The sequence below is a fragment of the Phalaenopsis equestris genome, unplaced genomic scaffold, assembly GCF_001263595.1.
Source record: "Phalaenopsis equestris unplaced genomic scaffold, ASM126359v1 Scaffold198121, whole genome shotgun sequence".
NCBI lineage: Eukaryota > Viridiplantae > Streptophyta > Magnoliopsida > Asparagales > Orchidaceae > Phalaenopsis > Phalaenopsis equestris.
The window spans coordinates 22,686-80,845 of record NW_018218059.1 but is presented as its reverse complement, the minus strand read 5'-3'; the positions used below and the strand labels follow the sequence as shown (position 1 = coordinate 80,845).

The 58,160-nt window shown below is 32.7% G+C and overlaps 1 protein-coding gene across 1 annotated transcript; it reads left to right on the top strand.

The window, feature by feature from the left end:
- Positions 1-13,065: 13,065 nt before the first annotated feature.
- On the top strand, positions 13,066-45,376 carry LOC110035556 (nicotinamide adenine dinucleotide transporter 1, chloroplastic-like). The gene is given in 10 exon segments (XM_020739803.1): positions 13,066-13,429; positions 13,602-13,697; positions 31,908-32,014; positions 42,294-42,342; positions 42,667-42,776; positions 44,255-44,349; positions 44,438-44,526; positions 44,611-44,705; positions 44,795-44,871; positions 44,873-45,376. Coding segments are annotated over 10 exon segments (924 nt in total). The 5' UTR covers positions 13,066-13,365; the 3' UTR covers positions 45,015-45,376.
- The last annotated feature ends 12,784 nt before the right edge of the window (positions 45,377-58,160 follow it).

Here is a 58,160-nt window from a genome sequence, read left to right as displayed (position 1 = left end):
AGTGTTTCTAAATTTTTAAATAAAAATATTTTTATAAGATATAGAATGTCGAGAGTAATTATTACAAATGGAGGATCCCATTTTAGGAGTAAGAGAATCGAGAAATAAAAAATACAATATTATATATAGATTATCTACTATTTATCATCTACCTACTGTTTTTCATCTTTAGCCCAGCAGTCTAGCAGAGATATCAAATCGTGAAATAAAACAAATTTTAGGAAAACAGTAAATCCTTATAAATTGGATTGGTCTGCTAGATTATATATTATATTATAGGCATACATAACTGCTTATAAGACTCCTATAGGAATATCCCCATATAAACTTATTTTTGGAAAAACATGCCCCTTACCAGTAGTGTTTTGGGCTATTAAGGCATTTAATTTTAATTTAACAGATGCTGGTGAAAAAAGATTATTGCAACTCAATGAATTTGAGAAGATTAGAAATGAAGCATATGATAATGCAAAAATCTATAAAGAGAAAGAAAATATTGCATAATCAAAAGATTATTAAGAAGAAGTTTGAACCTAGACAAGCAGTTTTATTATATACTACAAGATTGAGACTATTTCTAGGAAAACTAAAATCCAGATGTTTATGACAATTTAAAGTGATTAAATTCTATCATTATGGAACAGTTATTATTAAAGATCCTAAAACAACAAAGATATTTAAAGTTAATGGGCATCAATTGAAACATTATTATGAAGGACACATGCCACAATTTAAAGAAATTTTGATTTTAAGTCATCCTGATTAAAAAATGGTACATCGGGCTGACGACGTTAAACCAAACGTTTTCTGGGAGGCGACCCATATATAAATTTATCTATATATATCTATATATTAATATTTTGTTTAATAAGTGTTTCTAGGAAATAATTATATTTTTGAATCCTACACAATTTTACATATCATAAATTAAGACAAATATTGGTATTGGAGAAAATTTTGGAATCGAATTGAACAAAAAAATAAAAATAAAGATAGAAGACGCAATTTTGGACTCTAGCACCGATGGCGCCCATCTACACGGACCATGGCACCGACAGCACCATCAAGAGTGCCGACAGCATCCCGAGCAGTTTTGCTCGTTCAGTGCAAATGCGACAGACTTTGGCGGAATTGCGCTCCTAAATAACCGCCGCGAGGTGTTTTTAAAGGGCCTAAAAACTACCTTGGATGACCAGAAACTTCCAAATTTTGAATTCTATGGCTTCCAATTCCATAAATACTTCAAGGTATGGAGTTTTCAATAGAAGAAAGTTTATCAGTTTTGACGAACAGAGATTATACTACAAAGTCATTACGAAAAAGAAACTTTTCAAGGAGAGAGGCTTTTTCAATCATGGATTGAGTAATCCAAGTTCACAGATTGAGAACAGATTGAGAAAATCATAGTACAGAGATGTTGGGAAGTTCTATACGTTAGGAAGTTCTATGCTACACTACCGTTGCAGTTATTGTACCAGTGGTATAGGAATTCTATGCTAATTTACATGGCATTACCCAATGAGTCGTCTTTATTCGAGGCAAGGCTGTATCATTTACTTTGGCTTGAATTAATGATTTGTATATGATAGAAAACATTCCAACAGTTCATTATACAAATTTCATCCCAATGAAATATGTGATGTGAGATGTATATAACTTTCTGACGGATGAAAATGATAATTAGGAAATTAGAGATGAGGGGAAATTTAGTTTCTCCGCTTCACTGCTTAATCCAATATCAAAATAATGGCATTTCTTCATATCTGCAAAATTACGTAAAATTACTCTCTACCATGAAGATTAGTAGAGTTACAAGAGAAAGTGTCATTTTAAACTATTGCATTCAAATGGAAAAGCTCATTGATGTAGGATTGATTATTTTCAAATCTATTATGGGTATTATTATGAATGGGCCAATATATGGACTGGGGCATCCTTCCACAATTTTCTTACTTTGCAGTCAATCTCAAGTGCTATATGAAAGTTGGGATAAAGTATTACTACCTTGGGAGCCCATAATTCCTATTGATGACAATTATATTGGGAATGGGAATGAAGCATTAGATGTTATCTTGGATCATTCATCACATGCTTCAACACCATTAATTCCACAAACAGTTGGAAGTTCAATAACTTTGGAGAAGAAAATGAAGAAAATAGAAAGTGAACTTCAGAGTATTATGAATGCAATAGGAAATCGCAACAACCTTTTTGATCACCTAGATTGGAGGATGAAGGAGAAATTTGATCATACTATAACAATTGAAACAGGATTCATGCAGATGTTCAAGAAAAATGGCTAGATCAATGAAAATTTGACTGATCAATTACCTTACCGACCCTTCTACAATTTGTACGTCCATTACCAATCTATGGGAGACATTAAAGGAGGAGAAAGTACTGAAGATAAAGCAGAATAATTGAAGAAGTTGGACTCTCTACTACTTTAAAGTAATTATGTTTTTAATCTGATTGTGTGGATTTAATTTACTTTACTTTACTTTACTTTGCTTTAGAACTTTATTAACTTTTATTGTGTGTATAGTTTTGTGTGAGCATTCTAGTGTTGTGGCTTGATTTCGATGCTGAATTATAATTTAGTTTGATTTAAGTATGTGAAAGTGTGATTAGAAAAATATATTTGTAAAAAGTGTATTTTCATATATAAAAGTTAGTTTGGTGTTATTTGTGAAAATGCTTGTTTGTGAATTACTTTAAGATGAAAATTAGTGTTCCAAAAGACTAAATAGAGTTTGGAGTAAATTGAAAGAAAATTAAAAATTGCGAAAACAAAAAAAATGAATTTTTTGCCACTGGAGCCGGCATGGGCGTTGATAGCGTCCTTGACCCGAAAACCACCCAAACCCCTTAAAATTCACGATTTGCACAGTAAAAATTCACGATTTGCACAGTACCAAACCCCTTAAAATTCACGATTTGCACAGTAAAAACACCATTTTTACCTTTTACTCACCTTCAACCTCCATTTTTTGCACCTAAGGCTTACTATTGCTCATATTTGAGATGATTTTAAGGCAAAATATGTTCAGATTTCATCTTCTCTAGGTAAAAGCTACACTTTAAACTCAAAATTTTTTATTTTCACCAAGGATTTATCTTACATTGCCGAGATCTGAAATTTTGAAATTTTTTTTAGAATATTTTGAGAAAATCCTTTGATGAAGAACTCTTAGTAGATTTAAGTTTAAAACGTTCCACATTGTGATTTTTGGAATTTTTGGGAATTTGTTTGGATTTTCTCAATTTTTTGTATTTTACCAGGGAAAGAGAAAGAGAAAGATGGATTTTGATAATCAAAAGTTTGTTAACTACAAGGCTAATATTTGTTTCAATAGTCTACTTGCAACTAAAAAAGTAACTCCGGATCGAGGATTTAAAAATCTGGATGGAGAAGTCAAAAGAATAATTAATGTTCGGCAGTGGGAGAAGTGAAAATTTTTGCTACTTTACTGCCGAGGCTATTATTGGTGTAGTGATGGAGCTCTATGCCAATTTTAAGAAAACTTCTGAAGACTATGTGTTTGTTCATGAGAAAATGGTGGAATTTACTCCAAGGAAAATTAATGAATTTTATCAGTTAGAGGATGTGTATAGTTTCCAGTACAAATCATTTTATGCTACAAATGAGGCCTTAGAAGAAGTTATTTCTTTTCTTACTGATGGAAGAGGAGCTTGGAAGGTGAAGAATGGTGTTAAGGTAAACTTTCATCTTTCTATGTTAAATGTAGTATCTTAGGCCTGACACTATTTTATTTCTTGTAGAATGATACCCACAAATCATCATAGTGAGGTTAAAAAGGATAGAGGCATCTTGAACTTCTATATCCAACAGATGAGAAGGATATATGTAGGCTTTATTGTTTATATGGCTCTATTATGTATATGAACAATAGATCTATTACTTTGGGAGAGACCACTGGTGGTTTGGCACACCCTGCCCTGATCTTCACACTATGTGAACAATCAGGAGTTGATTTTAGAATGGATGAGGAGAAGATTGAACCTCTAAAACCTATTGGGCCTGCCAATATTAAGGCTTATGAATCTCATTTTGGATGGAGATCTAGAAGTAGGATCGGAATATTCCTTCTACTTCAAGTACCACTAATTCTAGTACCCCTACTCTCTAGGAACTTGTGGAGCAGATGATGATCCAACAGGGATGTATCTTAAGAATGGAAAGTAAAATAGAAAATATGGAGGCCAAAAATGCACCCAATGATCATTTGACAAAATAGAAGTTTGAATATGATACTGCTTATGATGATGCGATGGTCAAATACATGAGGGGTGATCACTCAGTTCAGTTTCCTACTCACCATATTTTTACCCCATATCAGCTGTTTGTTTTTATAGTGTGACACTTTATTTTAAATTCTATGTTATATTCTGAACAGTAGATTTGTGAAACTCTTTTTTTTTACATTAGAAATCATTTTAGTACTGTCGTTAGTTTCTAGTACTTTGTTGAATGTATTTATTGTTAACTCTTTCTCAGCAAATTTTTATATGTATTATGTGTTATTTAATATTTTGAGTCTTTTTAATATTTTGAGTCTTTTTATTTAATATTTTGAGTCTTTTAGCTTTTCATATTAGCATCTGCAATATTTTAGAGTTAAATTTCAATATCAGAACCTTCAACAGGTAAGTTTTTCCTTTTTGTATTAAGTTTTTTCTTTCACCCTTTATTTTTTCAGTTTTTCATGCTAAATCTTTTAAAAATTTAAGTTTGGGGAAAAAAATTCCTTTTTAAAGAAAAGAAACTTGATTTTATTTGTCTTCAATTAACTATATTTTCAAAATATTTTAAAATTTAACACGACCTTTTGTATTAGAGGGTAACTTTAGATAACTATACTTGTGTTTCTAAATATATAGTAAACTTAAGTAAAAATTTTCAATAATAAAGGTTAATTTTAGAGATTAAGATATTTGGTATGAGAGAATAAGACTATGTTTTTCTATTGTAAGTAAGAGAATTTGTATTTTTGAAGTATTAAATATCTTAGATATTCATGTAAGAAGAAAAAAAATAAAAAAAATCTTCAAAGCTAATATAAATTTATAAAGTGAAGATATGTGAAAAGTTTTTAACTTTAAGAAGAGGATAGTGAAGTTCAAAATCATTAAAGGCTATCTAGATATAGTAATCCTCACATAAAAAAAAGGATTGAAAATGATCCTGAAAAAGAAAAAGAAAAGAAAAAGAAAAGAAAAGAAAAAGATGTGAGGAGAGGTTTGAGGAGGTGCCTAATTAAAAATTGGTTTCACTTGAATTAACTTAAAGAAGAATGCTTGACTACATTTTCTAAACTTATATTTCAATATCAGTATATTTACTAGTAAAGTTTCATGAAGTTTTTTTTCATATGAATTTTCTAAGTGACTTTAATATGAATAATTTGCAATTTTCCTTGAAAAGAATAGAGAGTCAAAAATCTTATATTTGACTGATAGATATTCTTATAACTTTAGTATTAATTGGAGTTATTTTAAACTTTTCTTAAGTGATGCTATCATATTTAGTGAACTAAGATATGAAAATCTAGAAGTTAAAATCTTTACCATAACACCGCACAACCTGCCCCAAACGGACCCTTAGTATTAACTGGAGTTATTTTACATTTTCTTAAGTTATACTATTGTATTTAGTGGACTAAAATATGTAAATCTAAAAGTTAAACATTTTACCATGAGTCATATTTTTTATGTAGTTAAGGAGTTACTTGAGGACAAGTAACATTTAAGTTTGAAGAATTTTGATACACAAAAAATATATGTACTTTTAGACATATATTTTATACTCATTTTTTGTGATATTGTACTTTAAAAGAAGGTATTTTTCATGTTTTATTGCAGGTTGTTGAATTTTAGGACTTGGAGAAAAAAGGATGGAATTTGGAGTCAAAATGGAATATTTGAAGAAATGTTCAGCGCGACGGCGCCGTTTGACAGTGAGCGCAGTCTAATTAAATGGTCACTGGTGTCGACGGCATCGTCAAAATGGGCGCCAAAGTCGGTGCATGCCCTAATTCTAGAAGATTTGACAATTTTGGACGCTTTTTGAAGAGTTTTTGGATACACCTATTGAAAAATCGACATTAGGTTCTATTTAGAGCCGAAATTTATCAGAAAAGACCCCCCCTTCGCACCCCTTCACAACCTTCAACCACTTTCCACTTTCTTCCACGCCACTCCACACCATTAGTCATATATTTTCTTTATAGTTTTGAGTTTTTGTGGTGAACTTAAGTATTATTTACTCTCTAGGAAGTGTTGGATGTTGGAGAGGAAGAGAAGTGAGAGAATTCTTCTTCCCACATTTCCTAAGAGATGCTACAAATGATTTTCTTTGAGAAAGAGTGTTAGATAACTGTTGTTTGTTTATTATTATTGTATGAACTTTCTTTTATATATGAAATTTGTGTTTTGTTTTATCTTTCTCATGAAGTTTGAGTATTTTCCTTTATCTTTCTCCCTACTCTAAGATATGGTGAAATGAAGAGATAATTTGGATGTGCCAATGTTAAAATTTAAAATAAATTGTGATGATTTTTCAACTCTGTTCTTAATTTACTTTTTGATCTGGCCGATTAAATTGTTAAAATATGTTGTGAAACATATGATCTGGGAAATGGAGTATGAGTTCTACAATAGAGTGAGAATCATATTTAAGTCCATGCAGGAGTATTTCGTTCATTGAATTAAGTGCAAATAAATAGGGAAATATACTTTGTTGGGCGTAGAATTGGAGATTTTTAGGATGATAGATTAAAATCCCCAATTCAATGTTAGTGTTTAAGAACTAAAGCAAAAGTTAGCCTTCAGGGTAAGTGAAGTGGGAGCAAGTATCCTCCTAGACTAGCCACAAATTTAAGGACTAAACCTAAGATAAGCCAATGATTTCATATAACACTGAATTAGGGTAGAGAATTAAAATTGCTCCTATTTGGCACAATACAAATTTAAACCATTTATCTCATCTCATTTTACCAAAAACTCATGGTAATGAGAAAGATGCATTTTCATATTAGAAAACATCATCGCATAAACATAGTTTAGTAGTTACTATTTTAAACTTTCCATTTAAATTTTGCTAGTAGTTAATAGTTTAGTTCTGATAGTATCTAAAACATTCGAAATTAGTAATAGTAATTTCATTGTATTTCCGTGAATTTCCTAATTAATTTATCATTTCAAATTTAAATCTTCTTTGTGGAATCGATATTTGGGACTTAAATAGAAAGTCTTATATTACTTGATAACGATATGTATACTTGCGTAGAATCTCAAACATTAAGTGTTTAATGTTCTTATTCATAAAATACCACATCAAGTTTTTGACACCGTTGCAAAGCGAAGTCAGTTTTATAAATTTTACACAACTATATTTTTCAGGATCTTCTAGTAAAGTATTTATGAAGTTCTTTTTCATATGAATATTTTAAATGTCCTTAATATGAAAAATCACAATTTTTTTTGAAATAAATAGAGATTCAAAAATCTTAAATTTGATTACTAGGTATTCCCAGACTTAGAATTTGAATCTAAGTTATTAAAGATTTTTCTTGAATTTTTCTATTCTATTTATTAAACTAAAATATATAAGTTATAAGTAAATCTCTATCCTAAGTCATATGCTTTTATGTAGTAAAAGTGTCACTTGAGAATGAGTAATATTTAAGTTTGAAGAATTTTGATACACCAATATAATTAATATTTAAGTTTGAAGAATTTTGATACACCAAAATAATTACTATTTTAAGTACATATTTTATGTTTATTTTTGGTGATATTGCACTTTAAAGAATGATATTTTCATGTTTTTGTTGCAGGTATATCATTTTTAGGCATTTAGAGCAAAAAAATGGCAAAAAGAACAAAATTTGGAGCCAAAACAACGAATTTTGAGATTATGGCGCATGATGCATGCGCCAAAATCCAGAGAACTTTCGCATGATGCGCCACAGATGGCTTTTTGCGGATTAAGGCGGTTCGAGATGAATTTTGCATGAATTTTCAAAGGTTCACTTGTTCTACACACACATTGAAGTAATTTAATGCATCTAGACACTTTCGAATGTTCTTTTATGAAGGGATATGTCTCTTGGATCAAATGACACATCTTTTGAATTCAAAAGAGTTTTCTTTTGGAGGGATTTTTGGAGGGATTTTTAAATTCATTTTGAAAGGAGTCAACCTAAAATAAAAGAAGAAGACTTCAAGGAGTCTAGGAGGGGACAAAAAGGAAAGAAAGTGGGGGTGGTGTGATAGGCAAGGAGAAGAGACGAGGAGATTTTCTTTTAGGGTTGTAAGAGGAGAGAGAAGGTGAGAGATTTCTTCTTCATTGCACTTCTAAGAGAGAATTTAGTATGCTTGTAAAGAGAGAAATGCTTGGAGAGAACTTCAAGGAATTTGCTTGGGAAAGATTGTGAGATAAGTTGTCTTTTATTTCTTTTATTTTGTAAACCTGTTTTTATATATGAAATCCGTGTTTTTTCGTATCTGTCTCATGAATTTTGAGTATTCTTTTTTATCCTCTCCCTACTTTGAGATATGGTTTTGTGAACAATTAATTTTATTTTCTATGATTTTAAATGTTAATAATTTGTGATGATTTGAACTTCGATCTTCATTTACTTTTCGATATGGCCAATTGAGATATTAAAACATGTTGAGAAACATATGTTCTGAAAAGGGCTATGATTTCTACAACAGGGGGAGAATCATATTTGATTTCATGAGAGAGCATGTAATCCATAGAATTGAGTGCAAATAAATAGGTAAATATACTTTGTTTGATGCGGAATTGGAGATTTTAAGGTGACGGATAGCTGCCACTCCAGAGCTCCTACTACTTCCTTCCCTGAGGGCTAACAATCTCGCATTAGTTTCCAATCAACTGGACCAAACTCTATAAAATTAGGTACCAAACTCTGGAGTAGTCAATGTTCTTTATTGAACTCGCGAGAGGTTAAAGACTATGATTGCTCCTATTTGGCATAAAATAGTTTTTAAATATTTTTTCAAATGATTTTAATCTCTTCATAAGCCATATACTCATTGTAAAGGGGAAAAATGCATTTTTAAATTTGAATCTTCCATCAACAAAAACATTATTTAGTTTTTCGTAATTTTACATTTGAAAGTTTAGTTTTTAATTAGTTAACTCTGTCTTTCAACTGCATTTTATATAGCATTCACTTTAGTAGTTAATATTCAAACTTTGCACTTTACTTTTATTTTTGTATTTTTAACTTATAAAATAATATCAAGAATTTACTTATAGGTTTTTCCAACTTCCTCGTGGGATTGATATCTAGGACTCCATTAGAGCCCTTTATTACTTGAGCGATACTTGAGCGATACATATACTTGCATTTAAAAAGGATTTGGCAGTTTAAAAAGAGTTTTAAAGATAAACTATTTTCATAAAAGGTATTTTAATTGGGATTATATTGCATATTTATTGTTATATCTGTCGTGTGTATTTTGTAATATTTAAAAATATTTACAAAATTTACACACTAAATCTACCTGCATCAAGTTTTTGGCAAACTGAATTGCAAATGTTATGCAATGTAAGGGACTTTTTTCACACACACTCTCTCTATGAAGTGGGCATTGCATCAAATAGCCCCAAAAAATTTATGTGATAGAATACTATGTTTTGCTACTAATACCCCTTAGGGCATTTAATGAAAAAATTTTTGTAAGAATAGACCCAGATCATCTTTGTCATCATCTTGATGCTCACTGCTAGAAGACATGTATAGTTGTGGTTGGTTTAAGCATGCTCAGACATACTAATTTCAAATGTTATGCCAATAAAAGCATTTCTTTCTCTCTCACAAACACTATCTTAAGTGAGGCATTACATCAGAAAAGCCCATAAAACTTTTGTGATAGAATATTATGTTTTGTTACTAAAATTCTTTACCGGTACCCTTTGGGGTATATAATGAAAAATTATTGTAAGAGGGGCACAAATTATTTTTGTTAACATCTTTATGCTCACTACTAGGAGACATGTATAGTTGTGGTATGTTTGAGCATGCTCATTCAAACCTAATAAGAAAACTTATGCTATGAAAAGCATTTTTTATCACACACACCCACTCTCTAAAGTGAGACATTGTATAAGATCACCTCAAAAAATTTCTGTTATAGAATATTATGCTTTTCTACTGAAATTCTTTACTGATACCCCTTGGGGCATATAATGAAAAATTACTATAAGAGAAGACATAGATCATCTTTTCAATCATCTTTATGCTCACTGCTAGGGGGCATGTATAATTTTGATATATTTGAGCTTGCTCATGCAAACTGAATTGCAAATGTTATGTTAATAAAAGCTATTTTCCTCACACAGACACACTCTATGAAGTGAGGCATTACATTTATTTTCTCCATTTGCATTTCACTTATTTTTTTTGGTGGATTTAAGGGGTCGATGATGAGAAGCTTGGCGTTAAGGGTTCTTCGGATGACCTATTGATTGTTGTTGGTTGGTGTCACATGTGAAATTCTAATGAAGCAACCAAGTTTCTCTTTTATTTTCGTTGCGATACTGTTTTGAGGTTCTTCTGGAAGGCCTTATTTGGTGATATAAATATGTGACTGGCATGAGCTTTGTATTAAGTGGGTTAAAGGCAAGCAAAGAACTTTTTTTCTATAAGGTCAGCCGTCCTCTTGTTGTGACAGATTCACAATAATAGATTGGTTAGGTGGTGTACAGAGTTTTCTAAGACCTCTCACCAGTACAGAACTGTTATTGCTTACTTCATTTATTAATTTTTACTTAATTATTTTGTACATTTGCCTTTATTTCCCTTCCTAGTATATTTTGGATTGATTGTTTGGGCTTTTTATGCTGTTCTTATGTTTTTTTTTTCATTTGAATTTAATTTTTTTTTCTTTTAGATGGTTTGAGAGGTTCATGATGAGACTTCTGACTTTATGGGTTCTTTTGGATGCCTTGTTAGTCGTTTTTGGTCGGTGTTACATGTGAAATCCTAATAAAGTCAGCCAAGTTCCTATCTTATTTTTGGCGATATGGTTTTTTTAGATTTTCTGGATGATATTTTTTTGGTGACATGCATATATGATACATGTGAGCTTGGTTTTACGTGGGTTAAAGACAACCACTAACTCCTTTTTTACAAGGTCTGTTGTCTTATTGTAGTGACAGATTTGCTAATTTGTATACTGAGTTATCGGAGACCTCACACCTACTTAAGACTATAACTTATTACTTTTTCTAGCAATTTCAACTTGCGTTATGACTAATGGACTGTCTTTTATAACATTGTTGAAAGATGAGCTTTAGGATTTCATGGACATTCCAAGGATTGCTCTGCTACTGCGAACTTGTAGATTCCTGTGACACCAACCAATGTTTATAAACTGAGTTATCAGAGACCTCACACCTCTTCAGGATTTCCGAAGAAGTGTGAGTTCTTTCGATGGGCAGGCAGTCTTGTAGATTCCATTGCTGATAGTGATCGGGGCTGAATAGCATCTCTGGAGGGCGGCATAGCTCATGACATGCGTCGTCTGCATTATAAAATCAATATTGTCATAATACTATTTGTAATTTTGATAATTTTTTTTCTTTTTTATAGCATATTAATACTCACTGTTATGTGATGTGTTTATCTGAATTTTGTACAGTTATGAAGTGATTTTTTGCTTCTGAAGTATCAAATATATTTGCTAGAATGTTTCTATTACAAACAATGTTACTATACAGCGACAGAATGATAATTTATTCAAAAAATAACTATTTTTAAACTGCACAAAACAAACATCAAGACAACTTACCCACACAGCTTTTTGGGACAGCTTGCAGTTTATAAACTAATAAGCTGCAATTGCCTCAAACCGACCCTAAGGGCCAGTTTGGGGCAGCTTATTAGTGCGGTGGCGTTTTAAAAATGCACATGATCTGTTTGGGTAAACTGTCGTTTTAAAAATGCACATGATCTGTTTGGGTAAACTGCCTTTTGGCAGCTTATACATTTTCAAAATGCTGAAAACAACTTTATTTACTCCGCACCACACTAGGTGCGGTGACAGCTTTCTGGTTGCAGTCAAACTTTAAAAAAAAAAAAAACTTAAAATAGCAACTGCACCTAGCTTATTAACAAATTATTTTTAATCAGCTTATCTGCAAATTATTCATTAAGCTGCAGCTGCTCCAAACACACTATAAGAGTGCGTTGGGGAAGCTTGTGCTTATCTAGATAAGTAGTTTATCCTGAAACGTGACTCGCGGGTGGCCCACAAGTTCGACCCGTGACTTACATTTAGTGTAAAATATAATCACATTTTCAGATAAATTGCCATCTAAACTGTGAGGTGGAGTTTTCAACTGCCCCAAACGGGCTCTAACTCGGGGAAAAAATTTGCGTGCGATAGACGTACGCAGCGGTGCGTGCGATATTGGGGTTAACCGAGGGTACACGGGAGTTACATTCATGGTATAGCCCCTTGTAACCTCCCTGTAACTTGTTGTAATCTATCTGTACCATAAATAAGTTTCGCGTTTCTGTTATCATATATTAAGAGGTTACACGTAAGTTACAGGAAGATTACAGGGAAGTTATAAGGGCTTATACTGTGAATGTAACCCCATTGTACCCTCGATATACCCTAATACCGCACAAATTTTTTCCCTAACCCGCACCAGGGGAAAAAATTTGCGTGCGATAGACGTACGCAGCGGTGCGTGCGATATTGGGGTTAACCGAGGGTACACGGGAGTTACATTCATGGTATAGCCCCTTGTAACCTCCCTGTAACTTGTTGTAATCTATCTGTACCATAAATAAGTTTCGCGCTTCTGTTATCATATATTAAGAGGTTACACGTAAGTTACAGGGAGATTACATGGAAGTTACAAGGGCTTATACTGTGGATGTAACCCCATTGTACCCTTGATATACCCTAATACCGCACGCAGTGCTGTGTAGCAATTTTTTTCCCTAACCCGCACCGTAGGATTGGAGACCCTTTTTTTTTTTAGCACCTATCAGATCTAAGTTGATTATCCGAAGGGTATAGCCGTATCGGGGAGGGAGAGGAAGAGTGTCATTCGGGATATCTAGCGAGCTCTCTGCTGCTTTGGCCTCCATGAAGCAATTAGGTCCCCGGGAAAGCTATCCGATTCTATCTCTAGTTTAAGAGGAGACCTCCCGCATGGATCTCTTACCGGTTAATACCGTTTCAGCTTCCTTGCCATGCGACTTTGTGTCGGCGCAACCTACTTTACGACGGAGGGGACCCTAGGATTTCGAAGCTCTGACTTGTACATATTCATTGGATCCGCTAGAAGTAATGGCTGGAGAATCGCATAGCGCACGAGGGCTTCTCTGCAACGCCGCTGCCGGCGCAGCCGCGGGTACGCTTCATTTTCGAGGATGTTGTGATGAATTTGAACACATGGCTCAGAGTAGTTGGTTCGAATTGCCCAACATCGCATTGAATGTTGAGGCCGTGAGGGGTTTGATTCATTTAAAATTATTTCCACGGGTTGATTGATTATTATCAGAAATTTGGGATTATTTTCATAGGTGTGATTGCTGCGACTTTTGTGTGCCCATTGGATGTAATCAAGACTCGGCTTCAGGTCCACGGGTTGCCTAAGCTCGCTAAAAGCAGTGGAAAAGGTGTTGTTTCAATTAGCCTTTCCATTAGACCTGTACATTTTATGCTTTGGTGATCACTCCTCATGTTAATGTATGCAGAAGATCCAGATTGTGATTCATATGAATTTTATTGCCGTTTGCAATTTTTTATCATCTCCTGATGAATTTAAGTTGTTTTATTTACAGCGCATTTAAAAAAGTTAAAATGATAGATTTAGGACGTGTCTATAATATGGAAATTCACATCGGTAAATAAATATAGTTAAATGGGTTGGTATAAGCATTTAAACAGTGTTGCAGAAAGATTTTTACAGAAATAATTATTAAACTGCAGCCTGGATCACTGATGACAGGTTGCTGCTGTAGAACTTCAGCTTTTTACTCAAGTAACACAGTAATATTTTGAATGACCGAATATTTTAAAGGGAAATGGGTCAAAAGCATGGAACATGCTGAACCACCAAAATAATTAGATGGCGGCTGACAAATATTAGTGTGCCACTTCACATATCTTTTTGATACTGGCCGCTACTTTGTAATGTGTCTTAAAACCTTGTAGCAATTACATGGGCATGCCAAATCAAGTTCTTATATGTTTGAAGGAGGTTATATCCATCCCCATTAGTTTTCAAAATGCTCAGTTTATCTAAAAATTTTCTAGTGTTAAAAATATTCAAACTCAAGTTACTTCTAATTTTTTTTCTTGCATTAAATGATTTAAATTCCTGTGAATTCGTGTGTTACTCCATTCCACTATCCTAGTTACCACATCAGTTGTAAGGAGCCACTTTTTTGTGATATGGAATTATGGCACTGAATAATTATGAATTTTTGATTGCATATGCTTTCCTGGAATTGTAGGGTCGTTTGAAAGTATGGTTTCATTCAAATCACCAAATTGTGGTGGATGATGATGGGAATTTGTGCTTATTTCTTGTATCCCATCAATAACAATCTACGAACTATGTTGATGTATTCAACAAAAGTATGAAGGGATGCTTGCGAAATGATGATCGTAAACCTGAATTAAGGTTTTTAATTAAGATATCTTCCATGGGGTTTCTCTTGGGTAGATGAGAATTGGTTGAACCTTGCTTGTCAAAACCAAGAGAAAGGTAGAGCTCAAAATTTGTTTTTTTTGGGTTTACCATAGATAGTTTTGTGCCTTGGGATTTGAGCCAATTTCTTAAAATCACAGATTTGGAGAGTGAAAGAGAGGTTATAGTAGCCATTTAAGCAATACTTCATGTGTTTTAAAAGACAAGTCAAACCCCTACATATTGCATCATATTTTTATTCCAATAATTTTTCTAATTTGTAAAAAGAAAAGCTAATTTCAGAGCTTCCCCTTTTTTAAAAATTATCATATAGTTCTATATATTACAATGTTCGTTTTCAAGAATACAATATGATGAAATAGATTTTTTTTATGATTTTTGAAAAAAATTGAAATTCGTTGTATAATTTATTTGGGATATTTTACACTTGTGCCTTATTAAATTTTAGATATTAAAATTCATCTCTCATTATTATATTTTTTTTGGAACTTTGCACAATTTTTTTTTACAGAAAGGATTATTCATTTTTGGCTTCTTAACATCAAATTTTATTATTCTAATATTATGTTTTTATTCTCTGGTTGCTTCTTTCTCTGATCTGTGTTACCATTTTCCTTTTATAAAGTGGATATGTCTATCTTTTAGCATTTTATCATCGAATTTTAGTACTCTTTCTTGGTCTTCCGTGTTAGACATATTTTTTTGTATTTCAGTTTCATTATGTGGTATCTTTTGATGTACATTTGCAAATCATTTTTTGAGCGTTGATATATGAAAAATATTTCTTACATTTGAAATACCTATGAACAATGCTAATCTGCAAGCAACATTTCTAATTTTTTAAATAACTTCAAATAACCCAATGTATCCGGGACATAGATTTCCTAGCCAAATTTGGCTATAGCTTTCATGAATCGAACAAATTCACTCATTTTAAATTCTATCATTTTATGCTTGGGATCATAATACTTCTGCTGATGAATCTGGGTTGCTCTCAATTTTTCTCTGATATCCTAGATTTTGTTCGTGCTTTGATCAACTAAGTGTGACCAAAATAGCTATTTCTCTCTAATTTTAACCCAACTCAATCGAATTCTATGTTTTCTATCATATAATGCCTCATATGATGCCTTCTAGGTGCTTGAATGGTAGCTATTATTATAAATAAACTTCCACCAAAATTTAGAACAAATAACTTTAATCACTATTCTAACACTTGAATGGTTATTCTTGATTAATCATCTATCTGTGGATGAAATGAAATGTTATGCCAAAACGTAGTTTAGTACTCATATATTTATGAATACATCCCAACATTTTGGATGTAAATCTATCTTCTTTGTCTGATACAATATTTTAGAAATTCTATGGAATCTGGTAATTTTATTCACAAATATCTTTACTAATTTTATTACAAAATTAATCTAACAAATAGGTAAGAAGTGTGCTGATTTTATTAATAAATCAATTACAACTCAAATGTAATCATGCTGTTGCCTTAATTTGAGAGAACGTATGATAAAATCAATTGCTAACTCTTTTAATTTCTCTGATATCGCAGTGATTGTAACATACTATAGACTTGTTGGTATTCTTCTTTAACTGCCCGACAAGCCTCATATTTGCTACATATTCAGCTGCATCTTTTATCATTCCAGGTCACTAGAATGTTACCACATTTTTGTATTTTTTGGGTGAATTTAACAACCTGAATTATGAGCTTTATGTAGAATCTCCTAGATTAAGCTTGAATCTTTTGATACCCACAAATATAAACTACTAATTACTCCATGATAATCTATACTGAGGTCCTTACTTATACTTATCTATACTTTATCAATTAGTTTTTGCTATTCAGTGTCAGCATTTATGTGACTTTGATTATACCTTCAAGCGCCTAGTGAATGTTCATTTGATACAAACTACCTGCATCCTGATCACTATGTTTTCTAACTTCTAACTATAAAGCTTCAACATCTCCGATCAGATATGCTTCTTCAGTTATTATTTAATTTGCATATCCATTAAATTTACTACTGAATATATCAGATATCAAATTGGTCTCTTTAGGATAATATTGTATTGCCTTGAATTAGATTTTTTTAAGTAAAAATATATTTGAAACTTCATGATTAGTGAATTTTTTACATTTTACTTCATAAAGATAATGCTACTGAATTTTCAAAACAATACCATTACAGTTATTCCAAATGATGTGTGGGTAATTAATTTCATATGGTTTTAGTTGTCAGTCTTATTCTGCTTTAGAACAAAAATCAAACTTTTTAAAGAAGAATTATTGTATATTTAAAATTATTTTTGTTATAGTGGAATTGTCAGCACTGGTGCAGATTTCAAACATTTCTTAAACTTTTGCCCTACTCACTTTCATATCTCCAACAAAATTTTAACATCTTCCTTCAGAGTTTTAATAAAGATGGTGCAATTTATAAATTTTCTTATAAATCTTCTGAAATAGCCAGCTAATCAACTTCTGAATTCTGTCACACAAGTCAGTCTTAATCATTCTACCATTGCTCTCACCTATTTTGGATCCAGTGATATATCTTCGGTACTAATGATATGCTTAAAAAAGGTAATGCAACAAAAAACTCATATTTAGTGAATTTAAAAATAATTTACACTCTCTCGATAATCCCAATATAATTCTCAAATGATTCACACGATCATTATTATTCTTGGAACAAACTAATATTTATTAGTAAATAATGTTACAAACTAAACAAGATATTACTTGAAAATTTTTATTCATCACATTCATTGAACACCGCCATTACTGGTCCCAAGCTCGAATGTGACTAGTGGAGGGTTGCGTTAGGTAGTCGAAAACAAGCGTAAAATTGTCTAAAAAATCATGACATAAATCTTTTTTTATCATTGTGTAAGTGCAAGGGTGTCCCACGGAAGCGACGCGTCGTATGACCTGAATAAAGTGAAAAGTGTGCAAGCGCCGCTGCACCGGTACCCGTAGTGTTAAATAAACAAGGGTTTTCATATTACGGATGAATGCAGATAAAAAAGTTAGTCCATGAAACTAATATTAGGATAGGATCTTGGAATATTGGAACTCTTACTGGTAAATTAATGAACTAGTTGATATTATGATTCATAGAAAGATAAATATTATATGTGTTCAAGAAACTAAATGGGTTGGTGAAAACTAAGGAGATTGATAACTTAGCTTTTAAACTTTGGTGTGCAGGTAAAAGTCGCACTAGGAATGGGGTGGGTGTAATTGTAGATAAGAGTTGGAAGATAATGTTGTAAAAATTAATAGAGTTGGAGATAGAATTATAACCTTTTAGATGATTGTTGATACGAAGATTTTTAATATTATATGTGCTTATGCTCCTCTAATAGGTTTATATATATGGCTTTTAAAGATAAATTCTGGAATGATTTAGAAAACTTAATACAAATGATACCTTTTGAAGAAAAAATTTCTACTGGAGGGCATTTAGATGGAAATGCCGGAGAATATTTGAGATATTTAGGAGTTTTTTAGCTTACTAAACTTTTTAATATTATTTTAAAAGCAAAAAAGATGCCTGAGGAGTGGAGGAAGAGTATTTTAGTCCCCATTTTTAAGAATAAAGGGATGCATAAGAGTGTGCCAATTATATAGAAATTATGTTGATGTTACTTTAAAATTATGGGATGAACATAGGTTAAGACGTATTACAAAGATTTCTCATAATCAATTTGGATTTATGCCAGACAGGTCTACTATGGAAGCTATACATTTATTGAGAGGTTTGATGGATAAGTTCAGAGATAATAAGGAGGATCTACATATGATTTTTATTGATTTGGAAAAAGCTTTCGGTAAGGTTCCAAGAGATATCCTTTGGAGAGTTCTTGAGAAAAAGTTGTTGATTTGACTTATATTCAAATCATTGAAGATATGTTTACAAGAACTGTTACTTGAGTTCAAATAGAAGGAGGATTGACCAAATATTTTCCTATTTCTGTTGGTTTACATCAGGGATCGGTTTTAAGCACATATCCTTTTGCTTTAGCTATGGATGGTCTTACTAGACACTTACGGGAGCATGTACCTTGGTGTATGCTTTTTGCAGATGATATCCTTCTCATGGATAAGACGAGAGAAAAAACTCAGGAAAAACTTAAATTATGTAGCTCTACCTTGGAGTCTAAAGGCCTTCGTTTGAGTAGAACTAAAATTAAATGCATGGAATGTATTTTTAGCAGTAGTAGCTCTAGTGATAGAAATGTAATTATGGGTGATGAAATTATTAAGAGGTGTGAACACTTTAGATGTCTTTGGTATATTGTTCAAAGTGATGGTGATATTGATGGGGATGTTATTAGTAGAATTCAAGTTGGTTGGTTGAAGTGGAGGAATGCTTTGGGTCTATTGTGTGATAGAAAAGTATTGCTTAGACTGAAAGGAAAATTTTATAAGACGGTGCGTTGAATGTTGGCCTTTAAAAGAGAAGCATAAAACTAAGTTAAGTGCTGCTGAGATGAGAATGATTTGGTGGATGAGTGGCTTTACACTTAGAGACAAAATGCGAAATGAATATATCTGTGATAAGGTTGGTATAGCTCCAGTGACAGACAAAATTAGAGAGTTGTCTTAGATGATTTGGTCACATTAAATGTCAACCATCTAATTGGTCGATTAGAATAGTTGTTTTAGATTCGACTTATGTTAAGAAAGACAAGCAGACCTTGGATGACTTGGGCATATTATATAAAAAATGATCTTAATTTATTAAAGTTAAATGAAAATGTGACACTAAATAGGACGCAATGGAGAAAAAGGATTCATGTAGCCGACCCCACTTAGTGGGAAAAAGGTTTTTTTGTTGTTGTATATTCATTAATAATATTTATTAATACTATCAGGCCCTTAGTCGAAAGACAACAAAAAATTCATAATGCATATATTTGATATCCCATGTTGCCTTTTCAATTTCGTTTTTCTTAACTGACTTGATGATATCTAATTTTTAAATCAATTCTTAATAATATTGAGGCTTTTTCTACGTGATTAAGTAAATCATCAATCCTAGAAAGATTTTTTTTTTAATAATCAAATTGTATAATTCAAGTTGGTCAATACACAGTCTTATCAAACCATCTTTCTTCTTAGCAAATAAGATTATTGTACTTCATAGGGATTTATTTGTTCTGATGAAACCTTTCTCCATCAATCTACTATGATAATTGACTTCTTAATTCTTTTTACTCTTTAGTGGACATTTTGTAAGATTTTATTACAATAGGTCTAATTTCTTGTTAAATGTCAATTGTACTTTTCTTCTCTTTGTTGTGAGAGCGTACAGTTCTCCATCAATCTAACAACAATGCTCTGCCTAAATTTCAAGTACAAATACTACAAGAGAAACCTAATATTTGGAATTGTATGTGTGGCTGGTGCTGTTATTGTTGGCACAACAGGTGTAATTGGTGCCACAAATTAAATAAATCTTTTTCTTCATCTACATCATCATTTTTATTATATTTAATTACGTCATATTTTCTAACATCATAATAATTGAATCTGGTGTTGTTGGCATATTCTTTGCTCTCAATGTATTACTCTTAACGGTGCTATATTGTTGAAATCTTCAACACTTCTATCTTGTTGTGCTGATTGACTATTAAATTCTTCACTCTTTTTTTTGTCATGTTATTCACAATTTATTATATCTTAAAGGTAATTTACTTAGGGATGTCAAACTAGCTTGTTGTTCACTAACAACTCGTATTTAGCTTGTTAAATACAAATATATTTCTTAAGCTCGAATTATAAACGAGCCAACCGCGTACATCTCTTTGTTCGATCATGTTCTGCTCGTTTTAGCTCAACAACAAACAACAACAACAACAAGCCTTTATCCCACTAAAGGGGGTCGGCTACATGAATCCATATTCTATATTGTGTCCTATTGAGTGTCTTATTTTCCTTTAATTGTAATAAATTAAGATCATTTTTTTCTACAATATGCCTAATTGTTTTTAGATATACCTCTGCCTTCTTTACATTAGTCGAATCTAAAACATTTACTCTCCTAACCAAATCTTCAGATGGTCGACTTTTAATAGACAAAACCATATAAGATGATTCTCTCTAATTTTGTTTATCACCGGAGCTACACCAACCCTTTCATGGATATATTCGTTTAACATTTTGTTTCTAAGTGTCAAGGCACTCATCCACCAAGGCATTCTTATCTTAGCAACACTTAACTTAGTTTTTAACTCGAAATAAGAAAATTATAAATATTTATATAATAATATATTATCTATATTTGTATCTAAGTTTAAATCACCACAGCTCATATGAGCATGTGGTTATGCACCTCTTGTTACATAAGAATAGTCCAGGTTTGAATGCAATACCCTATATCTATTTTCTAATTAATTTAAATGAGCCATACATGAGTTGAAAACGAACATAACCATTTTTTTGAGCTGAACATAAACAGACCGTTCATGAGTCATTTCGAACATGAGTCCATTTCGAAAAAAAAAAATAAACGAGCTGAACGTGAACACATGTTCAGCTCGCTTAAGCTTCACACATTTACACCTTTATTCATATTAATGCATTTTATGGCATATAAAATATGCAATGCACGATTTTGGGTATATTTTACCATTCACTTGAAAAGATTACACTCACTTGTAGTAATCATTTTTTATTCAATTTTTTCATATAAATACTAAATTTATTCAAGCTTTCATATTATTTCTTAGTATTTAATTTATTTGATTTTATTTTGGATCACATCCCATGACGACCCACATATGCGTGGGTCATAATAGAAACGGTTGTGATTCAGTTGATAGAATATACCTTCTAACACTCATTTTGATATTCTACTCACTATATTAGAGTGAGATAAACTTGGAATAACATATGAAACATTAAATCAAAATATTAAATTTAAGTAGAGGCAATCTAAAATATTTTATTTAAATATATTTTAGGGCATTTCGAAATACACTAAAATTCTTAATAAAAATATAAAAAATTTGTATTTTCACTTATAATTTCTGATTTTACAATAGATATAGAATAAAATATGATCACCAAACTACATAAGCCTCAATCTTATCTTTTCCTTTCATTATAAAAACATTTATAGTAGTCTAGCAAATCATGAGATTCAAGAAAATAAATAAATATTGTATTGAAAGTTAAAACAAAGAATATGAATTAATCTAATTTTTTATACTTATGTAAAGGAAAATCATCCAAACAACTATTGGTCCAATAATTAATAGGACATTATAAATTTTTTTTTTATAATGTTATAAATACTGTCTTGATATATTAATCATTGATATCAGGTTTGTTTAATTTTTTTTTCTTATTTCTTTATCTCCTATGTTTAATCATTACTTGACATAAAGGAGAATATTTTCTCTTAGGTTTAGAGCATATCATATATGTGGGATTAAATTTAACGGCAGAGTTCACCTTTGTCTTCCTACTTGTAAAGCTGTCATAAGCATATTAACATAATTATCCTTTTTCTTTATATAAGCTTCTTTATTGCTTCATCTTTTTAGGTTTCATATTCATATAGGTGCTCATCTTTGTCGCTCAACCTGTACAAATTATCATATTTATTTATCGCTCATTTTTGTTGCTCTACCTATACAAATTATCATATTTATTTATGGCTCACATTTGTTGCTCAACTTATGCATGTATCATAACTATACCAATGTTAATTTATTCCTCATATTATGATATTTCTTACGATCAGTATATTTTTATTATAGAATACTCAAATAAATATGTGATTTAATTTTAAATATGCTAATAACCATGTATACACTTGTGCAATTTATGGTAACTAGATGTATTTATGTAAGTGTTACTAATAAAATATTTGTGTAATCAGAATAAATTTGATTGAAGATGATATTAAAAGAATTATTGTTTAGTCATTTACTTATGAATAGTAAGTGTAAATATATTTTCTTAAATATAAAAAAAATTCTATTGTATCACGTATACAAATTTAATTTACAATAAATGCACATACAACAGACAAGAAAATTTGCTTTCTGTATAAATGTATCCTACCCACCTGACAATTTATCTCTTTGAGATGAAGTCCCCGAAAATTCTTCCTTTTGTAAACAATCTCAATGTTACTTCTTATACAAGATTATAAACCTATTATTATAAATCAATTTTAAAATTTGAAATCAATTCATTAAAAGAATACCAACAAATTTAAAATTTGAAACAGATGTTTATATTTCTCATCTTACCTACTTTTCTTCTCTCTCTCTCTCTCTTTCTCACTCTCTCTCTTCTTCTTTCTCTCCCTCTTATTCTCTTATTTTCTTCTATTATTTCCTTCTTCCCCTCCATAACCTGCTTTGTGTTCCATCCCTTGGAGCTTACTGGATGGAATTTTGGGCTAAGTGAGGGTTAATAGGATGGAAATCAGGATAGCTATTAACAAGCCTTTATACATGCACACACTATCGCACGCACGCACGCACAAAAAACCGTAAAAAAATCTAATCTGTTGTTGCATGCATGCCAAAATGGAAAAAAATGGATTTCCACTATTGTATTACTGTGCTACACATTAGAATTAAAATAAAATTTTAGAAAATTTTTATAATAATGTAAATTAACTCCATACTTTCTTCATCTTTGAAAATTATATGAAAGTGATCCTTTTGAAGAATTGTAATGAATAATTGTTGATGATTGTCATGAAACTTGAAATTTTGGGTATAATTTATTGCACTTGTATCTTATCAAAATTTTGTTGTTACAAGAGGTTGGTTAAAAGTTTGTTGTGATTTGGTTGAAAGTTAGTTGGAAGTTCGTTGGGGGATGGTTGCTATATGATTTGTTAACCATCTTCATTACAGACTCATTCATGAGCCTGACCAAATCAAGTTCAGACAAGCTTAAATTCAAATAGTGGCAACAGTCATGGAATTATATAAGGCTTCGCCAACAATTCAATTTTAAATTTGCATGCAAGGAAGACTTGAAAAACTTCAAAGAAGTTCCATGCATGACTCTCTTTTGGATTTTAGTTTTATTTTTTGCCTTATAAATATGATAATTTAAAGCTCATTTGGAGCAACTTATTTGCTGCGGCACGTCGCGAAAACACACGGAACTATGTTTGGTTTTTGCGGCGTTGGTGCATTTACTTGAACACACCGCCGTTTCACAACCACTGTCAGGGAGCAGCGTTCCACTTTATTCGTTACACCGAATTGACAATGCTGCCCTGGCTAAGTTTATTTTGAGTGATCCTTCGAGGTTATCGACCTCGCATTTTTTCTTCCTTAGTTTTCCTTCGTCCTCCGGTAGCAGTGGTGAAGGCTCGATTGTTGATATTTTCTTCATTTGTTTTCTTTTATTTTCCGGTACATTCTATCTTTTTATTTTGAAGGTTTGTTCATTGTGGTTTGCGGTCCCTGTCTCGGTGGCTTTCCTCTTTGTGATTTGCGGCCTCTTCAGTCTTTTTCAAAATGCTGGATTTTGGTTGTGAGAATTGGGACATGTATTGTTATTTGTTGAAGAACCTAATTATGAATTAGGTTTGCACAACCACTCATTTGCTTTTGATTCTTTCTTTTTGTGATTTTGTTTGGAGAATTTGATTGATTGGAAGAATCCAATTTACGGCGTTCATTTTTTTCTGTGAGGCCCTTTTTCTTATGTGAAGCTTTTTGGAGAAATTTTTTTGACAAATTTGTTCTTTGTAGTTTTTTAAAGAACCTAGAGACCACAAAGAGCAAGCCCAACAAGGCTGATTTACCATTGTTGTTGTTTATCATAGGCTTATGCCATAATTCTTTGATTTACCTATGTTGTTTTATAAGTGGGGGTATGCATTTTTTGAATCTGTCTTGAGGGCTTGTTCTTTGTAATTTATAGTCTTTTTCTCTGCTAATTCAAGGAGTTTTAGTATGAGGCTATGTGCAATCTTGTTTGATGAATGGGAGAACCTAATTTATGTGTTTGATGAATCAATTTGTGGGCTTGCTCTTTGCGGTTTGTGGTCTCTGTCTCTTCTAATTTAAGGGATTTTGGTATGACCCTATTTGCAATGATTGATGAATTGAGGAATCTAATTTATCTTTGAGCAGGAGCCTATTTGCTTTTGATTGTCTACTCCTTCGAGGGCCTTTGGTATGAACCTACGTGCAATATATTTTGATGAACGAAAGAACCTAAGTCTTTTTTCATATGAAATTGCTTCATAAATTTAGGAAATTGAGAGCTTGATTGATGGTGGTCTCTGTCTTTGTGGTTTTGTTTTATGTTATTTGTGGTTTCTGTCTTTGGTAGTTCAAGAATTACCAGTATAAACCTATTTGTATGGAATGTTGCTAATACATATGCAATTGCTCTTGAGCTATGTGAGGCTTTTCTAGGAGTGGTTACAACTATGTGGTCTGTTTTTGGTCATTCATGCTAAGCTTGGTTGAGTGGATTATAAGAATTTTAAAATAAGGCTCAGTTGGTACAAATGGTTGATAAATTTCTTGATCGATCTTTTTGTCATAGCAGATGTGTATATGACACATGATATTTGAAAGTATGAGTTCAATATACTCCGCTAGAGGTGATTATATGTCTTGTAGGACACTTTTAAAAATCATTTTGTGGTTCTGTTGAGCTGCCTTTCGTGGCGTTAGTGCATTTAGTTAAATAACTATTGTCTTTACGTCGCAGTCGTTCACCCGCGTTCTGCTGTTTCGTTCTAATAAAACTTTCATGGGGTACCTGACCATGATATATTGAGTGTACCCCTTGGTTGTATATATGAAAATGCCCTAAATTAAAATGTTTGTAAAATATGGGCTGTTACACTTAGTTTTGGAAATAAGAATTCACATGTGGATTACTTCACTTCTCTTTCTTATACTTTCTTCTACATAACAGAATACGGGGCTCGGGTTTTTGTAATGAGTTTTTTTATTATCACTTTTGTTCTATGCGTTGGAAGGGTTGGAGAGTTGTGGATTGCTTTCTTGGTTAATTTACGTTTTGATTAATTCAATATTTGTTTGTAAAATTATATGTTTATTAGTTCTTTCCATCCTAATTGTAGTAATGAGTAAGACAAAAGAAATCGAATCGTCTGCGATGTTGAATAAAGTCTGAAGTTAACCTTTTGCGATCTTTGCTAGGAGGTGGAATTGAAAAATAGGCTGACTACCTATTTTAATGAAGAAGAATGACAAAATATCTAAAAAAATATATTAAGAAAGCATTGGACGAGGAACGCAACTAAAAAACAAATGAGATCAATTAAAAAAGATCGGAAAATATGAAAAGCGTTAAAGCGAGGATCAACAGACAGCTTGGAATCTTATAAAATGAATCATCGATGTTTCGAATGAATGATAGACTGAGAGATTGAAGGTAAAAATTTATTAAACGTTCAATGTTTTCTATTTTTTTTAAGTCACTTCAATTACTCAATATATCAATTATGAATTATTTTGTAGGTCGTGCCAATTGTCAAGAAGTTCCAGTTTTGTGGCATTTGCCCCAAGCTTGAAGAAAAGTTGAACCAAATGTTTAGTGGAGTCGCTACGACAGATGATCATGTATGGACACCAAGTGAGAGAGTGCACGCTAACACAGTTGAGCATGTAGATGCTGAGCAAACTGTAGACTCAAATAAAAGGTCTATTCCTAACCTCAATGAAGTTGGATCTAATGGTCATTCCAAATTTCCTACAAATGAGAAGAAAAAATGATGCGATATTATAACAAGTCGAATTTCCTAACTAGTTGCCTTATGCATTAATAAACCTAGGACATCACATATAGCTTCTATTCAACAATTTATAAGAATATTGGAAGAAACTTCAAAAATTTTTGAAGACATTTCATTTAATTATTTTCAGTGAAGTTGTTATAAGATCCAAATATGATAAGAGTTCCTCATGTCGATGACACTTGAGTGTAGGGTTAATTATTTACGTTACTTTTATGAGAATCGGGATGTATGATTGTTGTTATCTTTGGCATTTTTTATTTTTGACTGATAAGGGCATATTATTTTTGATGCGTCAGTGCTAAAATATTTCATTGTTTTTTTTATGTATGCCTATATGTTAACCATTGTCATGATTTTTTTTATATATTACTTGCTAATTCAGTGTTATTTAATTGTGCTTGCCTTATTTTAGAATAACAACAATGATTAACATGGATAGAGAAAGACATGAAAGCAAAATTATAGTTGTATTATTCTTAATGTATGGTATTACAACTCATATATCACTTGCTGTCCTTTTATAATATTCACGTATATTGGCAAAAAATGGGTTGGGGAGTTGCTTGTGGGTCATCTAATAAGATTTAATAACATGTTTTGTATGACATATGCTATATTTGTTGATATTGAGAGAACCACATCAAAATCATTGACTCCATGGCTCATTTAGGGTGATTTTAAGAGAAGTATTAGCTATAACTTTTTATATTTCATCATAAATGAGTCTATAGGAGTTATGAAATGATTTGAATATTCATAAAAAATAATTATTAGATATTTTTCAGTTAATTTGAATGCTCTGATCAACTTATCTTTAAAAATTACAGACCTGACGACCCTACATTCCAAAGTACCCCTATTGTGATTTTACAAGATCAACACTATATTCTATATATTAAGTTACATTTATGTATTCATTTTTTTCAAAATTTACTTAAACGCGGTAACTCAAATATGTTATATAAATGACTTAGGATTGTATTCAAGTAATTGATAAAACAAATGTGGATGCACAGAAAGTAAAAAGATTGCATACATTGGTCGTGGTTCACCAATACAAAATTTTATGGTTATATGTGATTTTATTAAGTGTTTTACTTTAGTGATGAATGTTTGGGAAGACAATGCAAATAATGATCATTTATTCAAATTTTCTACGCAAATTCATAATTACAACTTTCCACAGCTGCTTGTTGGTTTGCTTTAATATGAATAAATTAAATTATTTTTTAAGTATAATTCTATTGGTTATATCTCATATAGAGAAATATTTTTGGTGATGCTAGATATCCGTTGCAAAAAGGGTATCTCAGACTATTTCTTGATACAAAATATCATATTCGTTATTTTGACAGAGGTAATAATGTAGGGGCCAAAAAAATGTTTAATAAGAGATACTCATTTTTAAGTGATGTTATTGAGAGATTATTTGTGGTTTGAAAACAAATGAGTTATTCTATGAGCTATGCCCACATAGCCTGTTAACAAATAAGTGAAGATTGTGGTAGATACAATTGCTCTCTACAATTACATTCGTCGGCATCCTTCACGTAGTGATATTGATTTCAATAGTATAGATGAAAATTAGTCAAATGTTCCTACTGTAGCATATAAATATCGCCTAAGGCAGACGATATCACAAACTGATTGTGATTTAACTGAGTCTTGTACACATGATGGCGAATGTGCTGGAGAGATGTAGCTGAGAGACAATTTAGAAATGCAATAGTTAATGGGTTAAATGATGTTGCGTGCTAATTTTCTTTTTTTATGTATAAAGTATTGTGAACATGCTTAATGTTTTTTGTAACGTCTCTTTATGCAAAGTTGTTCATGTGAAATCTCAATCTGTAGCAAGTTATTTTCATTCATTCAACATATATTTTTTCTCAAATGGATGGCCTCCATAAGTAATCATGGGTGTAATTAAAGTTTTTTTTCTTGCATTTTTTTTAGTTTGGAGTTCTATGATGAGATAAATGACTTTAGTGGTTCTTTTGGATGACTTATATATATGGATTTTGTCATGTACAAAATCGCCATCAGGGCAACCAAGTTCCCCTTCCTTTTATGTTATATAATTGTTGGAGTTTTTCTGGAGGTTCTTTGTGTTAATGTGCTTTATGTGATATATACGAGTTTGATATAACATGGTTTAAAGGCAACAAAGATCCTCTTTCCTTAATATATTCTGTCTTCTTATAGTGAAATATTATTTGTCAGTTTATATTTGCTCTGAGACCTCGCAAATTTATAAATTTTTTATTATGTATTTCTCTTATTTTTATGTGTTAATTTTCCATATAATTGAATCTTTGTACTACTAAGGGAAGCTGATTTTATGTTTGTGGTTCTAAACATTCAGAAAATATGAGCTCGAGAATTTTTGGTCCCCCTAGAGTTTTATATAACCGTGGATTGCAGTATTCTCTAAATACATCACGAAGAGAGAATAACTATAAGAAAAAAATTATAGGTGTCCAATGAATAGATCAGTAGAAGATCGACTTCATGTGAGCGGATCCGTCAGATGATTCCACCTTAGATAGTGATTAGATGTAGAGAGTCTTTGGAGAAATTATGATAATGTTAATTATTGTTTTAATATTTTTATTTTTGATTTTGATTGTGTTACTATTAAGTGAGTTGTTAGCTTTAGATGAAATATTTGAACTTATCTTTTTTTGAGGATTTTGTAGGTGATTTCCGTTTTCATGTTTGTTAAACTTGGACTGGTTATCCTTAAACAATATAGCAATACCGGGGCAAAAATATCTTTTTTCATAAATAGCTGTACAAAACAAACAGTTAGATGATTCCACCTTAGATAGTGTTTAGACGTAGAGTGTCTTTGGAGAAATTGTGATAATGTTAATTATTGTTTTAATATTTTTATTTTTGATTTTGATTGTTGTGTTACTATTAAATGAGTTGTTAGCTTTAGATGAAATATTTGATCTTATCTTTTTTTTGAGGATTTTATAGGTGATTTTGGTTTTCATGTTTGTTAAACTTGGACTGGTTATCTTATAAACAACATAGCAATACTAGGGCAAAAATATCTTTTTTCATAAATAGCTGTACAAAACAAACATACAAACAACCTCACCGTAATAGTTTTTCCACAATAGCTTCCCGACATACTTGCTGCACAACGACCTTTTAAAATGCTGCAGCTGCCCCAAACAAACCCTTAAGCTCCTTCTCGAAAAACTTTGATTTTTAATCAAAATTTCCTTGTGAGCAATCCTTTAGCTAAGCTTGATGGTCGGCTCTGCTTTGAAACTTTGTTGAGTTTCAAATCATCTTATTTTGTATTATTCCCTTGAGAGCTGTTGGTTATAGCTTAAACTTCCACCCTAATTGTCGTTCATAACACCTCCATAACAGTAGAAACCATCCCACATGTTTTTAAGGTTATTCATCATCACGCTTCTTTACTCAAAATCAAACCATATATTAGATCATTTCAGGTTTGATCCTTCAATCACAAACCCTAGTCTCTCCTACGCTCTCCAGCATCTACCCTTTTCGTTCCCAAGTTCACATAAACCTAGCGACACATTTCCTTCTATCGGCCTTATCCAAAAAGCCCAAGCCCTTGTTGTGGAAGCCTAAGTTTGGTCGACCTATACTATAGTTCCAAATGTCTACTTGCCAACAGTCTTAGGCAGCCATGTAGCCTATGATGGCTACTTGCTGAGAATAAGAAAGTATGGTTTTCTTGTTGCATAAGTAGGCTGATGGGTTGTGTGGAAACAGAATTTGTGCTCTAAAAAGATTTGTTTAGGAAAGTAGGAAAAAACTGGTAAGATAAACTTTATAAAGCAGTTATATTGAGTCTATTTTGAAGCCTTTTGATGCTCTTCTCCTTTTTGGCATTCTTCCTTGAACTTCTCTTGTCTTACAGATTACTTGGTTTCTTCTTCTTCTCCTCCTTCCATTAATTGCTCCTAAGCCTTTTTTACCTTGCTCCTTCCATGAATTGTTCTCCTTGCATCAAATTGCCCTTTTTTCTTCTCTTTCTCATATATATATTAACTTGGACATGAAATCTTCTATTATTCAACTATTAAATGAATGAATGGACACAAAAGTGCCTTTATATATGAGAAAAATGGCATCTAAGTAGCAGTTACAACTGTAATAATTGAGGATAATTGATAATTATATATAATTCTAGATAACAAGCCTAAATTCAACACACTCTTTGTAGTTAGGATAATCATTTCTATTTTATTTTCTTGATGGATAAACACTTCTTATTAGGATGAATAGTCTTCTTCTTTTCCCCTTGTTTTGGCTGGTTCTCCATTTAGATTCAAATGTTACATTACCTCTGTTTCTCATTGTTTTGGATTTTTAACCTTTTCTTTAGCCTAGGAGTTTTGTAAATTTCTCGTTCTCCATTTTGCTTCTGGCATTCCAATGAACCCAATTTTGCGATATATGGAGTTTTGTATTTTTTGTTTTGGAGTTTGGAGCCTCTAAGATTATAGAGATATCATGTTTAATGCCCTTGGTTTTTTGAGTTCTAACTAATTACACATTTTCCAAGGCTTTGCTGCTCTCCTTGCACTTGACAACAATGAGCGTCTATGGAGATAAATTACATATTTATGGGTGTTTCATGTATAATTAATTTAAATTGGGTAGATTTTGATTGTTCCCTTTATTTTAAACAAATTTTTTACGATATCTATGCTTTAACCCAATGGTGTTTATTTAGCAAGACAATTTTGGGTATGTGGTGACTAGTTAAATTGAGGTGTTTCATCACATATATAAACGCAGCTTACTTAATTGAAATATTGGTTTCACTTCTCAGTGCTTGGTTTATTTTTAGCTAATTTTACCTTAAAAATATTGATCCAACTTATTAGGTTCTTATTACTGCACTTACAATTTTGTTGCTCCTAGGGGCTGCACTTGCATTAGGACTCCCTCTGTTTACAGAGTGGAGTTTCCTACTACTCAAGCCTGCCCGCCTGCACCATTACATTGCATTACTATATGTTTTACCTCAACCGAGTGATCCCTTCCCAGTTTCACCACATCATACTTCATAATTCCTTAGCTCAGCTATTTTCTTATTTAAATATCGTATTGGATAATATTAGATCATGACATCAACTTAAATAGATTGGTTTTTGGGATTTTACTGAAAAGCAGTGCGTGAAATTGTCTGAAAACAATATAGTATTGCCTGCTGCTAAGGTTGTATTTTTTAGAAAGTTTGTAGTTTATTGAAAATTTATCTTGAAATTCCCTTAAATTAGTTACTTTAACCGCTGTTTAGGAATATGTTGGCATGTTGAGCTGTAAAACAATTGCAAAAAATTAGAATACTTCTAGTTGTTTTCATTTTTCTAAAATTTTGTTGTCATCAGGTAGTGTCATTATGGGAAGCCTTGAACAAATAGTCCAAAGGGAAGGGATGCGTGGTATGTACCGTGGTCTTTCACCAACTGTGCTAGCACTACTTCCTAACTGGGCAGTAAGTTCTCTGCTCGTTCTCAGCATATGAAAAATCATTTTTTCAACACTTGCTAAATATAGCCAAAGGCCACTGATTAGCTATCTTGTATTTATTTATACAAAGTGGAGTATTTTTTTTTGGAAATTTTAATAACTTTAACCACATCATTAACTATAAATTTTGCTGTAATTAAATTATGACGTTTAGGATTTCATTCGAATTTTAAAACCTCGTTTTCCTCCCATTGTATCTATATAGTGATTCTATAAAATCATCTATTTTTTCTTGGTAAAATCTATGGAAATGATTAACTGATGTCAAAAGTCTTTCATGCGCATGAAAGTGCTTACATTGGTAGTTAAATCTTTAGTGGTTGTTTGACAGCTTTTGGGATTTAAGCTATTAGGATTTACTAATCCGCCTAAAAAATGATTGGCAATGAATTTAATAAATCTAGTTAAATAATGTGAAATTATTTGGTTATTTTTGCCTGTATTTAAAAGTTCGTTAGGTTTGTTAGAATATGGAAACTTAAACTTTGATTATTTCATAATTAATTAGAAATTAATCACTAGTCTAATTAAATTTAATTAGATTTTTATTCCTAATTCTGCTAATTAATAATTAGTTCTTCACTAAGCTAATTGATTATTAATAAAAAAATTATTAATTTCATTATTTATTAAGTAATAATTTAACATATTTCAATTAATAATTAGTTCTCTATTTATTATACTAATTAATAATTACTTAGACTTTTATTAAATAAATTAAAATTCATATATAATTTATTTTTATTAATTAATTTTTAAATAGTTTCATATAAATTTATTTAAGTATGATTAATATGATAATATATAAATTATTTTTTCCTAATTAATCTCTTAAATTAATAAAAATTAACTTAAATAAACATAAATTAAAATCAAAATCATTTTTCCATTTTGCATCTCTTCTTATTTGCAAAACACACCTATGTCTCTCCCCTTCTCTCGTTTTTACCGAAAGCCATCTTGCCTCCCAATTTTGCCCAAAGTGATTACAACCAAAATCTTGAAATACAAATGCAATTAGAGGTAATTAGGAAGGCAATGATGGGATCGCGACATACAAAGACAACCAAAACTGTCATCTATCTCCTTTTGCTGCGCTCCAACTTGAAACTATTGAGAAACGTGAGTTTGCATGAGCCTTTCTTTCTCTTCGTGCTTTCCAGATTTACTAAATCCACTGAACTAGAGGATTTGATATAACCAAAATAATGATTTACTAAATTCGGGACTTAATTGGGATTTATCAAATCCTGAAAATTGTTGTGTATGTTAATTAGTAAATTCTAATAAATCCTGAAAAACTATTTGATAACTTTAAATAGGATTTAGTTGAATGAAGAAATTTGCAACTATTGTCATATAATACAGTTTAATTTTCATAATCTTACCACTTAAATCATTACTAACATTTAAAAAGTGAAACACACCTTTTCAAACATAGTTAAAGTGGTATAACTCAGTGGAAAAGCATTGAATGGAAAAAAAATGTGTGATGAAAATGAGGATAATGTGAATTGTGGATTTAAGTTGAATCTCTGTAATGCGTAAATTTACTAAATAAGGGATTCAAATATAAAATGAGGGAGAAATGAGAATTAAGGTTCAAAAGGTTGGGATTATTTGGTTGTAAATTTTAATGTAAGTGGAATATCGTAAACCTTGTAAATCCAAATTTATTAAATTCTAAGCAGATTACTTGTTGAAAATTGTTTGACATGGCAAATACTAAATATGATCAAGTCTAATAAAATGTTTGACAATTTCTTGCAGGATTTAATTCTATTAGTTCTAGCATAAATTTTATATTATATATTGATAATGTTAATATTATTAATCTAAATTTATATTATTTCTAATCAAGTTAATTAGTAATTGACTATTTACTTGGCTAACTGGTCATTTATAAAAAATTGTTAAACTAATTAATTCTTATTTATTATTTAATTTTTATTAATAATCATTAATTATTAATTTACTATGCTAATTAAAATCAACTAGAATTTTATTAAACTAATTAAACATTAATTAAAATTTTAATTTTCATTAATTAATCATGAATTAAGTATTTATAGTTTACATCAGTTGTAATTAATTAAATTTAATTTTTTAGTATAAGATAGTTTATTAATTAGTCTTAAATATGTAATTGTATAAATTAATTAAAATTCAACTAAATTAAAAAAAACCTCTCGCTCCCTTCCCCTTCCCCTCTCCCCTCTCCCCTCTCCCCTCTCCCTTTGCTTCGTGAACCTTTGTCGGCTGGTGCTAATTTGTAAGGCAACAAGAGAATTGCGGTGTTAGACGAAGAAGACCTCTGGATATTTTGTCATTCTACCTCTTCTTCTAGCAGTTACCCGAAAGCATCGGCAAAAGAAGGGAGATGTAGCAAAGGTAAATGTTGAGCTCATTTTTAGTGAGGTCTAGTTTTTTTCTTAGGGTTTAGGGTCTAGCCTTAAAATTCTCTCTTTGACTATCTTAGAGTCTTAGAAATGGGACTTACCTCATTTAAGAGATTCAAACTGCTTCTATACTCTTTTGAAGTTCCGCATGTGGTTCTTGACCTCTAGTACTTAGAAGGTTGAATCTAACATGAGGTAACTCAAAAGGAGTCTCTATAGGACCTTTAAGCCTTAGGATTGCCTTTTGCACAATTTTCACATTCGCGCACACAAACTTAGTGATTCAGATAGTCGACACTTTAAAATACCAAAATTCACATCGTCCGCTCCGTTATTTGTCGAAAGCTTAAATAAATTTTGAAACGATTGATTTCAGGCAAAATTTTGACGGAAATTGAATTTAACGCGTTTTTGACTCGACCTTCAATGATGTCGTCCGGATGACGTAACAGACCGCACCTGGCATTTGGAACAATGATTCAACCTAGGAAGGACATCTATTTCGATATTGTTTCGTGAGGGGCCAAATTTTGTCCGAATCAGCGAATTTTAAATAAACTATTTAAAAGATGAATAAAAAAAAATAAAAAAAGCAAAATGCCTAAAATCCCTTAACCAAACTCATGCCCTGTCCGCTCCTTCCTCCCATTCACGACCCAAGCCGAATCCGACCGAACTCCCTCTTCTTCCCGGTCGCAAGCCCCAGCCGGTCTCCCTCTCTCAGCCCGAACTCCCTCTCCCTCTTTCTCACTTGACGGAGAGTTGACTCCTGGCCCGACATCTTTTGTCCGAGAACCTCCTTCCCGATGCCTTCGCTCCCTGCTAAAGCTTCTCCTATGTCGCCCTTGCTGCGACTTTCTTTTTTGTCTTCGCCTCACCACCGGTAAGGTGACGGTAAGCTCTCCTCCTCCTCTGGCTATAAAATCCCCACCTTGGGGACGATTTTAGGTTGGCCGAAATTTTAAGGAGAGGGGAAGTGCTGCTGATTTTTTTCTTAGGCTCGTTCTTGAGTTTTCTTTGGATCTGCATCAAGAGGTAATCCTTTTTCTCCTTTCTTCAAGCATTTGGAGATATGCAATGCTTCTCTTGTACTTTGGGTTTGATTTGCTACTCGAGTCATATCTTGATTTGGGTTTATGTTCAACTTTGGGTGTCTTTTTTTACAAACTGCAGCAAGTCTTGGAATTTTTTGCAAACCCTCCATGTCTAAATCTACCGATGTCTTTGAGAAGTAAACCTTAAATCTACCTTGCTCTACTCTGTTTGAGTTTTACAGGAAGTTCGTTCCTCTTATTCTCAGATGCCTTTGGGTAGCAGATTTTAGTTTGGATTAGTTTAGGGAATAATTTGCTATTCATTGCAATGCTGTAAAGGTTTTATTTATGACTTAAAACTGTCAAAAGTGCTGCAGGAACATATAGTTCTTTGTTGAATTGATTATAGTGATTTGTTTTCTTTGGTGATTAGACTTAATTTTTCTTGAGTCCTCTTGTTGATTGGCATCAATTATGACTGACCTATTTGCAATGGAGTATTGAGCAATGTTATTCTATGTGGAGGCTGATCCTTTATTTCCTCACCTCTTCGCTATTTCGAAAACAGGAGGGGAAGCTAAAAAGAATCTTTGTTTGCATGGAAAACTTGCATTCACGTCTCACAATTCTATATGTGTTTCCATCCCTAACACTCAAATTTGTCCCTATACATTCATGCCACCTAATTGTTGGATGTTTGCATTGCACATAAAACAAAAAATGGAAATTTACGTACATACCACTCAATTCTTGTGTCTTCACTAGCAAGCATGTAGTCTTTTTATTTATACTTGTATGGCATATTTACATAGCTAATACATTTCTGAAATTTTAATTCCTGCATATATACCTCTTTGTGTTTACACATGAAAGGTTGTTGTAGAGTTGTTGTAGAGCTGCTTTATATACTACTTTGGAAGAATTAAGACATCGTTATGGTATTGTTTTTGGACTTGATTAATCATCTGTTTGGTGGGTGTTTTAGCACTCCCTTCGTTGAAAGATTCGGGGGAGGGGACATTTGTTGGTTTGGGGTGTGTTCCTCTCGCTGCCCTAATTGAGACACATACCGGTGCTTTCTTTTGTCAGATTTGGATTTGTTTCCTGTTGTTTCTATTCGGTATACCTGCTGATTTTAAGATGATTTGAATGTCCTCGTTGTTTTGAAGACTCCCGAGTGCCCTTTCTGAGATCCAATTGCTTGACGTCTTAGGAGAGTTTAAGTTGCCCGGTTCTTTGGGCTGATTTGCTTTCTGTAATCGGGAATTTTGGAGGTCGGTGTTACCTTTCCCACATAGCTTCTGTAGTGGCTGTATCATTTGAGTTAGGAATAAAGGCAATAGATTTTGGCAAAGCTGAGAAAATAATGAAGGTAGAGAAGATCGTCTTGTGGGTTTATTTAAATTTAAAAGAGAAACGATATTTAAGAGGATTTACATACATACCATGGAGTTCTTATACATTTACATATTTAACATCCAAACTTCTATTTTTTTTAACACACACGCCATTCAAGGCCATTTAGATATCTCTTTATATAAATTGTTGCTCGAGCACTTTTACAGATAATGTTGACTGATGACTTTAGTATTTATTAGAAGAAAATAAGAGCTTGAAATTTCTTTTGGGTTCTTGATCCATGGGGATTTGGAAGCTTAAGCTTTTCATATACATATATATATGTATATATATATATACTCAAAGTGTGGACTTAAAATTTGGAGCATGGAAGTTATAAAATTATTTGGAATTATGTTCTCTTTTCAATTTCATGATGTGAAACATACGGAATTGTTGGAAATTGCATATGGAATATCAAAAATTGCTTATAAGTTTAAAATTGGAAGCGTCTCTCTTTAGGCTTTGAAAAAGGTTTACATTTGTTATTTGTGTGAGAATTCTAAAATTTTGATGAGTTTAATTTTTTGGAAACCTGAATTTGATTGTTTTATTCGCAGGAGTTCTGAAACTTTGACGAAGTTGGCTCTATGCAAAATCTGAAATTATGCGAGTTGCTTTACGTTAGTTGGAAGTTCATTTTGCTTTTTTTGGGCTTCTTTTGGTCTGCAGTTTTGAGGTTTTAACGGTGGCATTTTTGATACTATATGAAAGATTGGATGACGTGAATGCAACATTTGGGTTTAGGCTTGGGTGTATAAATGCATAAGTGTTGTGGGGCTATCTATGTAGTTGTCTCATTAGTTCGGTCCCCTTGTTTTGATTTGCTTAAGATGCAGTTTAGAAAGGATACCTTTTCGGTTGATTCGTTTGTGAAATTGGAGGAAATGATACCCTTTTGGGTTGATTCGTGGATCTCTGGGCCGCATTTTTGAGACTTTTCGTCGATCATTTTAGATGCGGTTTTGAGGGTCAATCCATCTTTTATTTCACCATTTCAGGTGGATTGATCCCTCCTCTCTCTCCCCCCATTTTTTTCTTCTTTTATTCCTTGCTTCTCGGTTTGATTTAGATGCTTATGTCCTAAACATAAGTTCATATATATAGCCATGACTATATATGAATTGTCAAACAAGGCTATAAGTTGGACGATTCATTTTGGAGTAGGGCCTTGATGATAAAGGCATTTGGTGGTAGAGTGGAATAATATTCCATCCAATGATATCGGTACCCAATCCTGGGACCCGGTGAAATGTAGGATGATAATTTTATTCACCGACACCAGACTAGCAGGACACCCTTGCATTCTTAGGGTGTTGGCGGTCTTAGCCCGACCGCATAATCGACTTGTGGACAATCATATTTTATAAAACATAATGATAAGAACAGATACGTTATTTGCAAAAAGTATTTTGACTACAAAAAATTGATACTACTTTTTCTTATATGTGTGAAATCTATATGCATACGAAAACAAAAATTCTAAGTAATATAATTTGATTGTCCACTTGTCAATTACCGGTATTGGGATAAGAAATACCCTCCTAAGTCGGTATTGTAGGAAACACTTCTAGTTGAATGTCGGGCTCTATATATACGGGTGACCGATGACTGCCTTCAGAGTTCCTCAAGAATACCTAAATCTGAGCCCACTCAAACCTGATTGCTTATATTCCACTTCGGCTTTTTTTATTATTTCACTTGTTATTTCCTTCGAAACTTCCCTGTGTCTTCTTTTAGTTTTCTTTGAGCTTATTTTGAGTCACTTGAGTTTATTTGATAAGTTATGAAGTGGGAGTCCCAGGGGCAAAATGGTAATTTTAAATTTTAATGTCTTAATCAAAATTTAGGATTAATTATGGAAAAAATGAGTAATTTTGATCTTAATGAATTCTTATGGATCTTTGAAACATAATGAGATAAAAGGTAGAAACCAATTAGCCTCCTTTTCATGATAAGGGTAAGATTGAAATTTCCTAAATTATTAGGATTTGGAAGTTAATTAAACTTAAATGGTTCTAAAGTAATGGACTTATATTAGGAAGATGATAATTAACTTATTTTAAGCCCACAATTGAATATGATATGATCTTTTAATAAGAATATGTATCACTTAAATTAAAATTCTAATAATTGCAAATTTACCCACTGAAATTGTTAAAGGCTTGGTAGCGAGCTAAACTTAATCTAAAATTGTTTAACGAGGTCTAGAAAAGATAAGATGATTGATAATCAACACCTCTTAACACTACAAACCCAACTTTTGTGTTGGACACAATCTTTAATGACTTAAACTTGCCCCAGGGGCATCACCCATATAACTTTTAAGATATCAACTGATTAATTGAGTGCCACACTCTTGGGATAATTAAAATGTCAATGTTCACTCAGTAATGGGGTAGTTTCAATCCGACCCTGGGATGATTATTAAAATAATATAATAAGTTCAAAATGAACTCGAAACTTTTCAAGGGATTTCAAAAGATGTTTAGGGTCATTTCCCGAACACTTTAGAATCTCTTTGATATTTTGAAGGACAAATTGAACTTGCTATATTTTGTTCTAGAAAATCATCCACTAAGATTTTTCGGGATTCACTGAGTCATGGTTTGAGGGTTCAGAAACTACACCTTCATCTACTCTTGCAATTTATTTAATTTTTCTGCAAAATTCTATAACTCTTGCAAAAACTAACGTTTCAGTGGGAATGATGCCGAGAAGATGACAGGTACACTTTTATAGTGTTATTTAATTTCTGTCATTTTGCTTTTTGCAATCTATTTTTGTTATAAAATATTATAATTGCTTGGTTGTGCACTTGTAAAAAACCAAAATCATTTTAAAAAAATAATCAACATTTTTAAAAATCTAAAATAAATTATTTCAAAGGTAATCATAAATCCTTTGAAATGTCATTAAAATTTAAAACGTAATTTTGAATTTACGGGTGTCCCTCGGAGGAGCTAACCCACGGTTGCTAACGAGATCTTCCCGGTTTAAATAAGTGTAACAACTTGTTTGAGCTAAGTAAGTTCAAGAACGAGGGAACCGTGAGATTCTAGCCAGTGTCGCTCTAATCAACTTTAACACCTCATGCTTGAATTTAAACTTGTCATTTAAACCTTTAAACCTAAGACTTTAGGATTGCTACTTCGTCGAGGAGCCTTGAGCTAATTCTGTGGGCAGCAATCTGCAACAGCACGAGGATCTACACAACATGAGGATCTACACGACCATCTTTAACAACAAGAGGATCGACAACAACATACCATTCCCTAGAATTAAAGAACAAGTCATAAGACTTCGAGGTTGTCCGCATAGTACGACATAAATCCTCAACTATTTCTTTAAGCATTTGCACAATCATGTTGTGCAATTTAAGGACTCTTAGATTGTCGTTCGCCACGACCTAAATCCTCTTATTTTCCAGGCTATTTGTAAGATATTCTCACACAAATGTAAGCCCAACTAAATAAAATTGGGAAGATGAAATAGTTGATAGTTTTTCTCGAAGCTGAAGCCAAATCGTAGGATAGTTTGGGAAGTCACTGAGGTTCTCCTCAGGATCCATGACAGCCACTAGTTTTTCTTCTTTTGGATTCCATAATAATTGTTCCAAATTTGAGCCTTTTCCATTTGACACTCCTTGGTCCGATCTTTGAAAAATCTTGCCCTTTGAAATTCTTGAAGACAATATTTTCTGATATAAATCGAGAATTTTATTAGATGACTTCGATTATCTAAGATGTAATTAACTATAGGGGATTGCCCTTATAGGAAACTTTAAAAACCCAATCTAAAATAAACCCTATCTAATCTTTCATATTTGATAGAAGAACTCATCAGTCAACATAAAAAGTGGTTTTTCGCAGACTTAAACGAATGTCATAAATTTTTTAGTTTATCTAATCGAGTCTCACTCGTGAGTAATATGTCTATTCCTCGGGATTGATGAATCACTTGCGGTGCTGTGCTCTCTTATTTAAACTATCGTCTATATGGGATCAGATCGGTCTTGTATTTTCAAAATTGAACTATTACTTTTCGAACTATATATATATTATATTAAATCAAATATCTCTTTTCCAATTTGGCGACTGACAGTAAACCCTGTCTTCCCTCTTGCTGCTCTTTGTGCGAGAGTTGTTTCATTTTTCCCTTTAATCACATTAAATCCGTGAACTACGCTATTTAGTAAACCCCATATTTATCGCGAATCATTGTCATTCTCTTTGTGCCTTTCAGATTTACTAAATCCATGGGCCGGGAGGAGTTAATAAATTCGAGATTTACACCAAAATGGGCGGGAATCTGTTTTTAAGCAATCTCGGCTTAAATCCTTATTTAATCTTACTCTAAATCTTTTACCAGACAGCCGCATCGGTAAATTTTTAATCATATTCTAAGTGATCCTTTTGCTATTGGTGGCTCACTTTGTTAAATTCTGGTGTTTAATTTTTGATCTGTGTAGAGAAAGTGCTATGGAAACTTAGTTACATATTAAACGTTGTGGCGGCCTTATTGTGGTGGTTAGAATGAGAGCAGGGTGCTCTTGAATGATATTCATTATTTTTTTATTATTTCATTAAGCATATTTCGTAGAGTTTTTTAAAGGTATTTTTGAGAGTTTGCTTTACTTTTTGGCTGCTCTAATTTTTATTTATAAAAGGTGCATTGTGGTGATGCTCTATCAAAAAAAATCAGGGTTGTATCTTCTCCATAGTCAAAATATAATGAAATTTCCCTTAAAAAAAAAAAATTAAAATGAACTTGTAGCAGAGAAAACAAGATGCAGTTCATCAATTCGGTTAACTTGTGTAAATTTCTTCTGTTTCTTGTTGAAATTGTCTTTTTATTTGTTTTTCTCTGCTCGTGTTTGAAACATGTTTTGCCTATTTTCCAACACATCTCCTACTTATGAACCATTCCGTTCATGTGTTTTGTATTGCTACATAACTATAGCAGATAAAGAAGTCTTTTGGGAGAACTCTTATGAAACTGATCGGACAAATTATGGAAGATTGATAGAGTCCTTTTTTATATGCATTTGCTTATGAACATGATCATGCCATATGTTTTGCGTAATAACACTAAATTATAAATTTTAGAAAAGGGTAAACTATTCTAATGATGCTTTGATGAATGCAGTGTTTAATTTATTTTGTTTTGAAATTTTATTTTATTTTGAAGGTTGAAAGAAAAATCCCCCATTTGAGCTTTAGTAAGCATCAATTTTATTTATATTCTTCTGATTTGGAAATTCTCAAATTGCAATTTTAATCTTTGCTTCTGAACTTTATAAAGTGTAGGCTTTCATATTTACTTTATTTTTACTAGTGTATCTTTTTTACCTGATTTTTCAGTTACTGAGGATTATTTCGAGAAACAAATTTATTTGTTCTTCTTTTTCCAGGTTTATTTTACCGTCTATGATCAGCTCAAAAGGTTGCTTTGTTCAAATGGTTTGTTTGTCTATTAACTAGTTTCTTGGTGTTTTTGTCACTGAGGGCTCATTTGGTTGCTTGTAGATTGAAAACATTTTAAAAAAATTTTTTTGTCCTCAATTATTTTCAGTATAAAGTGAAACCATCGCAAATGAGGAATTTTGAGGCATTTGTGGAGTATAAAATCTATGTTAATTTCTAACTGCATCCAAACTAATGACCAAATAAATTTAGTTCACTTTTTTTCGATGACATTTTCTAACTCGTGGAAATCAAATGAACCTTAGAGTCTGTGTTGTAGTGTATTCTTTGCTAGTTTATGGTAAGAATCCTTCATTGCAGATGGGTGCAAACAACTTACTGTGGCTGGCAATATGGCAGCTGCAGCTGGTGCCGGAGTTGCAACAACAATGTTAACCAACCCATTGTGGGTTGTGAAGACGAGATTTCAAGTATGATATATTTCTATTTCTTTTCGTGGATTGGGGCCTGTTACGAAGAATTTAATTTCTCATGCAATTTCATGTATGAACAGTTGTAGTACACAATGCCAATAATTCTTGTTTAATATAATAGGCGAATGAAACTTTTAGTTACATTGGATGTGGTGAACTAGAATATTATGCAGCGTATATGATACTGTCAAAGCTTCATGCTTCCATGCATTCTTGTTAAATTGCTCTTACTATGGCCATGGCATTGAAAGGATTCAATTTTTGTGAATGATTTCACTAAGTATCTTTTTTTTATATTGTAGCTCCTGAGAGTATAGTGTTGTGAATTCATTATTATGGAATTGCTATTTTATGTGTGTTTTAGGGATTAAGTGTAAGCTCACAATAAAGCACACATCACACCGTTCTGTTGTGTGCATTGTAGCATTGTTTCTTGCTTTATGTTTTATGGTTTGATTCAACGTTTTCTGTAATAACTATGCTCATACATTCTTCTAATTTTTTTTTTCATAATTATCGAGTTGCCTATTGGTTCTCTATTCTCTCTAGTTGGTACTAGTCACTTTTTGGCAGTTCTCTTTATGCTCTCACATGCCACTTTTTTATACTCTTCTCTGTGGTTCTTTTTCTTAGCACTTGTAGCTTTTTGGTCAGAAGCTTCTTTTTGACAATACTTGATGCCTTTTTAAACTTTCACTTGCTTCACGCCGTTTGTCATTTTGTGCTGGCACTCAATCTTACTAAACTTTTTTATTCCTATGTATTATTGTCACATCATTTATATATTCGATTTTTTTTTGCTTTAAGATAGCTGGTGTTATTAAATATGCATTATATTTCTTTAAATGTATTACCTTATTTGGTTTTTCTTTGGCTAATTAAATGACTTGCATGCACATAATATCCGTATATATGTAATATTTAAGTTTTGAATGCTTTAATTAATAATTCTTTGTTTCGCTTTATGATCTGAATGTTGAAGCAAAAATAAATCTTTTGGCGATGCATTATACATAGTGCTTCGAAAACACTTGATCATTGTGAAATCTGTAACCGCAGTAATAGGTTGTCGCCATTAATTTGGTGAATTTGTATATTGTTCTTGGAGTATATATTGTGCTTTCATTTTCATTCTGTTTTTTTCATCTGTCTTGATTTCAATTAGATCAAGCTCTATCAAATGTTATGCAATTTTGGTGCCTTCTACTTAGTTTAAGAAAGAAAATATACTGCATATATGTTCACTAAATACATGTATAGAACATTAACATTTAATTAATTTTAGAGTTTTCATTCTAGCTTGACGAATTCTTATAATTGTTGATATTCATATTTTGCTTCCAACATTTGATAAAAGTTCAAATTAACCTAGAAATTATGAGGCCAGGTGATTCCGTTTCACTTTCTATTATAGTTGAAAATAGTATTGTTACTTCATCAGTCAACTTTGTATTGATACAAGTGCTCCACTATAGGCTCAAGAACTAAAAGTTGGTTTTGCGCCGTATCAAAATACAACGGGTGCTTTAAAGAGGATAGCACTTGAGGAGGGCATTCGTGGGCTGTACAGGTTTCATTTACTTCACATTGAATTCTTTCCCCCACCTAGTTTTTTCTTGCTATTGAGTCTGCTCAGTGCTATCATATTGTTCAAATAGTGGTCTTCTTCCAGCACTGGCTGGGATTAGCCATGTTGCAATCCAGTTTCCAATGTATGAAAAAATAAAAATATCCCTAGCCAAGAAAGGTAGTATATTAGTCTTAAATCAACAGAAATATGATGCTTAGGACTATTTTCACAATTCCTCTTTGCTTTGACTTGTGCGACCAGATGATGCAACTGCCGACTCTCTCAGTGCTGGTGATGTTGCCATTGCCTCTTCTGTCTCCAAAATACTTGCGTCAACCTTGACATACCCGCATGAGGTGGGGTCTTCTGTCTCTGAATGTCAATTTACATTTTGTAACTCGTGACTTCAAGCTAATCTGTCATCTTTATTATTTTATCACTCAAGGTGGTCCGCTCAAGGCTTCAGGAACAGGGTCTCCACGCACAAATGAGATATACAGGCGTGAGGGACTGCATAAGGAAAGTTTCCTGGCTTCTACTGTGGTTGCGCCACCAACCTTCTTAGGACGACTCCAGCCGCTGTAATTACCTTCACCAGCTTTGAGATGATCCACAGATTCTTGATCAGGGTTTTCCCTCCTGAACAACAAACTCAAATAATGTAGATTCTAATCCCACAAAAATTGTGAAGCTTCAGCCTTTCATTCATTCTGAATGGTTGTGGTGGCGCATCTATAACCTTGTTTGAGTTGGGTATTTATTTGGGCTTTTATTATTGCAATTGTAAGGATAGTTACCATAATCTTTACAGATAGGTAGGCGGTTATGTTGCGCTACTTTGGCGTCAATTATTGCTTTAGATTTAATAATTGTATACAGAAAATGGTACAGTAAAATATGATGATGACGATGACGAAGTCCGGTTATTGGCCTCCATATGTTCTCGAGGCTAAACATCTCCCTAGTAATGCTTTTCTACCGAAACAAATAAAGAAAAGATGTTTTTTTATTTGAATTTATTGTTATCCTGGCCTCCACTTTAAATATGTTTTTATTTAATGTTATTTGAATGGTCAGGGTCTTCAATTTATTAGTGAATGTTTTCTTACATGGAGATCGCTTGAGTATGCAATAGGCATTTGTGTGACAGAATTGCGGCAACAACACAAATCTTGAAACAAAATGAGAGTACACGATAGATAGTGTGAGCCCCCGATAAAAATGTGCCAAAGTAAGTCAATGAATTTAATTAATTATGAAGAAAATTAACGCTAAGGTAAGGGAAATGTCAAAGATTATGTTCAGTTATTTGCCTAGTTGACTTGCTGACCGACTTGGAGGTCAAATGAAATATGCCTGCAGGATGAATCAAATGGGTGATGTCCAATCACCCAGCGAACAAACAAACTATCTAGAATTTAAGAAGTCATAAGACTGCTCAGCTGAGGAGCCTGCATATTACTTACGTGTGGTTCGGCTTGTCACCACCAGACGAATAAGTAGGGATCAACAAAGAGGGACCATTGCCAATAGTCAGTAATTACTTGTTAGTCTATCTAAGTGTACTGCATTAATGACCTTGGTATATATGTCTCTTTGTGTAGGGTGGGGATTTCAAGTTAAATATATATTAAATATATCTTCTATACTTATAAATTAGAGACTATTTCATGACAAGACTCTAGACATTTTTACCTTTACTATTCATCTCTCCTCACACAACTCTTTCCTCATACACTACATTTCTTGGGTGTGATTTCTGAACATTTTTGAATTCAACATCCTTATAGGTGTGGTGAGCGTGGAATCACGCCACCTACAAAAAGAGCAATTCACAACAACAAAACAACTGTTCAAGAAGCATGGAACCGACCAATAGATGTGGATAACATAAAGGAAATTGTGTGGTAGTAGGTAATGGAAATGAGGGAATAAACGATAGGTGTGTTTCAAGAAGCTTTAGCTAGGGGGAGCCATATTCCTAAAGATTATAGCTGCCAAGCACCTGATTGTCGGAATGGACAAGTGACAAATGACACACGAGATGGATTGATACCCAACGATTGGAAGTCTTAGTCGATAGAAGAAAGGGGTGACAATTCTCATTTCCAGTATAACATCGAATCGACCTCGGTAATAAAACACCACACTATACGAACCACATCCTTTCACCATTAAAAGTGCTTTATGACGGCAATCTCTGAGACAAAACCCCCAGAAAAGTTCAAAACTCCCATTCTTGATTCGTGCAAAGGGCCTCACCGACCGAACTAATCATATAGCCACGTTTGAGTTAGTCGTCAAAATATTGAAAATTACCAATGCCGTCTCGGTAGGAGTTGTTCCCTCTTTACTTGAATTCAAAAGGTTAATCGTGGCCCACTTTGTGAGAGCGTAAATGTTGCGGAGGAAGCCCCAAGATCTCTTACAAGTCAAACTAAAAGAGAGAGAGACTCGTCGTTCATACATCAGAAGGTTCCAACAATAAATGATGGAGATTCAGAGCCTAGAAACCCTCATCACGTAAACTGCCCTAACATAAGGAGTAAAAAAAGTGTGCATTTCAAGTTTACTCTGGGCTTATGTGTGCCAAAATCAATGGCCATGCTACTGGAAATGGCCAACCAACACATTTCCATGGAGGAATACGTTCTTAACGATCTGGAAGAGGCCTGAAAAGCAACCACTGATACTTAGCCTCAGAAGAGAGCGCTAGTAGACGATGATTAGAGTAAGAAAGATGGTCCTCTCCCTTCCACATGACCTCGTTATGAAAATCATCGACCACACCGCGAAAGCCAAGGAAACACTGAGGGTGACAATTGAGATAGATGATCTTAATATACCTATCAACGATCGACCCATCATGGAGAACGATTTCCCGCGCTGCAAGAAACACTTAAAATGACCACCCTAAGAATTTCAATGACCAAGCTTATAGAGGCCATCCAAGATAATGAATACTTCCAGAAACCTAAGCCGATGAGAGCCAGTAGTTTAGCTCAGAAAGCCAACAAACAACTTTTACTTTTATTCCACATTATTTTCCTTTGTTTCCTGAGAAATAGGGTATTTTATGATTTTTCTAGAGAAAGATGGATTTTTGAAGTTCAGGTATTTAATTTAATTCAAATAATCCATATTTTTCTACTTAAACATGCGGCGCCAACTCATCAAACGGTGGCTCCGAACTCACACATGGCACTCCACCATTTAACATCGCCATCCACCTCAACTGCCACGTGGCTCACCTTTTCGCACCAAGAGTTGGTCTGGCTTTATCTCCTCTGTCCATCAAATAAACGCGCGATCAGACGGCTCCCCGTTATCGTCCCCAAATGACCTAACTCGAGAACCGTTCACACTAAAGTTCACACTAAAACCTCCGTTCACACTAAAACCTTAAGATCTTTGTCTAGACTTAACCAAATCGCATGGGGTTTGTTTCCAAACCTTCATCTACTCAAGACTAAGACCTTAAGATCTTCGTCTAGCTTGAAATTTTTAGGGTTTATTCCTTATGATAGAGGGGATGTTCTTTGATTTTTTTTAATGTCAGAGAGCATCTCTGTGCTTCTAACCTTAATTTTCAAGCTAGGATGACTATTTTGCTTTATTTTAATTATATAAATTAAAATATCATCTGAAAAATTATGGGAATAACTTTAGTAGGTTTCTCATGGTCAGAGAAGCTTAGGAAAAATTACAGGATGGTTTGAATCACTTTGTACACTTCTATGATTAATTGAATGCATATATTTTGTTTAATTTATGTAAATTAAATACACATTAAAAATTAACAAAATGAATTCCAAATTTTTCATAAAAATCATATTTACTCACTGTAAAAAGTTAAAAATTATTTGACTATGTTTGAGCTCTAAAGTTGATTTTCTAAGAAACCTTTTATTTTTGTACAAAAATAATTCTATAATATTAAATACAATTAGAAAAATTATGAGAAGTGGTTTTCTGAGTTCCTTGTGATTAGGAGTACTTAGGAAAAATAAAAATTCTTTTTGATAAAATACTTGATTTTTTAGCTTTATTTTGAATTTAAAATAATTAAAAATAGTTAAAAATTCGAAAAATACAAAAATATTTCAAAATATGCTTAATTGTTTCTTGATCACTTAGAACTCATAAGGATATTTTTCCTAATTTTTCTAAGTTAGAAATAAAATTTTAAAGACTTAAAAATGAAATTTCCTTATTTTCTCATTAAAATAATTAAAATAAATAAATTAAAAATAAAAAAAATACAAAGTTTGATTCTCTGTGTTTTCTAAACTCAGAGGACTCTAATAAAAATATAAAAAATAATTTTTGTAATTAAATTTTGTAATTAAAACATTATTTTCCATTTAATTAATTCATTGAAATTTGTTAATAATTAAATAATAATAATACAATTTAATTCAAAGAAATCATGGAACTTTGTCTAAGTATTTCTCTGACCTAAAAGGACGTCTAATGACTTTCTCATGAATAAAACTTTGTTTTAGATAATTAAATAAATCAATTTTAGAAAATATTTTTTTCTAGATTTAAATAATTATTTAAGTTAACTTAAATCTTGAAAACCCATGTTATTTTCCTCTAATGTTTTAATTACACCATAGGTAGGACACTTTAAATTCTCAAAATCATTTGAGTGGTGTTTAATGAATTAAGAAATAGAAGGCCCCAAGGGCAGTGCAGTAATTTTAGACTTTGGTGTTTTAATCAAAATTTAGTGTTAACCAAGGGAAAATGGGTAACTTTTGTCCTAATAAATATGTTTGGATGATTGAAACATGAAGGGATCAAAAGGTAGAAACTCACTTACCACCTTTTCACAATTTCCACAAAATCACAATTTCCCTAATCTTCATGGCTTGGAAGTCAATTAAGATCAAATGATTCCTAAGTGATGTGCTTGAGCTAGGAAGATGATAATTTACTTATCTTAAGCCTAAAATTGATGATGATGTGAACTTTCAATAGGGATATATTTCACTTAAACCAAAAGTTTAACCACCACCAATTTTCCCCATTATGATTGTTAAGGGCCTTAATAGTGACCTAGGCTCGATGTCTAAACTTAATTGATTGGATTTAAAAGATAATATGATTAGTGATTAACATTTTTAAACACTACAAGCCCAATTTCAACTGTGGAAACTAAAATCTTTACCTACCTAAATTTGACTTAGGGGCACCCACCCACTTAATGCTTAAATGAAATATCGATTGATTGAGTGTCCTAGCCTTGGGATAATTAAAACATCAAGTTTCCATCAATAATGGGACAACCTCCACTTAGTCTTGGATGATTAATGGAACGATATGATAAGTTAAAAATGTACTCAAAATACTTCAAGAGATTTTCAAGGTGGTTCAGGGTCACGCTCAGAGCTCTTTGAGACTTCTTGAATATTTTGAAGGGCAAATTGAACTTGCTATATCTTGTTCTAAAATCACTGGCTAAGATCTTTCGAGACTCAACAAAGTCATAACTTGGGGTTTGGTAGCTATACCTTCATCTACACCTATAATTTAAATTCTTTGCAAGATTATATATATGTTGCCAAAGCTAACCTTTCAGGTGGAGGAACGAGAAGAATCGACATGTACGCTTTTAAATTATTACATTTACTTTTTTGTACTTCTTATCACGAACTTGCATGTTAAACAATGATGTCACCCTGCATGTCAAAACCAAAACTCTCAGGATAGCCGTAAAATCAAAACTAAAATTCAAAATTTAAATAAGATAAAATTCACCGCTACATTAATCAAAATATAAAGACAACTCAAAATTTAGTCACAAACATCACAAAATAAAAATTGCAACTAAATTAAGATGTCTCTATCGGATGATCGGGAATCCCTTGGAGGAGGTAACTTACGGTTAGGGTTGTAAATGAGCCGAGCTTGAGCGAGCTCAGGCTTGGCTCGTGTTCGGCTCGTTCGAAATAGCTCGTGTTTGAAATCGGCTCGTGTTCGAAATCGGCTCGTGAACAGTGTGTTCGTGTTCAGCTCGATTTAAATATTTGTGTTCGTGTTTGGCTCGAAATTGGCTCGTTAAACTAAAATTGAGAAAAATATATGTAAAGTGTGGGATTCGAACCTGGATCAGATATACACAAAAGAATACACTAACCACATTGTCACATGAGGTGTTATGATTTAAACTTAGACATAAATATATATAATATATTATTATATAAATAATATATGTAATATATTGTTATATAAAAAGTTATATAAACGTGGTCGACTCGTTTACATTTTGAGCTTAAAAATTTGTTCGTGTTCGACTCGTTAGACTTAACGAACGAGCCGAACATGAGCTGCTTAATGAGCCGAACACGAGTTGTTCACGAACAACGAGCCAAATTGACAGCCCTACTTACGGTTGCTAATGAGATTTTCCACAGTCTGAATGAAATTATGGAACTCATTAAGTTGAGTTTAGTAAATTCATTTGGGTTAAGTGAATCCGAATGAAAATAATGGTGCCGGAACGAGAGAACCGTAGGATCCTAATTGGTGACGCTCTAAGCAACTTTAATATCTCTCATAATATTTAAAAAACTATGACCTTAGGAAACATTTGATTTGACATCATGACTTGACACATTAGAAAACTTAAACTTGCAATGACGAGGAGCTTGGAGCTAGCATTGTGAACACCACAACCATCTTCAATAGCAAAACATATCTAGACCAACTAAACCATTCTTTAGAATTAAAAAATAAGCCATAGGAATTCGAGGTTGTTCGCTTAGTGCGACATAAATCCTTAACCTTATCTTTAGGCTATTGTATAGCCCTGCTATACAATATAAGCCCTAACTCGCTTTAAGATTCTAAGGTTGTCGTTCGTCACGACCTAAATCCTCACATCTCCAGGCTATTTGTGTGATTGTTTCACATGAATGTAAGCCCCAATTTATAAAATTGGCAGGATGAAACATTTAAATATTTCTCCTCTAAATTGAAGCCAAATAGTAGGATAGCGTGGGAAGCCAAATAGTAGGATAGCGAATAGTAGGATAGCGTGGGAAGTCACCGATGTTCTCCTCTGGATCTATGACGTCCCCTAGTTCTTCTTCCTTTGAATTCAAAAATAAAATATTACAAATTTGAGTCATTCCCATTTCACACCTCTTTGTCTGATCTTGTTGAAAAGTCCTATTCCTTTGAAATTCCTTGAAGATAATATCCCCTGATTTTTATCGCGAGTTTACTTAGGTGACTTCGGTCATCTAGGATGTAATTAACTATAAGGGCTTGCCTTTATAAGAAACTTGTCTGAACCCAGCTTAATATTAACTAAGAACCCAGCTTAATATAAACCCTATTTAATTTTTCATATTAAATAGGGGAACTTATCAGCTTATAATAAAATGGTTTTGCAAACTCATATAATGTCATATATTTCTTAGTTTATTTGATTGAGCATCACCCTCAAGTCTTGTGTTTATCTTTCAGGATAAATACATGGCTTGAGGTGTAGTGCTCTTTCATCTAAAATATAAAAGGTATGGGATCAGTTTGATTTCATATTTTTCTAAAAAAATATATATATATGAAAATTAAAAATGTCCTTCTGAAGAGGGCGACAAGATTCTTATTCCATCGAGCGACAGCTTCCAATGGGTAACCCCCTAACTAAAAATAGTGTCGACAGACCCAATTGTCATAACCAAATTGATTAACAACTACCAGGTAGAAGCATTCTAATCTACTCTGGAAGCTCGGTGAATATTATGTTTAAAGCAGTGAGTTGACAATCTTAACTTGGAGATACATTAGATGATGACACATTTCAGCATCTCTAAGGAATTTTAGGAGAAAGAAAGGAGGTTCTCTAAGTAATCGCTTTGACCATCACCTGGGGGAACAAAAATAAACAATTCACAAGGATGGATGATTTCTCGTTGTTGACTCCTCTTCGACATACAATTCCATTATTGGTTGACCACTGGTAAACAACTTTCGGCCAGTTACTTCTACATACCATGTACCTGTGAAGTTCCTTGGTGATGGGGAGATCATTACTATTCAAGGAGACCAGAAGCAATCAAGAACATACTATCTCTGGCAGTAACCAACATCAACCAAGAGTTGCTCGACCAACAAAACCAAAGAGAGGGCAGACTCAAAACCAATGAGGCCACTCTTCAAATCCTTGACAACGAAGGCGAGGCTAGTTAATTCTTTCTAATAAGTGAAGTTTTTTATTCCAAGTTAAGAGAACTCCTCATCTAGGCCCTCATGAAGAATCAAGATGTCTTGCTTAATCTGCTGTAAAAATGTCAGGAGTGTCGGTCGATGTCTTGTGCCATAGATTGCAGGTAAATCTATCTACGTGGCCTATGAAATAGAAGATGAGAGTGTCAACATCTACCATTGCCATACCAATCAGAGAAGAGGTCAACAAGTTAATTGAGTCTAGCTAAATGTGTGAGGTACAATACCCAATCTGGGTGTCCATTATAGTTATGGTACGAAATTCCAAAGGGAAATGGTGCATGTGCATGGTTTTTGTCAATTTGAATGTTGCCTATTGATACACTAAAAAATGTGCCATGTTATGTATACATTTTATACCTAAATTTGGTGATATTACTTGTTAAAGAAGGTAATTTTCATGTTTTGTTGCAGGTATATTAATTTTGGGTATTTGGAGAAAAAAAGAGTGAAAAGGAAGAAATTTGGAGTCAAAATGCAGTTTTTAAGCATATTGGCACCAGAGGCTCCATTTTACAGAGAAGAGGTGCTAGAATAAGGAAAAATTTTGAGTCAAAATGTAGTTTTTAAGCATACTGGCACCAGAGGCTCTATTTTACAGAGAAGAGGTGTTAGAATCTATGGAGGAGTGCAAAACTCTAGTGAACAGGCACCAAAGGTGCCAGAGAAGAATCAAAATGAATTGATGGTGGTTATTGATTATTTTTTAGAGGTTTTAGAATGCTCCAAGTAATGTAAATGTTCCATGGAATGGTTCAATGCATCTAAACACTTTGGAAAGACTTTTAAATGAAGAGATATGTCCTTTGAATTGAGGGATTTGTCTCTTGATGTGAAGAGGTGTGCCTCTTGGGAAAATGAGGGAATTTTGAATTTCTTTGGAGAAGAGGTTGGCGCCCTTATTAAGAAGTTTAAGGAGTCTTATTTTGTGGCTCAGACGCATGGAGTCTTCGGAGGAGAGTAGAGAGTTAGGTTTCGGAGATGATTTTCTTCTAGAGATTATAAGAGAAGAGGGAAGGTGAGATATTTCTTCTTCATTACTTTTCTAAGTGAGTATTGAGTGTGATTGTAAAGAATGACTTCCGATCTTAGAGGAAACTTCAAGGGATTTTCTTGAGGAGGAGTGTGAGATAAGTTGTTTTCTTTCCTTTCTTTATTTTGTAAACTTTTTTTTATATATAAAATCCATGATTTGTCGTATTCTCCTTATGAATTCTGAGTAGTCTTCTTTGTCATTCTCCTTATAACGAGATATGGTTTTCTAAAGAATTGATATTGTTGTGCAAGGTTTTAAATGTCAATAAATTGTGATGATTCAAATTCTGATCTTCATTTACTTTTTGATTTGGTCAATTGAAATGTTAAAATTTGTTGAGAAACATAAGATCCAAAAGGGCTATGCTTTCTACAACAAGGTAGGAGTCACATTCAATTTTATGGGTGAGAATGTAGTCTATGGGGTTGAGTGCAAATAAATAGAGAAGTATATTTTGATGAGCATAAAATTAGAGATTTTTGGGTGACAGATTAAAATCCCCAATTTGGTCTAGTTGCTTGGAAACTAAAGCAAGATGGTTAGCCCTCAGGGAAATAAGTGGCAGCTCTAGAGTGGGAGCCAATATCCTCTAAGCATAATTATAGATTTAGGGACCAAATTCTAGATTAGCCAATGTTCTTTAAGCACTCAACATATAGTAAAGAATAAAATTATTTCTATTTGGCACAATACAATTTCATATTATTTTAAATGATTTTAATTACTTCACTAACCATAAACTCATTATAAACGGGAAGGGTGTTTTATTAAATTTGAACTCTTTGTTACAAAACTTTGTCTAGTATTTGTAAGTTTAACTTTACAGATTAGAAATTAGCTTAGTTAGATTAGTTCTCTTAGCTACATTTCATTTAGCATACATTAAATTTACTTTAGATTTGTTTTTCTTACTTAAGTTTTTATAGTTTGATTATTGTGTTTTACATTATAACCATAAGAATTTCCATCTCCCCGTGGGATTGATACTTAAAACTAAATTAGAGTTCTTTATTACTTGAGCGATATGTATACTTGCATAAAAAATATCTATTCTATGGCTACCTTTGCTTATTCATGCTGAATGGTAGGTCAACAAATCTACTTTGATATGGAATATCTATTTGAACCTTGAAGGTTGTTATATTAGATTGGGATTACTACTGCATTCAAAATTTATTTTGGTAGCTTTGTTTTTTTGGTAGCTTTGTTTTTGCTCTTTATACTGCTACTCCTATTCGAATGCATGCTTGGAGTTTGTTCTAATGCTTTGAGGAGTGGGTTTTGGTGGCTTGGTTTTGCTTCCTGCTGCCTTGCTCGAGAACATCTATTCAGATCATTTTTTTTAGCTTGCAACTTTCCTTGCTGCCTGAGTTGTTATGGGGAATTTCTAGGCTATTTAGCCTTTGGGCTGCGGTTTCTCTTTGCTGGAAAGATAAATTGAGATCTCGGGAAATATTTTAGCTCTTTTGATTATTGATTCCTCGTTGCATTGCTTTAACATGGAGATCTTTGGATTTATTTGATTAATGAGGGTTTCTGTTTTGAGCTTCTTGGTTGTCTTCAGTTTAAAATAAATGCATTTGATTTTGTTTGATTTTAGAGGCTTTGTTTTAAGCTTCTCGATTTTCCTCAGTTCGAAGTGGAGATATAAATTCATTTGATTTTGGGAAGTTTTTTTTGTACTTCTTGCTGCCCCTTTATTCGAATATATATTGGAAATATTGTTTGGTTTTGAACAACTCTTTGAGACTCGCTTTTTTTCTCCTATTGTTGATGTTTCTATTAGAATATATATTGGAAATGTAATCACATTTGAATAACTGCTCGATTTTGTTTTTCTGGTGGTTCATTTTAGCCCTTATGCTTTGCTCGGTTTTGTTTTTCTGGTGGTTAAACTTGGCCCCTGATGCTTGCTCGGTTGTGTTTCTTTTTGGTGGTTCAGGTTAGCCCTCATTTTGGGTTTGGTTTTATCTGTCTAGTGGTTTAGTTTTCGGCCCCTTTGTTGGACTCAGATTCGTTTGCTGGTGGATTCTTCCTTTGCTGTCCCTAGCCGTGAGGCCTTTCTTAGAGGTTCTTTTTATGTTGGGTGTTGGTTAGTGATTTCCTTTTCAGTTGCCCCTAGCTGTGAGCCTTTCTTTGTGTCTGGTTAGTCTCTTTGTGTACTCGTAATTGAGAAATTATGATAAAAGAAAGATGATACGGTTCAACATGTTTTAATTTCTTGAATAGGAGATTAGTTATTATTTTAAGACACAGGATCTAATATCGTTGTAGTGGTATTTCTTTTTTTATCATTCCATATTTAACGTTTAAAGCTTGGGTATTATATCAAACTTTGAGATGATCTGCAATATGAACTTGCTTAAACATTATCTTTTTATACCTTGAGACGTAAAAAAAAATGGTTGGATAAGCATATGGAATATTAAAGTGGCCTATAAGTTTGAGGTGTGGGGTAATAGGTAATGATGCTAAGAACCACTAATAAGCTCTTCTTATAGCTGAAAATATAAAATCAATATTCAATTAATGAGATGCCCTTTCACTTTATTAAGTCGTCGGCAGCTCTAACCCCTCCTCAAAAGGCTTGAGAATTGGTAGTTAGAAAAGAACAGATACTACAGATATCATAGATACTACACTTGTGAAGAGAACATACACTACATATCTTTAATTGATAAGTCTAGATACTACATAACAAATACCACAATACATAATAGATACTACATATCACATCCTACATGATAGATACTACATTTATAACACATCATATATTACACACTATACACTACCCGACATATATTATAAGAATAAATATTACACTTCTTTTGAAAGTTTAGATATTACATAATTAATATTACCTATTAGACATCGACATACTATACACTGTTGATTGATAAGTTCAAATACTATATATCACTTGTTCTAATATCACATATAGGTGCACCACACCCCGATAAGTTCAAATACTATATATAACTTATCCTAACTTCACATAAAGGTGCACCACACCCCGATAAGTTCAGATACTATCTCACATGGGTACATTATATCTTTAACAAGATAAGTCTAGATACTATGTAGATTCTCACATCCATTAAATGACATGGTCTAGGGCTGCCCGATTATAGGGGTGATTCTTTGGTGATCTCTAGTTGATATTGATAAGTTGACTTTGATATGTCAGTGGCCTGTGGGATAAAAAAAAAAAGGAAGTCTAGTCTGGGCCTAACCCCAAATTAAAATCATATATTCAACTTTAAATTTTCATATACTTATCATTTAACCTTCCTTTTATAATCTATAAATATTTATCTAATCCATTTATATTATGCAATTGTAATCTGTTTTATAGTTTTGCTAGAATTAACCAGGTACACTTTTAGTTGTTTCAATTTCTTTACTTTTCCCATTACATAGTTCTTTCTTTACGGTACATTTCTTTTCTTTTATATTGTACTGTACCTTTCTGCATATTCTTTGTACCTTTTTTTACTGTACTTTGTTACATAGCTTCTTTTTCTTTCTTTATTGCACTGTAGTATATACATTTGCCTGTATTCTTGCTTTTAGTTACTAACTTTTACTTTGTTCATACAATCCCCTAGGATAGGCCGCTTGTCGGCGTTATTTCGGGGTTGGTTTGTGGGGAGTTTCCCGTAAGAAGTTGTCGGTTACCGGAATTGAAATCCCGTCGTCCACTTTGGAAGGACATTGAATTATGAAATCAAACAGACCCCATATTTTTCATAGTTTAAAATGAAAGAGCACTGTACCTCAAATCCTATATCTATCCCGAAGAATAAACACAAGACTTGAGGATGAGACTCGATCAAATAAACTAAGGAAAGTATGACGTCCGTTTGGTCTGCGAAACCTTTGTATTTATCGACAAATTTCCTTATTTAATATAAAGGATTAAATAGGGTTTATATTAAGCTGGGTTCGGACATGCTTCCTATAAGGGAAAGCCCCTATAGTTAATTACATCTTAAATGACCAAAGTCACCTAAGAAGACTCTCGATAAAAATCAAGAAATATTATCTTTGAGGAATTTCAAAGGGTGACTCTTTAATGAGATCGGACGTAGAGGTGTGAAAGGGGATTGGTTCAAATTTGGAACATTTTCATGTAGATTCTAAAGGAAGAAGAACTAGGGGACTAGGGGATGTCATGGATCCAGAGGAGAACCTCGGTGACTTCCCAAGCTATCCTAATGTTTGGCTTCAGTTTCGGGTTTGGCTGCAATTTAGAGGACAAATATTTAAATATTTTATCTGGCCAATTTTATTAATAAGGGCTTACATTCGTGTAAAACAATCACACAAATATCCTAGAAGATGTGAGGGTTTAGGTCGTAACAAACGACAACCTCGAAATCCTAACATGAGTTAGGGCCAGTTAGGGCTTGTATTGTATAGCAAGGCTACACAAAGGCCTAAAGATAAGGTGAGGATTTATGTTGCATTAGGTAGACAACTTTAACATCCTATGGCTTTGTTGTTTAATTCTAAGGAAGGAAGATTGGATTAT